We start from the raw sequence: 72,089 nt of genomic DNA on the forward strand, positions 1-72,089 counted from the left end.
CTTTAATTAATCTGTATCAATTTGGGTATTTACCGGTATGATCAACTTTAAAACACTAGGATAGGTACAGTAGTAAGGTGTGTTAATCTGTTTGCCGTAAAACAGTGTACAGTACTATACTGGTATTGTTAAAGAAGGTAACTTGGATAAAAAGCATGGAAAATTCTACCCCCAGAATTCTTCAAATCATTTAGTTTGTATGTTTTTATTACTAAGTTGTCAAATGAAGGACATGATTTTCTTAAAATTCAGTTCCCGATATCTGCATGGTTTTCTTGTTTATCCTACGAATGTTTGACACACACATGGAATGGAGTTCATGTGCTAGCCACACTTACACATAGAACGGAGTTCACGTGCTAGCCACACTTACACCTGGAATGGAGTACACGTGCTAGACACACACATGTAATGGCGTACACGAGCTATCGTGTGTGAAACAATCTTATACCTACGAAAATGACAAAAGGTACTCCTTTAAACATATACAATTAAATTCAATGTGATATCACAAATTTTGTCATATGAGGAATAACTGATCTCATCACGAGCACATATTACGAGATGTGTATACAGGTAATGATTACTATTATGAATGACAGCATTAAACGATAAAATTTCATGATATGATATAACGAAATAAGGCTAATATTTTTGTAAAGGTCTGTAATGTCCGCAAAACCTTGAGCTTGCTGATAAGAAACAACCAATGAAATTCATACTGCCAATCCCGGCCCCTTGGAGAAAAAATGCATCTGGAATTCTCTCAGGTGTGTCATATGTAGTGTATTCGCGTGTGTATATAAACAGCCTATGGCGTAATCAAGGCTAGATCCATAAGGAACTTCAAAATATACAGGTAAGAGTTAACAGTCAGTATTTAAGTAATCTGTTTAATGTTTATACGTTAAATGTTTCTACATTTGCAGAAACAACTCTTGATTATGACAACTGATTGAATTAATATCGCAAAATGTATGAATTTAATCATTTTATTTATTACAAAATTGTGTCATTCGAATTTCCTGTGTCAATCTAACAATATTTCAATTATTCATATAAATCAACAATAATGGTCAGTAGTTCATACGTTCATATTTCGTCAGACACGTCCTACTCTTTGAAACAACTCACTCTACTACTGTATCACGAGACACGTCCTATTCCTTTGTAACAACTCACTCTACTACTGTATCGCCAGACACGTCCTTCTCCTTTGTAACAACTCACTCAACTTCTGTATCATGAGACACGCCCTATTCCTTTGTAACAACTCACTCAACTTCTGTATCATGAGACACGTCCTACTCCTTTGTAATGACCCGCTCTACTTCTGTATCGCCAGACACGTCCTGTTCCTTTGTAACAACTCACTCTACTTCTGTATCGTCAGACACGTCCTATTCCTTTGTAACAACTCACTCTAGTTCTGTATCACGAGACATGTCCTATTCCTTTGTAATGACCCACTCTACTTCTGTATCGTCAGGCGCGTCCTTCTCCTTTGTAACATCACACTCTACTTCTGTATCGTCAGACACGTCCTATTCCTTTGTAACAACTCACTCTACTTCTGTATCACGAGACACGTCCTATTCCTTTGTAACAACTCACTCTAGTTCTGTATCATCAGACACGTCCTATTCCTTTTTAACGTCACACTCTACTTCTGTATCGTCAGACACGTCCTTCTCCTTTGTAACATCACACTCTACTTCTGTATCATGAGACACGTCCTATTCCTTTGTAACAACTCACTCTACTTCTGTATCGCCAGACACGTCCTTCTCCTTTGTAACAACACACTACTTCTGTATCATCAGACACGTCCTTCTCCTTTGTAACAACACACTACTTCTGTATCATCAGACACGTCCTTCTCCTTTGTAACAACTCACTCTACTTCTGTATCATCAGACACGTCCTTCTCCTTTGTAACAACACACTCTACTTCTGTATCATCAGACACGTCCTTCTCCTTTGTAACAACACACTCTACTACTGTATCACGAGACACGTCCTATTCCTTTGTAACAACTCACTCTACTACTGTATCGCCAGACACGTCCTTCTCCTTTGTAACAACTCACTCTAGTTCTGTATCACGAGACACGTCCTATTCCTTTGTAACAACTCACTCTACTACTGTATCGCCAGACACGTCCTTCTCCTTTGTAACAACACACTCTACTACTGTATCATGAGACACGTCCTATTCCTTTGTAACAACTCACTCTACTACTGTATCGCCAGACACGTCCTATTCCTTTGTAACAACTCACTCTACTACTGTATCGCCAGACACGTCCTTCTCCTTTGTAACAACTCACTCTACTTCTGTATCATCAGACACGTCCTATTCCTTTGTAACAACTCACTCTACTACTGTATCGCCAGACACGTCCTTCTCCTTTGTAACAACTCACTCTACTTCTGTATCATCAGACACATCCTTCTCCTTTGTAACAACTCACTCTACTTCTGTATCATCAGACACGTCCTATTCCTTTGTAACAACTCACTCTACTACTGTATCGCCAGACACGTCCTTCTCCTTTGTAACAACTCACTCTACTTCTGTATCATCAGACACATCCTTCTCCTTTGTAACAACTCACTCTACTTCTGTATCATCAGACACGTCCTTCTCCTTTGTAACAACTCACTCTACTTCTGTATCACGAGACACATCCTATTCCTATGTAAAAAGAGTCACTGTACTTTTGTATCAGGTGATATATTCTGCTCCTTTGTAATGAAATACACTTGTCCTGTACCATAGCGTCGCAGGAAAGACATTCCGCCCAGAGAGGTGTCGTCTAAAGGACGACACTTTTGAAAAACTTATGAATATTAAGTGCAATACTGAAATAAATACTTAACCTGCTTCCTTAGTCATGTTATATTAGTGAACAGTTTGATTTTGTTGTTGTGATGAACTTAACTTTCCCTATCAGAATATGTACATCATTAATGTGTATGACCAGAAAAATGCAGCATGTATATGTAATATATATCTAAAACTTAAATTTGAAATTTCAGTTTAAGTAAACAGTTATTCCACAAATTCTGCTTTGTTTCTTAGATTTCCATTTCGCTTTTAACCTATCATAAAATTTCAGTGAAATGAAGTAATCAGAAGTAATCAAAAGTAATCATGATTACATACTAAAAGTAATTGTAATTTAATCATTACATTTGAAAAATATGAGTAATTTAATTGTAATTGTAATCATAAATATTGAAAGTAATTGTAATGTAATCAATTACTTTACAATGTAATTGACCACATGTCTGACCATAAGACACTGCCTGTTCCTTTCTAACAGGATAGTAGCACTTTTTATATCGTGACACAAATCCTATTCCACAGAACACTCTAATCCTTTGCAATATGACGCTTTGCTCCTGTAACACGAGACAAATCACACCTTTGTAATAAAATTATACTTTTCTATTGTGAGACACGTCCTACTCATTTGTAATTAGACAAATTCTATTGTTGTGGGTTTCTTTTTGTGATGTGAGATGCATCTTACTCTTTTGGAATAAGACATACACTACTTTCGAAACAGGAGACACATTTTAATCCTTCTTTAAAAAGGATTCATTCTACTATCGTACCACCGACACGTCCTCCTGATTCTACATCTTTATCGCACGCAGACTTTTGTAATAGTGCTCATTTACCTGAGTCAGGAGACACATCCGACTCTTTGTAATAGGACAAATCCAACTTCTGAATCATAAGACACATCCTAGACATTTGTAATAAGATACATTACTCGTGTGTATTCAGACAAATCCTTTATAATAGGCCTCATTCTACTCCTGAGTCAGAAGACACATCCTACTCCTTTGTAACAAGAGAATTTCGACCTCTGTATGAGACACTTCCCATACCTTTCTAATAAAACACCCAACTCCTGTTTTTCGTCATGATTAGACACCCGCGACTCCTCTAACATGAGACACCTCATACTCTTTTGTATTAGACTTATTGTATCGCTGTTTCATGAGACACATCCCTTTGCGTTTTTACATTGGCACGCGATTTATTTAAACTTTAGATACTGTTCTGGTTGTAGACAAACTTTTGAATATGTTGGGAATATGCCTGCAAGCAGTTCTTGTGTTCATGATAATGCGTGATGGAAAATGCGACTGTAATCGTGATGACGATGAGTGCGAGTTCACGTTCATCGTTGAAAATCATCTCACGATGATGGACGATAAAATTTTGCTCTACCCTAGACACGGTCAACTTTATCACTATGATGTCCATGATCCGACTCCACGTGACGTCATTCCAAAGGACAATATCATAACCGGGGACGGCTACTTTGAACCTCGCATAGTAACAGTTGTGAACAACAGTCTTCCAGGTCCACCGTTAATTGTTTACGAGGGTCAGTTGATCACCGTCCATGTACACAACAAACTGGCCAGTGACGCCGTGACCATTCATTGGCACGGTCTGCCACAACACGATACGCCTTGGATGGACGGAGTGGCTTTTATAACGCAATGCCCAGTACTGCCGGGCCAACAATTTACGTACCGGTTCAGGGCCACTCCGGCGGGAACATACTGGTATCATTCTCATATTGGAGCACAAAGATCAATGGGGCTCAATGGAGCTCTGGTGATAAGGGAGAAGATTCCCCTAGAAACTGACGAACACATTCTCACAATACAAGACTGGAACCATGACATCGATTCTGACATGGTATATATGAAAATGTACTACGGAAATTATGAAAATGGAACCAAGGTTCCCAATACAAAGTCGTTAGAGGGTGCTTCCTTCAGTATGTTTCACATACATTCAGGGTTAATCAACGGCAGAGGGCGTTACTATGACGATCTTACGGGCAACCACAACGGCGCGCCTCTTTCTAGTTTTAATGTTACGTACGGGGCAATGTATCGTTTCCGAATGATAGCTACAGGCGCTTTGTATCCATGGCGGGTTTCCATTGACAACCACATGTTAATTGTCATCGCTTCGGATGGAATGGACATTGAGCCAGTGACAGTCCAGTCCATCATCATCAATCCTGGTGAAAGATATGATTTCCTATTAAGCGCATACCAGAGTCCGTCAAACTACTGGATCCGGGCGAAGACACTGGAGCTCAATTTGAACCATACTGCAGAGGCCATATTACACTACGTGGGAGCAATGAACGAAGAACCAACATCCTTCCCTCATAGTTGCACTCGGACCACTAAATGTGTAACATTGAACTGTCCATTTACAGAGTTTCCAACCTGGTATAATTCAACGTGTATCAATGTCGATAAACTTCGTCGGAAACAAAACATGACGCCAACAACTAGTGTGAATGCCATCACACCAGCAGAATCAGCTAGTGACACATTTCTCAATTTCGCTTTTCCTGGAACTTCCTTTACCCCAGCTTCTGTCAATGGCAGAAAGTTTAAAGTACCTCAAGTATCTGGTTTAACTCAGATGAGTGAAGTAGATGACGAACATCGATGTAATGACAAAGATTGTGGTGATGATAAAATATGCTACTGTTTTAACACATTGAATCTAGATTACAATAAAACATATAATCTTATCTTCCTCAATATGGGATTAGGGCGGGGCTGGGCTCATCCTATACATATGCATGGTCACTCATTTGAAATCCTCAAGATGGGATTCGGTGTTTATGATACTGATGGCCAGATTGTGTCTGACAATCCAGATATTAACTGTCGTGGAAATGGTACCTTTAGTTTCTGCAACAACGCAACCTGGTCTAACGCCTCCTGGTATGGTAACAATGTCCCCGGATTAAACCTAATCAATCCTCCTCGGAAAGACACTGTGATAGTGCCATCTGGCGGGTATGTAGTCGTGCAAATCAGGTCCGATAACCCAGGTCTGTGGTTCTTGCATTGCCACATTGAGCTGCATAGCATGGACGGGATGGCCTTGGCGATCAACGAATCATTGGCTCATGTCCCACTGCCACCGAAAGGCTTCCCAGAATGCCGAGACTTCCGGTACGATCAGCGCTCTTATTCGGGTCATAAACACAAGCGTTCTGCAGATGTTCACATCATTTCAGAGACACAATATGACGGGAGCAATACCGGAGCATTTGGTAAGTTCTGATAATCTGTAATATCCAAGTCATGAAAGACACGAGTGAAAAAAAATCATATTTCCAAAAGTTTTCCTTTTTCTGATATGAAAACATACAAGCACCAAGACGTCACACGTATTTTGCAAACTTGTGATGACGCCATCAGCATGTTGAAAACGTATTTGTATCTCCCTTGGTGTTCTTCTCGTTACAGTTGTGATGACGTCAGACCAGTTTTGGACAGTACTGGCCTTGTTGATCGTGGTTATCAGCTTGCTTCTAACCGTCATCGTGTGGTTAGGCATTTACAGGAGGAATGTAACCCACCAGGCCAAACCATGACGAACGGTTTTCTTCTTAAAAACTTTATCTAATAAAAAAACCTGCGGCCTCAAACAAGTATCAATATGGAACAGTTCTATTAAATTCTTTGGACAATTCTTCGTAGCTGCCATCAACAACGAGAAAAGTATAGTCTCATTTACGTGTTTATGATACCCCACACCCATCACAATCAGCAGCGCTCCATAGGGCAAACAAGTCGGTCGATAGAATGGCCGACCGAGTGGTCCCACAGTACCTCATGACAGAATACCTCTGTAATTACATAGTTTATGTAAAACAGTAAACATACGATCAATGTTCCCAGATAGAACAACAATTTCACCTTATTTTTCATTTCCTGAAATATGTTGCACAAAAGATGATATGACGGAATAATTTATGTGTTTGTTATATCTTTAAAAACAGTCACAATCACATGTTTATTATTGAAGCGATCTTAGTGAATGAAACGAAGGGAAGTAACTCTTACAAATCAGAATGTCTTTAACAGAGGTCATAGGTCGTTTACGTATGTAGACGATAGAGATATTTCTGTCATAAACTAAATTCCGGCATTGTTTTTCCGTAGTCTAAATTGTCAATCAAATGATTTACATTTTCTATAATAAATACTGTTATTACTTCCAAACTTGCACGTCTTTCAGTTTTAACAATAAAAGTAAAACTCAATTGTGTCGATTACATAGGATAAGTCGAATGTTTTGTTCGGTTCCGATTTTTGTCTCATCTCTATCTTAATAGATTAAACATAGATGATTCAAACATTGTTGAGTCGAATACTGCGTTTGAGTCAAATATATTTTGTGATCCATCCCTTCTTTTCTTTCGGTGTCAAACATTCAGGCGTCACTTTGCGCAGGTAAAATTTTCCTGGCTTCTGTTCGAATCAGTGGGTCTGATAGGTCAGCCGTATCTGTGTTACTGAGCCCTATTGTTGTTTTCGATCGAATATGAATCCCTGCGTTTACAAAGATGAAAGTTTGAATTTAAACAAAATTATGCAACCAAACTTTTAAAAAAATACACTATAGTAGTAATAGTAAATTTTCTGTGTTTTGTTAAATATTTATGTTCATGGCTACTGATCTTAAATTCATTTACTGGATATACCTGTACATATCGAAAATGCCAGTTCCGTTTATCTTATTTCATGGTTACGCTCTTACCGTGCTGTATGTGTAAAGTTATGCTTCAGTGACTTTACCACGGCTTCACCTTTTCGTAACCCACCTAAGTGCTATCGATGTTATATCTATGTAGGATATTAATGAGTACGTAATTTATTGAATTTTATTTTAAAATATTGTTGGCGGGACTTGTTTCTTTTCAGGATATAAATGTGAGTACAATATCTGTATTACTTTAGGTATCGATTTCACTAAGTTCTGTGTACGAGAATGGATGTGTATCCACACATGTGCTGCAATTCAATGACGAATGTTTCATATTACATTTTTTGTTTCATATTCGTACTGTTTATCTAAATAAAATATATCGCTAGTGTATAAAATAACAATATGTATATATTTATGCATTACTTATTCATTAATGTGACGCCATGCTATGAAACAATTATCCGGTAAACAAAACAGCTTCAATCTTCGATGTACAAAGTATCGTATAGAAACACGACTTAGTCGAGCCATCGGATAAGTCGAATACTTAATTTGGTCCCGCCGACTTCGACTTATCCGTGTTTTCCTGTAAATTTTCAGATTAAATTATAAACTGGAGCAGGAGATTCCCAAAAACATTTATGTTGGTATGATTAAAATCGCCTATCTTTATCTATTGGATACTCTCAGCGAAATGTCTTTATTCACTTTAAATGTTAAAACTGGGATTGTGATAGCTCATAGTCGGTAGAACACTATTTTTATCGAACATCAGATGAAGACTCATGAATGTGCTTTTACAATACATAGTTTGGACTGTTTTTATTTCCCTAGAAAATGAGAAAATTACCATTTTGTTGTGTCGATGGGGAGACACTTTACCCAAATTTTGCTAAATAGCATGCGACGGGCCTCCCGTAAGTTCTTCAATTACTTGGAAACTCCGGCTCAACATAACAGAAGTTGTTGACAGGGCCATAAGCTCAACAAACAAACACTATCTGTTAACTCACAGTTGGAGTAAGTTTTGAATTATCATTAACGTAGATGTAAATGAATCGCTGATGACAGTCACGCGAAAACACATATAACAAATAGACAGACTTAAACAAAACATTTATGGGATCCAGCACGATAAGGACTATATATATATATTAAATTGCGTACAAAAATGCATCTACATACAAATATACAGAATAGTTGCCATGGGAACATGAAGAAGACATCATTTAAAACCACAGAAAAATACACAGAAAAATACAATCCCCTGATCAAACTCATTAAAATATACAATCGTTTCCAATTACTCTTCTATAACACAAACACGTTCGGTCAAGCATACAAACGGGAAAATTTTCTTTTACAAGTACCACTAGTTCTATTGGTCGTTACCATAACTACAGGCAGAGTTGTCTCCCCCGTCTTGCATTTCATTATAACAACTTTAGGGGAAGTAACTTGACTTGCATACAAAATATTACATTTGTTACAAAAATAAGAAATCTTAAAAGTAAATTCACTAATCATCATTTAAGAAATATTAACTACTGTCTTAATATCGAAAATAGATAAAATGAAGTACTATATTTTTTTCTGAATGAAATCCACGATGATTCATCTTCGTGCATTAACGAGTCAAACCAACAACTTGTACAATGATGCATACAGACAAAACAAAAAAATAAACAGAAAAAACACCACTGTCAAAATCTCACTTACTCAATCTCTCATACAAAGTTTTCTACTGCAGTGCACAAGTAAAACCATATTCTACGTAATTATCAATGTCAATTTTTTCTCTGCAGCATACACATTGGTGTGACGATAAAAATACATCTGTATAAGTACTTAATTATTATAAAGGTAATTGTGTTGTCTTTACAAGAAATCAAATTTCGTTGAATTCAATTGCAACAGAAGAAAAACAATTGCAAATGTTTCTTAATGATACTTTCTAAATCACACGTATAAACAGCTATTATTAGTCAAATGATTACAAAATGATATTCAGTAGTCATTTATATTCAGGGAGTGATGACAGCAATTTTATATGATATAGTACTTACTGAGATGTGCTATTCACTGAGATTGTTAAGCTTGAATTACTACACCAGATAAATATATTAGTTTGTCAATATATGAGTATTTAAAACTTACTTAGGACACACATTTTCTAAGTTGATGTTAAGTTTTGTTAATATTCCACATCCGATATCTATATTTCTGCATAAAATTAGACAAACAGAATACCTATCATAATTTAAACCTAAGCTTCAGTTGTCGCCACGTCACATCCTCCGTCACCACCTGAACTAACGTCTGTACAAGTCGTTTCTATAGTAGCTGGTGCATAATCTACTTCCGCTGGAGGCGTAGAGTATTCTTCCGGCACATTCGACTCGCATGGTTCTGCTTTTTCTGGATCACAACTAGTTTCGTCCTTTGCGCATGCGTTCTCCGTTGCATCGTCACATGCTTCCTTCTCTTCTGCTTCCTTCTGAGTTTTAATGAGCGGAACGTCTTCTTCTTGTTTAACTTTAGTCGAAGTTTCGTTTGTTACCGTATACCTTTCACTTGGAGCTTCCTCTGACTTTGCTTCGGCGTTTCTACTGTTCCTAAAGTTCATTCTGGCCTTGAACCCGGCAAGTGTTGGTCCTTTGTTTGTGAGAAAAAGAAAACAAATCGGTTATGTTCTGGTAAACCTTTAATTGGAAAACGTTAAAAAATTTGTTATGTGAAAATGTAAAACTGATGATATAAAATTGATAATTGGCAGTCTAATAAAGAAAAAAAGTTAGTGTTCCGAGTTCAAAAGTGTAGACGAACAATTAACTTACTTTTGCTGATTTTGGCGGAGGGATAATCGTACCGCTTGCCTCTGTTGGAGCTATTCTGGTAGTAACACCACGTGAGCAAGAGGACCAATAGAAAGATAGAACACAGACAAACACCAGTGACAATTCCCTTCACCATGCTGTTATATGTCTCTTCGCTGTGCTTTCTTCGTGTTTCTGTGGGAGTAAAAATATTGTTGAAGAATATGATAAGCAAGTTAACTCAAATACAAACCCTTAACACTATATTGTTTGAAAAGAGATATATAAAACACAGTTATTTTTATCGTGTTACATACATATCGATTTAGATTCAATGTAATAAATTGTCCCGTGACGTAATTATTACGCATGCGTCTTACCTGCATCCATTTCTTCCCGTTTCCGTTTAGCTTCCACTGTCGTGAGACATTTAGGAGATACTACGAAACTGATGTTCAGCTTGGCATGAGGGTACTGAAGGTCCCGGATCAACTCAACTCTCAACGTGCTGGTATCAAAACACATCTCATCTGGCAGGCGTTCAAAACATGTCATCTCCTGAAGGGCATAACGGTTAATATTTAAACAACAGACATTTATAAATTCGAGGACTTATCTTCTTAAAAAATCTTCATTGACAGAATTGAATTGATAATTCATTCTCGTCACTGTTGTTCAAATTGTCGTTACGTACCTTTGGTGGTGCTTCCGTCGTGACGAACTTGATCCCATTTAAGGTCAGTCTTGCGTGACAATCGCTGATCGATCTCTCTTCGACCCTAACACATACTTCCGGGCACGTGTACATGTCGTCCGTCATTGCATGGAATAGGAACCCACAATACCCGGATGTCTCATCGTTTCTTATGACCTTGACGGATGCATTGTTGTCAAGGTGATATGTCCTTCCACATGAAGCGGTGTCCTGAAAGTCCGCTAAGGAAACAAAAATGAACATTTGAAGAAAACAATACATATTCCTGACGTTTCGGTTACACAAAAGCGTAAGACCGGAAAACGCAACAACTGTTGCCATTTTCGTAATTTTTGCTGTAAATCCATCAGGTAGACACAGTAAAACACAGGAAGTTAAGGACCTTCAATGGTAATTATCACTATCTCTGGTAAAAAACGGGAAGTAAAGGACCTTCATTGGTAATTATCACTATCTCTGGTAAAACATGGGAAGTTAAGGACCTTCATTGGTAAGTATCACTATCTGTTGTAAAATATAGGAAGTTAAGGATCTTCATCAGTAATTATCATTATCTCTGGTAAAACAGATAAATATAAGGACCTTCATCAGTTATTATCACTGTCCCTGGTAAATCACAGGAAATATCATAACGTTCCCTAGTCTATTTAATCGTTCTGACACGCTAAACGTTTCCAAATGTACATGCAGAACCAACGCATTAATGCTTCACAGACATTTCACATACTGTAGAATGATGATAATATTCCCTTGTGTGAATACGATTAAATATTCTCTCGAGAACTGTTAGTGTGGAAAGAATGAAAGTATTTACGTCACATCAATTGGTGTTTTACCTCTGTGGCGCCAGCTGTGAACATGTGAGGGCGATATAACACAGGATAAAATTAGTCTACAGATTTCAGCAATCAATAACTGTCAGTACCTGGAGCTTCAAAGTGTGTAGCAATTATTGAAGTAGTATTTGGCTGTCTATATCTTTAGAATATTGGAAAGAAACCATTGAAGAATAACATATCTAATACCCAAATAAGATTTTCAAATTCGCTAAAACTGCAGGCTTCATTTTATCTATAATAACAGTTTATTCTATTTTCATGTTCGTAGATTAGAAAGTAAATGCCTGCGGTGGAATTCAAACTACCTGACTATAAGATATGAAATATCGATCCTTTATATTACATACATATAATGTTCCGATCACGGATGATTTCGATCGATCTGAAAAATTCGCACGTATGTTGACAAGAGGCCCAATGGGCCTTCGCCGCTCACCTGGTATTCCATTTTGATAAAAAAATACAACTATCAACATTCATCACAAATACATAAATACGTGCTTCATTCAAAGAGGGCACATACAATCAATTGTAACCAATTTCTTCAGCAAACTTAAGCTTCTAACACTCGGCTCTTAAACGTCACAGTTATGACCTGGATTAGAGGTAAATGTTATTTTCCTCTCCAAACTGTCGACCTTTGACATTTGACCTTTTCAACAGAGATCGCGCTTCTCAGACTTTTGGTTTACCCAGAAGTTTTTTTTCAGGTTTTGACAAAGTTGACTCCTGTGAGCGTGACTATATTTCAAGGTTATTTCTTTTTTGTTTTTGTTTCGCAACCTTTGTCGGGCTTCATCCCAAAGACCAACTTGCCAAATATGCTTCCACGCCTTTTGGCTATTCAGAAGAAATGTTTAATGGTTTTGACAAACTTGACCCCTGTGACCTTGCATATGGTTCAAGTTAATTTCTTTTCGCAAACTTTGTGGACGTTTTCCTATCAGTCCATCAATCAAACATCATATCTCTAGGACTTTTGTTAACCAGACAGATTCGTCTAAAGGTTTTAACAAATTGATCCCCAGTGACCTTGAATAAGAGTCAAGGACATTTCTTTTCTCAAACTTTTGTCTTATCCAAGGAACCTGTCAGCCAAATTTCATTACTATTGGACACCTTCTTACTGAGAAAAACTCGCTCAAACGAAAAAGTTGACGCCGAACAACGGACATCAGGCCCTTAGAACCAGATGAGCTAAAAATAAGTGTGTAGGGATCAATTCTAATTTCATCTGCAGACGACAACGACGACAATGACGATTATGATGACGATGGTGATGATGACTATCTCGGGGAACTGACCAGAGGTAAATGTTTGTAGTTTTTTTTTCTTAACAAAACTTACCAACTTCTTGCTCGCCATGTCCACAGCCGAGAATAATAAGGACCAGCAAGCAACTTTCTCTCGTCAACATGATCAGATTTTTTTTTCAAACTATCTTGCTTCTCTGAAAACAAAAGAAAATCGGCAAATGAAGCAAATACTGACTCCGATATATTTGAACTATGCGGTTCAATAAAGTGGGAGGCTCGGCAATTGTTGAAATGTCGTGATCTTGTTGGTTACATTTAGCTAGATTTGGGTAACTGTTGTATCATGTCCCCAAGGCTGTTCATGAACGCTTATGTTTCAAACGGTCGGTCAAAGCTGGTCAGACAATTCAGCCAATACCTAGGGGAGCTAGTTTCCCCAACAAACATAGCTTCGCCCGACAAAGCAATGCATAAAATTGCTCTAAAGATCTTATCATCGCCGACTGCAGATAATTGTATACATTGGCAGACTACAAACCAAACATCTGACGGGCTCTTCAATCAATAAACACTCCCTCCTCTACACACATACCCAAACACTCCCTCAACGAAATATCAGAAAAATATCCCCGATGATCTAAATATCCAACTATTTTCTTGTTTCATCATGACGGAGCCTCGTTTTGATCATGATAAAATAACAGAACCTCGTTTTGATAATGATAAAATAATAGTACACAAGTCAATTCCATGAAAACACACTATAGAAGTATTTATGTTTTTATTTGTATACCAGTTTCTATACTTATCCTTACCATATACCAAAATAAGTCCTTTTTTAAAATAAATTTACATTATTTATCATGGATTGTCTAATTTTACATTTCAGGACAATCAGGCTAATGAGTCAGGGGATCTTTCATCACACTTTCTTCGTTTTCTGAGCATAGGTTATCTAGATGTCTTAATTTCTGACCACCCGTTGCCATTTGAACGTAACTGCACGTGTTCTGTGACCAAATCCTGTCCATCGTAAATCTAACTTATAATTCTGCACGGTCCTAAGAAACATCACCATGGTGACCGTCTCCCAAGAGCAGACGGATCTAACACGTCTGAAGGTCGTGGTACTAGGATTTATCATATCCATAGCCTTAATGTACACAAACTGACACAATTTCCGATAACTACCAATAAGCTTATTTGTATGTGTTATTCCAATATATCATTGTGATACCGACCACGGACAGAAATATTTCGGCTGGTTACTTAAAATGTATATATACATATATCTCCAATTGTACAGGCCCACATTCTCTAAACGTTCTATAAAAGGTCAATTTTGTCTCGATAGTTTATTTGTAATATTATGATTTATTCTTCAAAAACAAAACTTCATATTGCGGTGCCATGCTCATATGCAACATATGTAAATTCAAGGTAAATGACCAATTAAAGAGAATTCCTTAATGCTAAAGTTGACCTTAATCTCGAACAGACCTAACAGAGTAGGTGAGAGAGACATCAGTGAATTATTAGATGTTTCAGATGTGCTAAACATATGCTAGACAACAGACATTTACATCCTCGTGTCGATATGCTTTCTCTCCCGGACGTTGTAATTTCTTATGCAGCTGAAATAATGATCAATTTCCCTAGATATCAAACGAACATCATCGTCTACAAGTCGTTTCCCCAATTAGCCTTTATTTTACTCTTTGTGATAAATAGTGATATGTTTTCAGTGTCAGACTGATTTGGTTTCGGTCAGGTAATTAATGAACACTCTAAATTAAGTAAATACCCTATCTTAAAAGGCAATGTCCCTTTACTTTTTTGTTTTACCAAGTTGAATTTTTGACCTTCAATTTTGCTTCTCTAAAGACAATTTACATACAGTTAGTTTCCGTAATTTCAAATATTTGGCAAATAAAGCGTTGCCAAAAGTGATAAATAACAAACATTTCACTTATAACGATTAACTGTAAACATCATTAAGTTCGCTAATACTGGTATACAAGAGGTTTAAAACAAAGTACAAAAGGACAAGACGAAGTCCTTTACGTTCTCAGGCAAATCACCCTTATTAAACCTTACAATTTCCAATTTTCAAAAATAACGCATCAGTTCAGAAGAAGTAGTTTTAAATGAAAAGCAGACATATTGTGGATAGAAAAGAATGTCATGTCCGCTTTTTAATTAAATCCGATCTAAAGAGCAACATATATTCGGCCCTAAAATCTTTATGCTAATTCATTAACATTTTTATTGTGAAATATTGGGTCTCTATAGGAGCTCTGCAGTCAATCCCAGAATGCTGTGTTGACTTATCACTGTATTACAGAAATGATACATGTGTTGATTTTACGGATAAGCCTGTAGGATGAATGGTCCTGTTATATTCTGCCCAACCATTCGTATACAATGATGAATTATTGAAAATCGATATAAATCCAATAAGCCAGTTATATACGGTGAATTAAGTCGCTATATCTATGGAAATGTATTGCAATCCCTAATGGTTTTCCTAGAAAAAGAATTACACGTAATTATGTCTCGTGTGTTCCCGTCTCTTCCTATCATCGGGATATAACGAATAGGTAGAGAAAAACTAAGTTCCCGAACGAGCTAAACGGAAAACAGTTCAATATGGTACAATTAATTAACAAAGTCCAACTATAATCAACGGTAAACTGGGTGGAATTCAGAATCTGAAATGTGTGTTGGTATAGTTATAAATATGCCATTATTTTTAATGATTGCTTACGTACATTGAAAAATTAAGCTCAATGTGGAATTAAATGCAAAACTTAGACAACAACTTATAAACAAAGTCCAATTGACTGTTAATAATATGTTAAAATCTCAATTGAAAACACGTACCAAATATGCTCTTGCTTATAGTTAACCACTTAACAAGTATTGGTGTGACGATAGAATTTGTAATTAGGAGTTCAACACAAATGTAGAAACAGTCGCCAGAAAAGTAATGACTATATGTGATTTCAACCAAAGTTGTGATCATATTATATACTGTGAATCGTCAGTCGCTATTGTCATTCTGTAATAAACGATGTAAGTATGATCATGATACAAAATACATATAAATGTTTATGTAGTTAATGTTGAAGTGAATGCAGCGTCATTCGCTGTTAAAAATAACAAAACGAAACGGACGGACAAACACGGACGATGGTCAGTTATCAAAATGTATAACATACTAGAACAGCAGTCAGCTATGAGATACATGTGGACTCTAAATACATGTAGCAAAGTGTTGGCACGTGTAATTCAGATAAAATACGTATGAGTCATGAAGAAATTTATTAATTTGTTCCACATATTCACTGGACAACACAACAGTGTCACCATCTTACACGTGTCCCCCCCCCCCTCCGACCCATCAATCATTGTTTCGTGTTTACGTAGTCTATGTTTTGCTATGGTCAGTGGTCACCAACATTGCCAGAGGCCGATTACAAGTGGACAATAAATGACTAGTCCGTTGTGTTACTACAGGTGTAAATAAATATTTGGAATTCCACATCAGGCCACAAAACGAAAACCGACACCAAATATCCGGTCGTACTTAATCAGTGATAATCATCCCTTTTAGCACGGGTCTAATCACGACATAATCATAATACATATGTAATCGGCACACAGTCGGGAGTCCGAAGTCCGAGGCCACCTGGCTATGATAGTACGATTTCACAGTATTGTGATTAGGCAGTGTAGAATCATTGGAATGTTAAGTAAACTTCTCTAAATAAATGTACATAGAAGTTTTTTTAAATGTACTACAAGCGATGTTACATAAGTATCACCGTATACTGTAAATTGCGAAAATTTAGTGACCTTTTATTTTCGTAGTTTTGCCAGTGGCATAATTCCGTGAAGCAAAGCCTAAGATATATTAAACATCAAAATATTAAACACTTATAACTAAGCTTCTTGAAAATATAAAATGTTTGAAACGAAAAGAGTTGACAGGCACATCTCGTCTAAATTTGTGAAGAAAAAATCCCTACACGCGCCTAAAAATAGTGAAAATCCCTGTTGGAGGCTTTGTAATGGAAACTTGGTCACAATTTGTGTACATGTCTGTGTAATTATAGAACAGTATACATTGTACAGTGGTGCGCACTTTAATCACACAGCAGAAGTACCACACGGCACACAGCATTAATCATACAATATACATTTAGAGCAACACGACTGCTATATACAATTTAATACTTTTTAAATATTACAAACAGTATATCAAACAATTTACTAAACAGATCAGATGGAAGCATGTGTGTATATTTTTTTGTGTAGTGTTATATTCACCTCAATCTTCATAGCATATGTAACAAGAAACAACGCCCCTTCTCGTTCAAACTTTTAACTTGAGCAAGAGGCAGTTTTCTGAAACAGACTTTAGTCGTTATGTTCCAGCCACAGCAGCTTTTTGTGTGAGCGAATTTAATCCTCGTAAATCAATTGATCTCTCATATCACGCGATTACATGGCTATCTAAAATTAAATATTCATCACTGTAAACATGCCCAGAGCAGGAAAACAATTGTTTTCGATGTACACCGATACGATTTAGTAATGTTGACAAGCAGAAGAATGACCCTTAACATTTCAATCTCGGCGGTGCTATTTTTGGAAAGACGAATACTGAAATATCCAAAGCTAACACTCATTTCAAACCAACCTTAAAAATACGATAACTTACGATTATATTGACGATCGCCTCTGTTACTACTAATTGAAATTAAATTATAAGTCATGTATAAAATTTCAATTACGACCACGTGCCTGCTTCTATATGAATAAGTGACCATTTTTAATCAATATTCGTTTAGCCTGAAATCCCCAGTTAACGATAAATATATCAACTAATTTATGCAATGATGACTAAACAATAATGATTGATTTTACATATTGTCAATACTCCCCCTTTCACATGCTTTCTCATCGTCGTTAACCGGCGTTGTTTGCCAGGCTATACTTGACCATTTACAAAAGAAATGGACATCGAATACTTGAAAAATGGCGTCTTCTTTTGTTACTCTACACTTTTAGCAAATATAACAATTGACACAGAATATACATACCTCTATCTTGACCTTGCAGCGTCCCTAACTCGGACCTTGTAAATGGAATCTATACACACATGCGCTAATGGAATATGCGACCTATTTACTTCACGCATCTAGCATCTTTGTCGATTCAGCCTACGTCACCAAAGCACTGCTTACACTACATTTCTACAGGGTATTCTCTGAGGGGGTAGCAAGGGGAAATTCGTAATATAAACTGCCGAACCAATCATCTTGTTTCAAAAGCTCGTATGAAATTGTTACTCCATCTCAAAATTTTAACATGAAAGTTTTATTACAAATAATTCACGATATGATATATATTTGCTTTTGCTCACAGTAACAACACTTGTCCCCTTCGAAGGCCTCTTTTAAAGCTGCGTATGGTGTCCGTTCAATGGGTTTAAAGAAGGGATTCGCTGGCCCCTTGTTAGTCAACAGATGTTGACACGGATCAACGAGCCCCTACTGAGGTGTCAGTGGGAACGCTAATGGGATTTTTCGTTGTTTGGCCTACAGCTTTATCAGTAATCGTTTGCTTTCGCGTAATTAAAGTCTGGAGAGGGCATATTACGTCTTTCAAGCTCAAATGTCAACGCGAGTTTCCATTCATTATTATTTTTACCGTTTTAAAATTATTGGTTTTTAGACAACACCGTCAACGATAAAGGATGTTATGGAATTGAAAAGAAAGACGCTGACGAGCCGGTGAATATTTACTGCACGCTGTAAGGAGAGATTACATATTCCTACATTGTGTTGGTAAGCAGGAAGCGTGTTTGTAAGCAAGAAGCGTGTTTGTAAGCGATGACGCTAAAAAAAAAAAAAAAAAATACATACCTTAATTTTCGTTCTATCTCTTCGCTTTACTACAGAAGTGTATTCCGGCCACGTTGTGTTTTATTTTAACTCGAAATTTCGACACTCCGCAATTTTGAGATATTAACCCCAAATTTCGAGATAGCAACGTGAAATTTTGAAATAGTAACTAGAAATTTCGAGTTAGTAATCCGAAATTTCGAGATGTTATTACTTACTCAAAATTTCTGATTACTGACTCAAAATTTCGAGTTGTTATCTCGAAATTTCGAGATAAAATAAAACACAACGTGGCCAGAATACGCTTCCGTACTTTACCAATATATTACGTTAAAGTACATTTTACACCTGTAACCAGAAAACAAAACAGACTATAAACAAAGTAGAAGATCTCTTCATGCTAAGTTTTCAGCCTTTTACTGGGATTCCAAAGGAACACTTGATATTGTACGAATTTGTCAGGAAATAATTTCAATGTTTACTGTTGTTGAATTGTGTTCAGTAAAATATGAGATTTATTTTTATAACCGAAAGTATGGATTGCAACAGAATCAGAATTGACAATTGATTGGGTATGACAAAATTACACGGATGGTGATGATAATGGCGAGTGTCACAAATTAATTCACCGAAAGTAAAATAGCTACAAAAATTTGAGTGACAGATGTAAGTTTTGCGATTATCATCAATGGAGTCCTGTCATACGTATACCCACCAGGTGTACTGATCATGTGATGCAATTAGATTTTATGATACGCTTGATATGATAAAGGAATCTAGATTTTTAATCATAATTGTTATGCGATATTTTGAAGCTTAGCAATAGCTGAAACAAAATATAAAGGATATCAAGAAGAGCTACACAAGTAAATGACATATAAAACAACGAAAAATATCTCTTTAAATGGTCAGATATCACGTAGACCGTCGGTGTTAAACATGACTATACCTTAAAATTCAATCGAATTCAAAATAATTCAAATTTGCCCACATCTAAACCGTTTATATAATTATAAATCTTCGTTTTGAAAAAGAAGCCCGCATGTCGGTACTATGGTAACAAGTTCTAGATTCACGACTGCACCTTCACTTTCTCCCACTGAATCGGCATGTATTAGAAGACAAAATGGCGGGGACTTTCAACCTGGAAGCATAATAATTCCCATTTCCCTTTTGTGAATTTCCCATTGATGAATAGCTACATCATGCATCATGATCTTCCAGTGCCTATTCCCATAATCGCAGTCGATAACTGACAGATAACTCACAACACATGGTTTCGAGAGATGCAGATTGATGAAGATCATGTGGAAGTTTAACGGACGTCATAATAATCTAATCATTCTAATTTTTTTGTTTAGTTGAACGTTTTCTGTTTGTTAGTTGCTTTCACGGTGGTTTCTTTGTTGTTTACCATGTTCTCGTGTTGGAACTTTGCATTACTTTCTTAGATTGACCAATATTTCTATTGAGGGTACCGTCGACGAAGCAGAAATCGCTTATTATTCCGGAACACATGGTCTTATTCTCCTTGTATTCTTTATTTTTCGATGTTTCGCCCTGTACTCAATGGATTTGAGTTTGAATTCAGATTCTGTTGACATGTTGGCATTTTCTTTGCGGTACGTATGTTATAATCCTCTTGTTTTGTTATTTAGATCACTGTAACATAAAGAAGGAATGCCACTGTTCATCAAGCGTACCGTAGTTACCGACTCTCATTGTGTTCATACCAACCTAAACGCAATCTCTTTCTTACTGTTTTATTGATGTTGATATAAAGTCTTACTGGAGACGAACACACATGATTTGTGATCGCGGAGGCATGGCTTTGTAAAGGACCATACATTCACGAACTTTGCTTTAATTAGCATCCTTCCGTCTTTTCGCCCCGTAAAGGCGAAAATTAAGTTATGACAATTCTAATTTTTGTGCGGACGAAAAAACGAAAGGACGATAATTAAGGTTAATTCTCGGTTATATTTTTTTGGAGAGAAACGACGAAAGAAGGAAATGTTGGAGCGTAAACTGATTTTCCGGTCTAGAAATATCCCACGTGTCTCTGTATACACTACCATGTATAGAATGTCAGACTTCCCTCTCAGTCTAGAAATATCCCACGTGTCTCTGTATACAATACGATGTACAGAATGTCAAACTATCTTCATAGTATAGAAATACCCAACGTGTCTCCGTATACACTACAATGTACAGAATGTCAGATTTCCCTTTCAGTCCAGAAATATCCCACATGTCTCTGTATACACTACAGTGTACAGAATGTCAGACTCATCGTCTCAGTCTAAAAATGTCCCACGTGTCCCTACACACACTACATCATCCTTTCTACATCACTCTCTGACTCATATCGGGCAATCTCGGCAGTTTACGGGAACGTCCGGCTGTAGTGTATATATGGCAGGAAATTGGAAAGCCATGTATGCCCGACTCCCCCAACAGACTAGCGTCTCCACAGACAATTTGCCCCCCCCCCCCCTCCCTTTCGATTATTTCTCCTGTCTGTTCGGAGAACTTAAGACACATACATGACATCGTGTTTCGGCGGTTTTCGACGTTGTCCGAGTTTTTTTCTTGATAATTGATCCTCGTCTTAATCTTTTGATAGCATTTCTGTGTTCGAACTGTTTCGATTTTGTTCAACATAAAATAAGCATTAAAGTACCTGGATCGCTGGGTAACTTTGTTTCACCAACACTGACCAATCGATAACAAATCTTTTTGTTACAAAATTTCGAAAGACGCGTCGATCACAATCAGACATAATGCAAACTGATCTCTTTGTTAGTTTTATTATATGATCAACACGACATGTTCGTTAAGGATTCCACAAAAAAGAATTGGCGTCTATCGAGACAATGTAATGCTATGTCGGAAAACATACAAATGAACCTTCTTTATATCAGACAATACACCAAAATGGTCGAAATAATATAAACAGTAAACCATCCGTGAAAAAATCGTTTCTCGGAATATCGTTCTACAACCACGAAAGTAGTCCTATCACCAATACTTACATTCTCCAATAAACAAAATTCCACAAACGAAAAGAATCGATGGTCAGGCTTTCTCGGTGCGCGCCGCTCGCGTGTCGGACAAAGCCGCTCTTCATTGATTACAGGACAGCTGCGTGGTGCGCTTACATAGCCAGTGTATGATGTGTGGGGTTTTCCTCTGTAACAAATGTCTCTAGTCTGTAGTAAGTAGGGATTGTTATTACAATGTGTATTTGGCAGGGCATGGGTTGATATTCGCTCTGCCTTTCTGTATGAAAGCGTGGTGTTTGTTACAGCTGTAGGCGAGTCAGTACGGTACTACATGTGTCCGATACACATTTGTTTATAAAGGAATTCTTTCGACTTGTAGCGAAAAAGCTATAGCTGATTTCATATTTCTATGGAGATGAAATAATCACCGGTAGACACCGGTCTCCAACGGCCCGAAGATAACGCCACATATTACAATAAATAATGAAATGATTTTGAGAAAGAATATAAAGGGAAATATTGGATAAATGAATTAGCTTTTCATCAAACGGTAATTGTTAGTACTGAGAAACACAAATTGTACATAGCAGAGGAGTGTTTATAATAATTGTTACACCAGACAGTATCGCAGGGGATCGATATTGACACTATCTTTCTGATGGAAACTTGAATACCTGAAACGAGATTATCATATAAACACATTAACTCTAATCCGGTGTCCTGTTTCTGGCTTCATATTTCTCGTTAACTCAAATCAAGACAGAAAATAGGGTAAAATGTAATACCAAGGCAATAGTTTTTACGAAATGCATTAGTTTAATTAGTTTCGAAGAGTATTCGGTAAACAAAACAACACGGTTGTTTTAGAAATGTCTTTAATGTCAAAAAGTTTAAGCAAGAAGAAAAGGAAATGTTTAAATGTATTTCAACTAAAACCAACAGGCTTTCTGACAATATTTCATGTACAACACACACCTTAGATTCAATCATAATGAAATCGACTTTTAATGGAAATGGTACTACTGTATATTCATATAATCTTAATGGAAACTTTTCAGGCAATAAGATAATTAGTTACATAAATACTTAAAATCACTTGTTTACATACGGAATTAGATGTTTATATCTTTATCTAAATCCGTGGTTTACATCTGTAGTGTGCAAAAACATTATTGTCAGTCTATTTGTCTTTGTTATCATCAAACTACTGAAGATGCTCTCATTGGCCGACTCGACTTTGATTACAACCTCATAATGATATTAATACTGTGACATCATAATTTTGTTAAAGCTGGTACGACTATGTGTATTGAAAAGGTTTAGTAATGAGCGAATAAACTGTATTAAATGGAATTGAGTGTATTTTTATAGTTTTCTGTCAAGTTCTTGTGATTCAAGAGGTTAAAATTTGGTTAAAAACTTTGCACTACAAATTGACGGACCAGACGCCAAATTTGGAAAAAATGATCTTTGAAACACGTATCCGATAAATGGTGCATTTTTAACAATATCCCTTTTTAATTATAAGCACTTTGATTTATTAAAGCAAATAATTAGACTATGTCAACGATGTCATATTTAATATTGACTGTCCTAGTGATATGTACCCGGTTAGCCGAGAACAAACTCCTTTTAACGATAAGTGCGTAGAAGAATCCAAGTATCTTCAAGTGTGACAAAAGTGAAACGTGAATTACCAAAGTAACATTGACAGTTCGTAATCGTCACACATCACTGGGGATATATTTATAGCATCGTTATTTTGAGAGATATTATGCGGATCTCTACAAGTAAAAGTTTATGTACAAGTATGGAAGATACATATTATATGTTTTTCATTTCTAAAATTCAACAAATACGTTTTAACATCAGCTTTAATTAGGAAATGAGTTAATATATCTAATCTATATTACAAAAGGCAAATCCATAAAAGATCGGTTTGTAGTTCCGGAATTGATTATATCTCAGTTTTGTCTTTCATATCCAAGGAATATTAACAAATCACAGAAGGAGCGAAATACAACAGATAAAAAAATATCGTCATAGTAACCAATCACCGTCAGCCAATGAATGCCGTCCTTATTTGAAGTTACACAACGATAAAACAGTCTTCACGTGCGAATTCCCGTTTGAAACAAACAAATCTACGTCTCCATAATATGTACAGTGAAATGATATGGTGTGGAAGAAGGTATGTCACAAATATTCTTGCATAAAAAAAAATAATAATATAATTTTGTATACCGAAGGAGTTACGGATGTCGACGAATCAATTTTATTGGTTTCTTTATTCTCTAGTAAGCTCGTGCATGGAAAACATGAGAAATGCCAAAGGGTTATTTGTATATTTTCAACATACTCTTTATCATTATCTTGTCTATGCAATAATAACATTGCATATGAAAAAAATTGCTGGTAACATTCTTTACATATGAATATGAAATATTATTCCATTTACATATGCATATATAATTACAGGTATATTGTGACACATTACCTGCACCATAACATGACGTCATTGAAATATACATTATATAATCTGGCAAGTTTGAAGTTAATGATAAAACATCAAAAAGGTGTGTATGTATATTGGACAAAAAAAACCACAACAACAAAAGTAAAATAAAAAATCAACTTCAATTCCTTACTGCAAATAAGAAAAGAAACAATTATGCAAAATTTCTACGTATTCCTGCCGTATATGTACATTTCTGCATGTTATAGCCATCTAATCACGTGACTTATATATAGATGGTGAAATGAACGTAATAAACTTACACAATGTAGAAAATATCAGTTGCGATACAGTCATAAGACTTGTTCCATTACTTTTCTAATGATTATTTTTCCGCCTGATTTTTCCCGTTAGATAAAGTATTCAGTGAAAATTAATTATCGATTTATTAAATGCACATTTGTACTGAAATTTGATTAAAAGTTCTGCGTACGATCAATGAAAGAATCACAGAATGTACTGCTAAGTAATTTATCTCCCTTTGTTACATAGAATATCGGTGTCTTGGCTTTTAGCATTGAATAACGCCTCCGATGAATCAACATCATTGTTGTTTTTTATGAGTTGTAGGGAGAGCTTCCACATCACAATCTGGATCGAATTGTTACACTTAAGTTTATACAAATATCAAAAACACAATGTAAATGGAAGGTCCGTAAACGGATATTAAAAAACTGGGTGCAAAAATACAAACTATTTACATAATACCATTGCATAAACAGTTCATCACAGACATACACTCATTCAAGTTTTGACATTTGTACGATACTTTTGTATACCATATGTGATTAAGAAATGAAAAAATGACACCTTAACCTTCAGTTTAGATTGGTGTCGGTCGATATCAACGACGTGCCGTTCGTAGTATTTGTTTTTATAAAACCACTGTTCTATCTATCCTTCCTTAACAATATTGCAAGACAACCCAACATAAAAAACCTTAATCCTACCGTTAATATAGAGGCCTTAAATAGATTTATTTACGTGTTTAGAAATACGTTGTAACCATAGTTACTAAGCTAAGTCGTAAATGTGTTGTAGTATATCATTAGGTTTATAACTCCGGGACAGACATCTATCAGGTTAAATAGATTTGGACGATGGGAATGAGAACGAAACTCTTAGTTATACGATAAGTATTTTAATCTGAATGAAATGTCAAATTATATTTTTTTTCTATCGTTTGTTTGAGCGCTGATTCTTCCGTGCATAGAATGAAAATATTTGATAGCCTCCCTTTATCCGCAGGGTTTCTGATTTAAGCAGAGTTATCTTTCTTGGGTTTATATCGCCTGTCCAATTCAGGTAGGCACACCAAGCAGTAAAAACAAGAATGATTAAAATGATAATTTGTAAAATTCCCATTAAATTTTTTTGTTACAATTTGACATTTTTTTCTGTATGAAAGATATCTGGCTCGATGGCTTCCTTACTATTTATAAACTTGAGCAAAATCTCTCATCATTTTACTCCGTAAATCGTAAAAGGGATATTCCGCCCAAGTCGCAAAATTTTTAATTGTTCTGTACCTTTTGAGAACTCATTCTAATGATTCATTTCTCCTCTGGTCAGTTTGGACAGGCGAAATACGTGGATATTCCAGCTAAGCCTTCTAACTTTAATGCGTCAGGAAATCCGGAACTAAAAGGTCACTAGATCACAGATTTTTTGCAGAGTATTGGGGTAGATACACAGGTGTGCATACTATTCACTTAAATTTCTGCTTGGGTTTTTAGCTAGATCTATAAAGAATTTCGCAAAATAAACATTATATGTTTGTATAAATGGTAAATTGAAGTGTACGATTTCTATAAGAACATAAGTAGATGATTTGGTACAGTTTTCTTCAAAAGCATCCCATGAAATCCGAACTTATGCAGAATATCCCTTTAAATCGATACATCAAACATTTTTGTATGATGTGTCCAGCCTTATGAACTGGATTATAGAATGGACCCGAACGTTTTATTTAACATATTTCCACACCAGGAAGTGATTTATGGGATGTCGGCACACAGTGGTTTCGTTTCCGATTCCACCGGAAGTGTGGACGTGGAATCGGTTACTTCGGTTCCATTTGGTACAAGCATCATTTCCGGTGGCGTCAGTTCGGTTCGTGGCTCCGACATTCTACGGGCAGCTTCGTAGCTAGCGGAAATTCCCGAACGGTGTGACATGATAGATGGCTGTCGGGACGGTGGTCTGGAATTTCGTTTGGATGGTTTCCGTTTCCTTTTTCCCACCTTAAAGGTCTCTCGGATACCAGTGAAAGCGTTTACTGGAAAAATGAAAAAAAAAAAGACATTTTATTGCAGCAGCGTACAGAAATAAACCAGTTTTCTAAACATGGAAATATACCCATGGACATGGTAAACAGCGTTCATTTGACTTGAAGTGATATTCTGATAGGGTACGCTGGGCCGTGCATGCGGCTTCATATTCCTGAATACTGACTATCGCTTTTTTTCTTTAGAATTTAGATATATATTTGTGGTATGCGATAGTCATTGAGCATAGCAGCATTGCAGAGTTTAGATTGGAGTTAAACAATGTCTCCACAGAACTAACAACCAGGTACGGGTCATAGTTACTTAAATGAAATTGCTAAACACGTGATATAAACATGTTATTGTATTTTGTACACAATGCTCCCGATTTCCGAGAATGATTAACGGCGAAACTTTGGAGATGTTCTAAAAATGTGAAAGATGATATTGCCACCATACACTGCATGAGTTCAGGAAGTCATTAATTTGTCAATCCAATTACTTGTCGGTTTACATTATCAAGAAAAAAAATTTTGTCGGTTCAGGTTGTCATTAATAACTTTTTTTGTGTGACTAGGTCAAACATGCAACCAGTCGTGGCATAACTAGCTTTTGAATTTATGGTTGAAGCGGTCATGAACTGCTTGTGTCATTGAACCGCAACAAACAATGCAAGGGAAATACTATGAAACCGACAGTAAAGCTTCATGCATGAAGACACGTGCAAATGACGAGACTTATTTTACGTTGACGAAGAACGGTTGATTCCATTAAATATCAATATTAAACACATTTTGTCATTCGATAAAAAATGTTAAACAATCAAGAAGCTGATCAAATGACAGGTATCTTGTCGTTAACACATGTTATACACATAATGATAATGATTATAATAATAATAATGATAATAATATTAATATTCGTAGAAGTAAAAAAAAAAAAATGATGATGATGATGATGATGATGATGATGATGATGATGATGATGATGATGATGATGATGATTATGATGATGATGTTGATGATGATGATTATGATGATGATGTTGATGATGATTATGATGATGATGATGATGATGATGATGATGATGATGATGATGATGATGATGATGATGACGACGACGACGACGACGACGACGATGATGATGATGATGATGATGATGATGATGATACTAATAACATTATTAATAAGAACGATAATAATGATAATAATGATAGAATTATCTGAGCATGCAACACACACGGAAATCCAATGTAAAAACCACTAGAACTATATGTACTTACGGTATGGATTCAACTTATTTAGGTACGGAGAAAATTTATACAGACTTTGCCATGCTATTTAACTATGCTATCTTGTCACTAATGTTTGATAAATAAAATACCAATGCATATCTAATTACATGCATGCTAATCCCTTTATAAAAATATAGTTACACTTACAGCATTTAAAAGACGAATATGCCTTACGGCGTCTCCCTCACAAAAGAGTTCTAATATTTTTCCTTAGACGGAGTTGTGGCACTGATACAGACGACGTTAAATGACACGTACAAATGTGTGACGTCTAAGACAAGTAATTGTAAGTTACTGGCAGAATATATTTATGTCATTTTGATGCTTATCGTTCCACCTCACGTAACACGAAACGTTCTTAAGAGAAAACATTTTCATGGCGTCAAATAATTCAAGGGTCTCGTCTGAACTACCGGTAGTGACAAGTAGGATAATCTCCCTTTATATAACAACCTTTAAACTTCGTGAAAGTTATTGTTTTTACAGTGAATCCCAATTATCATGTATAGGATATTATGATATTCCGCTTATTGTGACATTTTAAACGTAAACCGAATATTTTCTACACGGATTCAGTTGTTAAACTGACTTGCGGTCAAGAACAAATTCCTATGATTTAACCAATCCTGTTTAAGGAGTTGTGTTTCTTAGGTAATTCTTGTAGACTCTAGGAGAAATGGATTGTAACTTTCCATCAACGTTATGTATTTCATGTCAAATGAAAACATTTTCACACATTAAGAACGCAATTCTAACTTTAAATTTCAATCAACAAGAACACGTTGGGAATACAAGGATCACTCAGGCGCAGAATTGTTACCTGATTTTGTTCAGACATACAGGAACTAGTAGAAACCTCCCGACTCTAGTAAGTAATAATTAACATCACCGCACGTGATACATGTGTAACATCAAAACAAGAAATGACGATATAAAGTTATCATGCATTTTCTACTTCATTTACAATAGACATGTTTGTGTTAGGAGTATATCATTATAGAATTATATACAATGTATTAATTTCAACGAAAACACCTGAATCAGTTTTATATTTGACATAGTTAAGCATTGATAATAAGAATGTCAATCCACACAAATTAAAAATCACTGTATACATTACGAAATATACAATCTGACATCGATACAATCTGGAATGAATATTAGAACCCCCCTTCCCCCCACCCCCACCAAAACAAAAAATGTATGAAAAAACGTAGGAAAAAATGTCCATACCTCTTTTGTTATTTTGGGGTTTTTGTACACATATTATAATCATGATATTTAGATGAGAAACGATCGGGGCATTCATCGATTTCTTTTGTGATTCAGATCTTTAGACATTTTAAATATTTTCCAGAATCAAGATTGTTAAAAAAATCAAAACGAAGAACAACATATGTTAAAAATACCCAAATTAAACATAAATATATCGGCCCGAAACCCATGTCATCGCTTACCTTTGACCTTGACGGTATTGTCGTCTAGAGGGTTCTGGTTGGGTTTGGATTTGTAGTAAAAGAACATGACACAGAGTACGACAAGGAAGATGAGTGCAAGGCAGCAGCCGACAACTATTCCCTCCACCTTAGCCCTGTACCGCTTTGTCTCGTTAGAGGTAATCCAGTCCTTAGCTGTCGAGGGAATGTGACAATGATCAAGAATAGATGATGGATAATTGACCCTACAAAAATGTATACGATCGGTTCAGAATCGCCGCAGTAAGCGTCACTCCAGTTTAAAAGATATATTTAACTGATTGTGTTACAGGCTAGACAAATATTGACGTAAAATACTTCAGCAACATTTTTCGTCGACCTTGTATATTTGATGTTGTTTTTTCTGATCAGTCAGTGAAGTATCGGCAATACTTATCTACATGAAATCTAAAACCAAAGACGGATGAATTGTTAGATAGCATGTCAGTCTGTCGTCCGCCCGATACACAATCAAAAGCGCCGATGATTATATTTGAGAGTAACATAGAGCTAGAAAATATCCTATTTTTTTTTATTGATCAAGCAAAGAAATATCAATAAGATTCTTGACATTGGTCCTGAAGACACATTGTCAGTGTCAGCAAAAGCTAAGAAACTGGAGACAGCTTTGTACGAGATGGAGTATAAGGTACATTTGTAGTTGAATTGCCATTAACATCTGGACATTAGTGACAGGGCACATAAAATACAAGCTTTAAGGCAATGATATTTACGCAAAGATTTCAAATGTTTCATTTCTGCATATAGATTATTTTTTCTCGCTGATAATTTTCATCTGAGTCGGCTGTATTCTTGTTCTGGATGTCCTGCTTTTCCAAAATATGTTTTTGCATCCCCCTCCCCCCTAACACCTTTTCATTATCCTGGACCTGCCGCTAGTTACGCCCTTTGTATTAGTGGGAACACCCATTATTTTTACTATCGACACCACAGGTCGCACAGGTACATACAGAAAATGTCTTTGATCTCAGTACACTCTGGCTTCACGTCGGCCTCAAACTTGTAAATCTGGTCGGCGGGCTTCGTGGCGACGCTTCTCGTATGTTCCAAGACAGCGACCTTCATCGACGTGGTGGTCATGCACCATTTCTTTCCCGGAAAGTCCTGACATCCGTAAATCTGAAATATGGACAGACGGACGTACAATTTGCATATTGGGTGGTTTTAGTAAGAGGTTTTCGAGTGCTTGGGTTTTATTGATTTAACGAATAAATTTATGGGAAATCATAATAATTATTTATTTTGTTTGTTTGCACTTTGACGGAGGAATGATGACTTTTTCTTGTTTGTTTACCTTTTAACATGAGCATTAGACTTAAATCAGTTCAAAATTGGCTTGTTCTACAGATAGGATATGTTATGAAATGATATCACACACAGAAATTGCAATATGGGTCTTGATTTTGTTTCCGTTTGATATGTAAGTTATGAAATAAAAAAATGCTCACTAAAATAAAGGACCCATAAACCTGCTTCATAAATCACATATCAAATGGTAAACCTGACAGTATAGTGCTGGATGTCATCGTGAAAGGCCATAAATGTGCCATCATTTTCGTACAGAATCAAGCTGTCATATACACAATGTTGATAATGTCGCTACAATCAATATAGCAAAGCAGGACACCAAAGAAATGTTTTACAACTTATAGGTCAGGTCAATGGAATTGTCTCCTCGGAGTCTACAAATACTTGGTACGGTGCGCCATTGACATTTCAATATCCATAACTAATTCAACCCATATGCATTTTGTACATTGTGTATAATAACATAAATATTTATGGAAAGAATCTGGATGGTAGCCAATTTTGATCATCTGATTAGTATATATGCTGAAAAATTAAATTGATTATATATATACAACGTGTAGTATATATACCAACGTAGATTCTACTTCCCTAAAGGTTAAATCAGCTAATGGCATGCTCATGATATTTCTTCGTACCAACATGTCTTGGTCCTTTATGATTCCACTTCAGGTTTAAACCTTTGCGTGTCTCATGCATTTAAACATTTAAACTATGTTAATAATTTTGATTTAATTTTGCTTAAACTTTCCCAAGCTAGTGATGTTTTTGACTTGTAAGAGAACAATCATCTAGAAGTACGTCAAAAAATCCAGCGATGACGTCACTTGACTAACCTTCGCATTATTTTTGTTCTCCAGAGAAAATACGACGATGGTAAGGTCAATATGCTTTTCGCATGAATCACTTTTAGGTGTGAAGCACAGACGGTTGCAATGGTTCTTGGCGTCTGAGAGTGTTCGGTACGTGACGTCACAGTAACCGTGGGAAACACGTTCGGTGGCTATAACTTTGGACGAGTTGTCTTTGGAAAGGCTGATGACCCCGTTACATACATCCTGCCCTCCGGAATTCGGCACAGCATCCAAGTTCACTATATTTTAAACATAAGGATACAACTTTACTTACAATGTTTACTTACAATCAGTCACAAGGGAAATAATGCTACAAACACAATTAAGCCCTAGAAAATACGCAGATGTAAACGGTTGATATTGTATGTATACATTGCATATACTTTGAATAAGTTACAGCAGCTTAGAATTATTGGGAAAGTGTTTAAGATCTAATCACAACAAGAAATAAACACATGTCAACAGAACAGCATTGATTCGATGAACAAAAGAGATTTACAAGGAAAATTATGAAAATATTACAAGGAGAATAAGACCTTAAGTTGGTCAATCAAAGCAATTAATGTCACGTTCCCAAATGAGAACAAGGTAACAACAACGTAACCTCCAGAGAAACTAACGAAAATCAAACATATCATTACCTCCGAAGGTTATTTTTTTACAGCACACCACTGTTTTAACATCAGATGCGTCTTTGTATCTACATGTATGCCGTTTTTTTTGTTCTATATTAATTCAAAGCAATTTTTTTTTCTACAGGAAGGTGAAGGCAGCAATGTATGACATATTTGAAAATTTCTCGGCTGTGATTAAATTATAAAGATTAATTATTTTTACTATAAATCCATAACATAAAGAACGGATTGGTCAGAATGCACTTCATTTTATGTTTTAGTCGTTTAATAACAAGGTAAAAATATATACATGTAATATTTTTCGGTGGTAATGCAGTCATTTTTGTCATAATTTCGCGCTTCCAAATTCTAAATAAATATTTTTTAAGAAAGAATGTTTTTAGATAATTTTCTTATGGATATTTTCTTATAGAAACAATCTTAAAACCTAGATACAATCCAGCATGTATGGAATGGAATACACATGCAATAAAGTCTGTGTCTGTTAAGTAGATTCATTTGTAGTATTAAACGACAACAATAACAGAAAATATTCACATCAGTCACCGCGGCCCACTAGAACAAACCCACAAAACATGGACACATATCAGTCACCAAGGCCCACTAGAACAAACCCACAAAACACGGACACATATCAGTCACCAAGGCCCACTAGAACAAACCCACAAAACACGGACACATATCAGTCACCGCGGCCCACTAGAACAAACCCACAAAACACGGACACATATCAGTCACCAAGGCCCACTAGAACAAACCCACAAAACACGGACACATATCAGTCACCAAGGCCCACTAGGACAAACCCACAAAACACGGACACATATCAGTCACCAAGGCCCACTAGAACAAACCCACAAAACACGGACACATATCAGTCACCAAGGCCCACTAGAACAAACCCACAAAACACAGACACATATCAGTCACCAAGGCCCACTAGAACAAACCCACAAAACACAGACACATATCAGTCACCAAGGCCCACTAGAACAAACCCACAAAACACAGACACATATCAGTCACCAAGGCCCACTAGAACAAACCCACAAAACACAGACACATATCAGTCACCAAGGCCCACTAGAACAAACCCACAAAACACGGACACATATCAGTCACCAAGGCCCACTAGAACAAACCCACAAAACACGGACACATATCAGTCACCAAGGCCCACTAGAACAAACCCACAAAACACGGACACATATCAGTCACCAAGGCCCACTAGAACAAACCCACAAAACACGGACACATATCAGTCACCAAGGCCCACTAGAACAAACCCACAAAACACGGACACATATCAGTCACCAAGGCCCACTAGAACAAACCCACAAAACACGGACACATATCAGTCACCAAGGCCCACTAGAACAAACCCACAAAACACGGACACATATCAGTCACCAAGGCCCACTAGAACAAACCCACAAAACACGGACACATATCAGTCACCAAGGCCCACTAGAACAAACCCACAAAACACGGACACATATCAGTCACCAAGGCCCACTAGAACAAACCCACAAAACACGGACACATATCAGTCACCAAGGCCCACTAGAACAAACCCACAAAACACGGACACATATCAGTCACCAAGGCCCACTAGAACAAACCCACAAAACACGGACACATATCAGTCACCAAGGCCCACTAGAACAAACCCACAAAACACGGACACATATCAGTCACCAAGGCCCACTAGAACAAACCCACAAAACACGGACACATATCAGTCACCAAGGCCCACTAGAACAAACCCACAAAACACGGACACATATCAGTCACCAAGGCCCACTAGAACAAACCCACAAAACACGGACACATATCAGTCACCAAGGCCCACTAGAACAAACCCACAAAACACGGACACATATCAGTCACCAAGGCCCACTAGAACAAACCCACAAAACACGGACACATATCAGTCACCAAGGCCCACTAGAACAAACCCACAAAACACGGACACATATCAGTCACCAAGGCCCACTACGGACACATATCAGTCACCAAGGCCCACTAGAACAAACCCACAAAACACGGACACATATCAGTCACCAAGGCCCACTAGAACAAACCCACAAAACACGGACACATATCAGTCACCAAGGCCCACTAGAACAAACCCACAAAACACGGACACATATCAGTCACCAAGGCCCACTAGAACAAACCCACAAAACACGGACACATATCAGTCACCAAGGCCCACTAGAACAAACCCACAAAACACGGACACATATCAGTCACCAAGGCCCACTAGAACAAACCCACAAAACACGGACACATCAGTCACCAAGGCCCACTAGAACAAACCCACAAAACACGGACACATATCAGTCACCAAGGCCCACTAGAACAAACCCACAAAACACGGACACATACACAGAACAAACCCACAAAACACGGACACATATCAGTCACCAAGGCCCACTAGAACAAACCCACAAAACACGGACACATATCAGTCACCAAGGCCCACTAGAACAAACCCACAAAACACGGACACATATCAAGTCACCATATCAGTCACCAAGGCCCACTAGAACAAACCCACAAAACACGGACACATATCAGTCACCAAGGCCCACTAGAACAAACCCACAAAACACGGACACATATCAGTCACCAAGGCCCACTAGAACAAACCCACAAAACACGGACACATATCAGTCACCAAGGCCCACTAGAACAAACCCACAAAACACGGACACATATCAGTCACCAAGGCCCACTAGAACAAACCCACAAAACACGGACACATATCAGTCACCAAGGCCCACTAGAACAAACCCACAAAACACGGACACATATCAGTCACCAAGGCCCACTAGAACAAACCCACAAAACACGGACACATATCAGTCACCAAGGCCCACTAGAACAAACCCACAAAACACGGACACATATCAATCACCAAGGCCCACTAGAACAAACCCACAAAACACGGACACATATCAGTCACCAAGGCCCACTAGAACAAACCCACAAAACACGGACACATATCAGTCACCAAGGCCCACTAGAACAAACCCACAAAACACGGACACATATCAGTCACCAAGGCCCACTAGAACAAACCCACAAAACACGGACACATATCACAGGCCCAACCTAGGAACAAACCCACAAAACACGGACACATATCAGTCACCAAGGCCCACTAGAACAAACCCACAAAACACGGACACATATCAGTCACCAAGGCCCACTAGAACAAACCCACAAAACACGGACACATATCAGTCACCAAGGCCCACTAGAACAAACCCACAAAACACGGACACATATCAGTCACCAAGGCCCAATAGAACAAACCCACAAAACACGGACACATATCAGTCACCAAGGCCCACTAGAACAAACCCACAAAACACGGACACATATCAATCACCTAGGCCCACTAGAACAAACCCACAAAACACGGACACATATCAGTCACCAAGGCCCACTAGAACAAACCCACAAAACACGGACACATATCAGTCACCAAGGCCCACTAGAACAAACCCACAAAACACGGACACATATCAGTCACCAAGGCCCACTAGAACAAACCCACAAAACACGGACACATATCAGTCACCAAGGCCCACTAGAACAAACCCACAAAACACGGACACATATCAGTCACCAAGGCCCACTAGAACAAACCCACAAAACACGGACACATATCAATCACCAAGGCCCACTCATCAGTCACCAAGGCCCACTAGAACAAACCCACAAAACACGGACACATATCAGTCACCAAGGCCCACTAGAACAAACCCACAAAACACGGACACATATCAGTCACCAAGGCCCACTAGAACAAACCCACAAAACACGGACACATATCAGTCACCAAGGCCCACTAGGACAAACCCACAAAACACGGACACATATCAGTCACCAAGGCCCACTAGGACAAACCCACAAAACACGGACACATATCAGTCACCAAGGCCCACTAGGACAAACCCACAAAACACGGACACATATCAGTCACCAAGGCCCACTAGAACAAACCCACATAACACAGACACATATCAGTCACCAAGGCCCACTAGCACAAACCCGTAAAACACCAAGACCAACAAGAATACTCTCGTAAAACATAGACCCATAGCTACCACTCCTCCAGAAAGAATAGAAAAACAATCAGCCATCATTTAGAACAGTGACACTTGGAACAGATGCCTCTAACGATCGTACAAACAACCAACAGCTCGAGTATACTCCCAAAATAAGGACTCGAACAACTTACGAACAACTCAACACAGACAGCCCTGAGAATACTCTCGACATAAGGACCAATAAAGAACAACGTCATTCAGACAGCCTCTAACAGACATGTAATTGACAAACCAACTCATTTTTTTGCACTGTTACTACTGATGAAAGGCTCTGGGAAACAGAAATGAAATCTATATATGCGTAAGCTGATTTGAAATTTACCCGATTGATTAACTCTTGATACTGTAAAATGTCGAAAGGTTAAATGACGTGGCTATTGCACCTAAGGCATTATAGTCATATACATGCACAAAACCCTCCACACGTGAATCAATATGGTAATGTCTTTTAAGTCGGAAGTAACCATCGATCTATATACAGTTTGTCAAATATTGTATTAGAGCTCCTTTCCAAACAACGGAGATGCCACTGTTTGCTTTATCCCGTAATTGTTCTAGATAGTTTATCAAATAGGTTTTACGAGCATTTAGAGGCTTTATTAATCGAGGAATAAACAAACCATACCAAAGTTTTGATATCACGCCCTACTTTACTGGTTTGTTATATGGTTTGTCAATCATCGATTTGATAATATTTAATGGTATTTACGTACAATCCATTGGAATTAATTGGTTTCTATTATATAACGATGCCTGCACAGCTTTGTGCGTTCAGATTTCATTATTTGGATTTGATGGCTTGTATTTTTTATGGGGTCAAAAGGTCCGTCTTCAGCTAGGGTCATATGAGACTGGATGTCAAGAGGGACACCAAAAGACAGGGTCACATGAGGACAGATGTCGAGAGGGACACCGAAGCTAGGGTCACGTGAGGTCGAATGTCGAGAGGGACACCAACAGCCAGGATCATAAGAGGGCTGATGTCGGGAGAGACACCAACAGCCAGGGTCATACGAAGATGGATATCGAAAGGAATTCAAATAGCCTGGGGCATATGACAAATGAGGGCGGATGTCAAGAGGGACACTAACAGCCAGGATCATAAGAGGGCGAATGTCGAGAGGGACACTAACAGCAGGGTCATATGAGGACAGATGTCGAGAGGTACTCCAATAGCCAGGATCATATGAGGAGAGATGTCGAAAGGGTCCAGGGTCATATGACAAATGAGGGCGATATCGAGAGGGAGAGGGGCACCAACAGCGAGGATCATATGAGGAGAGATGTCGACAGAGACAACCAACAACTAGGGTAATATGAGGAAGGATGTCGAAAGGAAGAGGGAAACCAACAGCCAGTGTCATATAAGGGCGAATGTCGAGAGGGACACCAGAAGCCAGGATCATATGAGGAGAGATGTCGACAGGGACAACCAACAACCAGTGTCATATGAGGGCAGCTGTCGACAAGAGTGGAAAATAAAGTATAGGGAGAAGAAACTAGGCGGAAGAGAGACAAAAAAGATCAATATCTCAGCTAAATACATGTAGGTCAACTTATTGTCAAAGACGAGACGGCGGAGAGTTACACTAACCCTCAAAGGAAATAATTGTGATAATTTTCTATTTCAAAAGGACCCCAATCGATATGTATAATTTGAACTGTGCTAATATTCGAATGAAAAAAAAATAATGGAATTTAGGTTACGGCAACCTCGGAGACTAAAATTCAACAAGTAGCATCTACCAAAATCCTATTCTAAATTTATGTTGAGCAATAATATGAGTCTTAAGCACAATTGATTGATTGTATATACACATTTTGGACACTTTATGACCATAACCTTGAGGATGTGACTTTGACACTTCGTTGGATCACAAGAACAATAATGCATTAAATGATCGACATTTATTTAGTAGATTTAGAACTATGACCTTTGAGCATGGCATTATGGACGAAGGGACGGCCTGACGGACAATTCAAAACCATTATGCACTAGCATTAACACGGACGTGTAAAATGTGATTGCTTAATGGCTCGTCTGCAGTGCTTCGATAATGAGTCAACTGCAGTGCGTAAATAGCGAAGCACTTAGTGTTTCATCGGCAACACGGAAGTCATGACTACGGGATGTCTTTGCAACTACATTTCATTTGAACAAAGTTTTTGCCAAAGCACAATGCCATTTGTTTCATTGCGCTATGCTTCTACAATCGGTAGTGGTGCTGTGTGTTTGAAATTATCCACCAAACCGTGCCTCCGTTATTTATAGTGAGTACTTTGGCATTCAGACAAGCTACTACAGGGACTAATGCCTCTAAACTATAGAGACTGTTACAAATATACATTCCACAGAAGCCCAGAGTCAAATCGATAGCAATGGGAATCGGGGAATAGTAATAATTGTACATGTATACACATCCGACCATGCATAAGTGTAGCATTCATTGGCGTGTGTGTGTACAACAAACACAAGACTACATACAAAAGTACAATTCGACACAAGTGACGATCCATAGTGTTTACTGAATGTGTCCAGGCGCCGAAACATTCCCATATGGTCTAGAGTAAAAGCAAACTTCATCTGCCAGGTCAATAATACAGATCTGCTTTTTATGTGATTGCTGTCATCCCAGCAAGTCTACTGTAAGTCAAGGTCTACTATCAACAGGAATGGATCGATATCACAAGAACACCTATAACATCCTATGACTCATCTGACCATCAGACATCAAGCAAAATTTGATTTGAAGAGAATGGCATCCATTGTTTTATCTTTCTGAAGAAGAAAGAATTTTCCAAGTTTTAAGGTTAAGTTTTTAAAGTGTAAGATAGTCGGATGGCTCATTGTTACACACGCTTTTCACCTACATGTTCGGAGTCCGACTCCTAGAATGTACGTGAAAAGTTGTGGGGCCACCTACCCAACTAAAACCATGTGATTTTCTCTCCGGTTTACTTATACAGGGATATTCCTCGCGTCCTTCCATCCGGACCAACACGAGTAATTAGTATAATTAAGAATAACTTCACTGTTTTTAAATAAAGTTTTAAGTGCCATTGTAGTTTAAAATGACAGAAAATAATCTTTTCTATCACATCTGTTGTGCATCATATATAATTCCTTGTTGTACTGATATTTGCGTTTTACTTTTTTTAACGCTGGTTTCGTATTCTAAGGATTTTAACTGAAACCACATTAGTTGGTGAATTATAACAGCTTGCTCTTATTGAGTGTGAGAACACGGGAGATGAAATTAAGTTATAGAAACATGCTCAAAGCACATTTCCAAATAAAATTCATAAATACTTTTTTATTTGAATTCCATTTGTTCAAATGATTAAAGCATTGAATTGATTTTCTACTCATCTTTATCACTTGTTATATTAATGACTTTATCTGGTAGCAACTACGTGTTGATGAGACAGTTTTTCCTCAGAAACAAATTTGAAGCAAATTCAAGAACGACTATTTTTTAGCATATGGGATGTTTGAATACAAAAATGTGATCCGGTAATCGTACTGAGAAGGATTATATACATATTCCTCTAGATAAGGACTTGGTAACTGGTTTAGACAACGCATGAATGCTTGTAATACTCCCGAAGTAGACATACAATTGATTTGGAGATTGTTACTCGTCATACACTTGAATTCTTCAGATCCCATCAGAAGTACCATGCATTATTCATGTTCTGTTTACCTGTGCATTAGCCAAATTCTCTGGTTCTCGTTGAACCTGACTTGGATTTGGCCACAATATATGCCGAAGGCCCCAGCGGAATGAAGCCAATTTCTCACAAGGAAATATTGGCATTTCTCTTTCCATATAAATGCCGACTACCGTTTCAGCAGTTTCCGCTTATATCAATTACATTTTCTCAATAACTGCTTTTGGAATCTGTGATAATCTCCGGATCATAAAAAAGTTTTAGTTTTTAGATATCGTTAACCAAAATGCTCAAAGGCCTTTTTTGAAAATGAATAATTATGCTCTGTCCTTACAACATAAGTATAGCGATTGGTTATATAGACGTGATAAGAAAATCCTTAAACTTTTAATGAGAATATTCCATATCGGCTGCCTGGTATTAATTTACTTATATCATTAATCATTGGTACGTAAATATAAACACAATAATTACAGTAATTTTGCTCTATTGTAAGATACATTCATACCTGTATTATTTTTGTGTACTTGTTTTCTGACGCAAAGTCACCGCAGTTTATTTCAGTTAATTTGTGTACAAGATATAAAGAAAAACTGTAAATACTTAACTTGAAAACATAGTCTTACGGTCGTCATGATGATGTTATCAAGAAATATCCTATTTCTTTGTGCGATGTTGGACGTGCTCATTACTGTTTAGTTCTTGATTGTTTACCTTGTTCTTATTTGTTAACGGCACTCTACTGTCTTGGATTGACCATGATGGATGTCTCCGATAAAGCAGAAGATGCTTACTCTTATGGGCCGCCTGGTCTTGTTCTTCCTTTGCCTTTTCAGAAGTCTCCTTGTAAATATGTCTTTTCTTCATATTTTGCCCTTGTTACAACGACTTTGTGTTTGAGTTAAGAGTCTGTTAACATGTAGTCGTTATTTTCATCTTTGATTTTGTATTATATCGTCAAATGTGATACATCTACTTACCTGTAATGGCTGAGGAAAGCGCCACATGTAGCACCAGTAAACAAACACATCCTAATTGAGACATGATGGACTTTGGTCAAAGCAACCTGGAAATAAAACATATATATTAATGGCATCTTTTAGATATCAAAAGAGAATCAAATTGGTTAACATTAACTTTTCACTGGAAAACCTCCCCCCTCCCTTCCTCTCATCTTCTCTCACATGTTTTAATTTTTTAACTTAAATCTTTCGTCTCCTATATGTTCATCTATATTGTCATTTTCCTGTAAAGCGTTACATCCGTCGTTAGAATCACAGACTTTGTAGTAGCAATAAAACCATGAAACGGTAAATATTTACAACGGAATGGAAATTGTAAAATGTCGTCCGCAAATATTTTTTTTATATTTGACATTAAAGGATTGTCATCTACAATGCTACACTATCAAAACATGGGTTGTAGTCACTGTGTACATTTCCATGAAGAAAATTATACACTTGGGAACAATCTATCAAAAGCAACCACTATTATTGACGGGAAAAAACGGTTTATAGATATCTTGTTTATACACTGAATTTAGCGGTCTTCGCTATTAAGTGTAGTTTTATTGGTACGTGACTTGAATTGATACATTTAACAATAAATACGGATAACGAGTATCAGAAAATAATAGCCTTAGATCGCTCGTCCCATAACGGCCGCAATTGACAATCATATTTCAGAAAACCAATTTCGTAGAAAGCTTCTCTAGTTATTACATCTGTACGCGAAAGGTCCTCGAAACGTAATCGGCTCAAATTATCATCTGTTTGGCCAAACATGATGTTCTATAAACATTTATGTTATCCTAACTGAATACTGCCAATACGATGTTTCGAGGGCAAATTATTTCTGGTCTGGCTTGATCACACGAATGTTGAAGTTTACGCCTTCTGTTCAACACAAAAGAGGGATATGGGAAATAACTGTGGACAGAATATGGGGAAGATTGTACAAAAGACACATAAGTGAATCATTCGATACAAATAAAGATTTGAATTAATCTGCATCATACAGCTGTTTCGTCCTTCTAGGACTCGTCAGCGATGATAAGATCTTAATTACATATTGAAACTAAGGAGGTGACTGAGGAAAAATCCAAAGTGATCGAAAGGAATGTGAAAATCTAGAAAGAGAGGTGCACTAGCCCAAAATTCAGTAAATTTTGGAATTTTCATCTTAATAAAGTGAAACCAAAACAATAGGAAATACATCCCTACGCAATAACCCTCTCTAATACCTAATAATTGCAGGTATGTTCTGTACAAGAGATAGTATATGCATTTACAGTATACCTAGTTATTTTCACCCTTTTGCATTATACACGAATTCGCCTCACGTTCATTTCGCCCTTGGGACGATGTAAAAAGGTTTGATAAGTTTTGACAAATTTTCGCCATTCCTGTTCTTGGACGAAAATAAGTAAAATGCTCCCGAAGTTTGGATTCTTTCCTGTGCTGTGTAAGTATAATTTCTATCATATTATTACTATATTGTTACTTAAACAGACTTTTATCGCTTTTTCTCTAGAAATGATTTATTTTGAAAATCATAGGTTTGAGTTCAAAATAACACATTTGTTTGACGTACAGTAATGTACTATAAATATCCACCAATCATTAACTTTCGTGCTATGGAGCAATTCGATAAATACAACAAAACGGTATTGGACATTGAGGGCGTCTGAAAGTGTTGAATACTATCTGTTTTAATGCAAAAGTAAGGTCTAGAATTCAATGATGCAGCAAAGGAATATCATTATGGGGTGTTTTTCAGACAGTAGTGGCAGTGTCAAAATCAATTAGCAACGCTAATTAATGCTATTTTCAAAGAAAATACCTTTTATGGAGTCATTGAATTGTTAGAACATTGTCCATCATTTTAAGTACTCTTTACTCCTGACTAAATGGTTCTTATTATAGGCAATCAACTGCTAGGTCTTGAGCATTGTTCTTATTTTTGTATAGATAATGTTAGTCTAATGATATATCTGTCGTTGGAATTAGATTAGAATTCGAAGTTTAGTTTGCTAACTCGACCTTTACCATTGGTAACGGAAGTTGACAAATTTGGCATTTGATTCGTGAAGCCCTCATCATAATATCCAGTTGGAATGTCAAAGCTAAGCGTGATACACGACAATCATAATATAAAATGATAGGAAATCTGTCGCCTCTTAGGAACAGAATCAATACAAACCAAGAACTACCGAGATTTGAAATGTTTATACGGGGGCCTGCATTGAACTCCAGATGAAACTTGATTTCAGTGGAGATTTATTGGAAGCAGCCAGACAAATTGGTCTGCTAAGAAACATTTTCTCTTATTTCTGTAAAGGAACTTGCATGGAATGAGTCAAGAAGTAAATTCTTAGTTAACAATAACAGAATAATAATGTTATCGTGTTCAGATGTCGGTTGCATTGGACGTAGGCTCGTCCATCAAGGAGACGGGTTGTCAAGCTTTAAAAATAAATGAATAATAAAAAAAACTCAAACAAAAGCAAAAACAAAAACAAAGGAACAAACAAATGAAGACAGAACAAGATACGTGAACAGCAGTACTGTGAAAAAATGGCCTGATAGCGACAACCTGGAATCTACATGACCTTTACAAATGAAAGAGACAATAACTCACTTTTGTCTGTAAGCTGCTGGTAGATAATGCTAACAAACATATACGTTTTTATGAAATAGATAATTGTTAAAATAATCGGATACAATAGTTATTGATTAAGTTTAACGAGGAAAAACAGACAAGGACAGAATATCCGACTAGTATACACAATCGTGAAATTGACATAACTACCCAGCCGGAAAAGGCACACAGTAAGTTAGACAGTGATATTCACTATTGTATAGATAAACACAAAAACTTATCGACGTCGTGTCAAAGTTGTAGCCAGTTGTCATGTTTAATAAATAAGAGAATATACGATTATTGTGTCTGCTCAATGGCAGGGAGCATAGCCCGATATCTCTATTGATAAAAGAGCATTACGGCTACATTTGTGTAATACTTCGGATATACAAGCATTCCCGATCGGAAAACGGAAGAAAAATCAGCATTATAGGGTATTTTGACACGAAATGTTATTACATGGTAATAGCGTAGCAACCCTTCACGAGTAACAAATTATAACGAAGATTTACAAGGACAATCAACAGATCACAGAGCGTGTAACTGCACCACTACATTAAAGCTAATTAGAGATATGAACGTATCGTCCTAAGGTCCGATCTCAGGATTGGTCTATGGTTAGGTATATGTAACATTTGACAAGGAAGCATCGATAATACTCAACAGTATGTCCATGTTAACGAAATTTCTTCTGAGCTTCATAAACAATCCATTTAAGATAATTAAGTGAATCATGTTGTGTTTTACGTCACTCGTCAACTCGATATAAATCGTCCTAATTGATGGTGCAAAGCAAAGTTAAGCGTGTTCTTTGATCGCACGTATGGTGTTAATTCTCGTTTTTAGAACGTGGCATATATTAGATTGACCTATATTTACAATGGTGTCTACGACGAAGCAGAAGACGCTTTCCCTCTTTAACACATGGTCTCTTCTTCCATCTACTTTTCCAGTAGCTTTCGTTTTGATACTTCATTTCTTTGCAATTTGCAATTAAGAGTTGTGTAATTGTTCACGTGTTTTGCCTTCGCCTGCTCCTTGCTTTGATATATATGTATATATATATAATTCAACTTCCTCATTACAACGGGGTTTCCCCAGATTTTAATATGTATACGCTATTCTTAGCAGAATGTAATAACACCTACGTTTCCACACGTAGATGTCGACACTTGTTACGTAAAACTGAACAGTTTTCATTTGTTCAAACAAAAGGGAAAGACAAAATTGATTAATAAATAAGAAGCTCGACACCTCACTCAATTCTGTCAAACAGTTACAAACAAGAACGTGTTTGTTTTGGTTTCTAATATATTTTGTGAGGGAACTCAATAATGGACACTTGTCAATACACACGCTATTTAAGACTAGAATTGAGTACAGTCGCATCCTTTTACGTGTATTTTGTGTACCAATCCGGCTTCTCACTGTTTTAGTTTACTTCAACGTCGCCACAACCGGAATCGATATCTCTCACAATCAGGTCCCCGCATAGAAAATGTCGGGACCGGATATAGTAATCAGTCTGCTTACGGACATCTGTATTTCTGTCTACCTTTTTATCTGGTATCAGGTGCACTGAGAACAGCTCTGCATTCATCACGTCTTTATTGTAAAGACCTATACACTAGCTTGGCACGTGGTAACTGTCGATACAGATAATATCCATCAAGTAAAGGGTTCTCGTGTGAACTTGGGCAATGTGAATTTGAAGACACCTATGGAGTCCGGCGGAGACTATGCTAGACAATGGACAAAATCATAGCATACGAAGAATTCTCTATAACAGCGAGATGAGTCTGTTAAGTCCAGAGCTCTCAAAAATCTTAAAATCCGACATGAAACGCAAACAGACATAGGTTTATCTTTACCGTGATGTTCAATGAACAACATACTAGTTTTTGTTTGGAATCAATATTATAGTTTCCGGAAAAAAAGGATTTGAAATGCAGGATAAATGTAATCAAAGAGGCCCTATATTTTCCATTATTTTCCAAACATAAAATACTATTAACGGTACTGCTAGTGTGATAAATTTCGTTTAAAGACTACCGGTTAAGGATCAGAAAGGCAAGAATATCCATAAAAAGTCAAGCAATCATAGCTCGAATCTTTGGTTGCTTAGTTACGGTATTATGAGAACTTCTAGCTACCACACGACGTACAAAAATGTAACCTTTAGATAAAGAATACAGGATAAAGTATAACACAGAAATTCCCCAAGTAGAACGGTCAATCGTGAATTTTTAGCTTTAAACAGCTTTGCTAAAATTGCTTCTTCTATCAAAACTCCAGTTGGTAGAGTATCTGGCTTTCAATCTTGAATGAAGATCCGAGTTATATATCAGGAAGCCGATATAACATTTGATGCTTGCTGTCATGGTTTTGTCCACGGGCAAGACACTAATTGCTCTAGATAGCCTGCGCTGGTCCTCCCGTATACTGTTCAGTGAGGTAACCACGCACTACCACCTTGCTTCAACTAGCCCAGCAAATCAAACGAAAGGGATAATATGGTGGAGATACCTACATTTCCGTACGTAAAATGTTTTCTGTACAAATATTTAGCTATTACTTACTGTGGAACACCATTAAACTGTTATTTGTGTTTGAGCACGAGGTCATTCAAACATATTTTATTGACAATACATTAAATGGATTGTACTCGATACAGCTCAATAATATTTCGAACTTCCATAGAATTAATCTGTGACATGATCAGACTGAGAAATATCGGACGATTAGCTTATCGTGAGGGGTCTTCCTTTTATGACATTCGGGCGTTTCTGGTTTGTTCAGAAATAGAATTTCTTTTTTTTTCACAAATATTATTGACCGGAGTTTGTGAAAATCATAAAAAAAACTATTCTACGTATTTTTTCTTCATATATTGAACAGTTTAAAATTAAAAAGAATCAAAATTATTCTTTATCAAATGCAAACTAGAATAATTATATCTTGATCCTGCTGTTAGCGTGCAACGGCGAGCACAAATAACGTTAAGCCATTGGCACAACCTCATTGTTTTACATAATGGAAGTTTGTGCATTTTAAAAAAGACGCACTTCACATGCAAGCAATTCACTCTGTTACAGAGAGTTACATAACCATTTCGATGTAACAAGTCATGTGCCATAGTGTGTGGAAAATATCGATCGTAATTCAAATGCCGCATTTCATTCAATTTAAGTTCGCGTATAAATGGCCCACTCTTGAAATTTGCATGAGAATTGCTTTCACATAGTAGGCTGTTTGATACAAACCAATTTACGCGTAAGTGTACTTAATAGTATTGGCCGCGTCTAGATTACTTGTATAAGGTATGAAAACGTTACTTAATTCGTTTAATTTTGATGGGTTAAGTTTTTTTCATTTTCAAGGATATAAGATAGGGAAAAATAACATATTGAATATATAATCAATTTAAGAAAATTGTAGACCATTTTCTATAAAAATGTGTTGGTAAAATAGTCATAATAAGAAAATAAGTCTTAATTTTTAGATGTTGACTTGGGTTTTTCTAAAGTTTTATTTTATTTTAAAATTTCTTTTGAATCATCTCCGTTTTGACAATATATTATGTTATGTATCACCATTGGGAGGTATGTTTCCTGGGGTGTCGAGGTATATGAGTATTAAATCTCATAATTATGGAAATTTTCTAACGTTAAGGATTGATTAGAAAGTGTTAATTTCGGTACAGCTTATTAAATAATCTCCCGATATCATTTCAGAACAAAGATGGAAACATCTTACTTAATGCCGCGGAAATGCAATTTGAGAATAATTCAATACTATTTCCGAACGGCATATCTAAAAACTGTGACGTGACCATAGTTATGAGAGATACTGAAATCGACAACAGATCCCGTGAAATGAAGTAGATTGACACTAGCGAAAATAGGCTGTCGCTGCCATGAGGGAAATCAGATACCGTGTTACTTTCAGTCAAGGATAATGTCAAAAGCCATAAAAATGAAATGTCAAGGTCTCGAGAGGTCTGTATTCACGAAGGACAAGCGTGGTTATTTGTATAGCTGAATCACTTCATTGAATCTTGTCAAACTCAGATAAAAGCGTGCTGCTATCTAAAAAGTATCAATATACAGCCATATTTTTACAATGTACTATACATGTAATTAAAAGTCGCAATATCTAAATATATTGCTGTTGATTAAGGGATTGTACAAAAGACACAAATGAAGGGCAATTTCATTATAAATTCAGAATACAGCAAAATGATACATCAAACTGCTCATACATTTCCACTGAACGTGAACTCAATATATATACCATGATAATCAGAGGTCATTTTTCAATCAAAATTTCCAGTTGGCGTAGGAATATATCATGAGCCATCCTACAAGTTTTGATTACCTCCCCTTTCTCGAAGACCTAATAGTATTCTCTGTCAGTTTTAATGTTTTACAACTTCTCCTTCCATTCGGAAAGTGCAAAGGAGAAAATGAGTAAACATCTTGTACATCTATCCACCATGTTGTTTCTTTCAAATGTATTCTCCTTTTATCTATTGTGTAAAACTGGTCGTGTTTACTCAAAATTAATTCCCTTTTATGAATTTGCTTGTGTTTGAGATAAAAGTTACACACAAATTAAAAAAAAGGTTGATGTACATGCATGTTTCGGCAAGTTTTGTGGTAAACTTTCAAAATTGCAAAATTAAGACACATAATCTTGACAATAAAACGCTCTTGAAAAGTGAGTTCCAAAAATGAAGTATGCAAATCAAGATTTTCTTGACATCACTGAGGAAGTAACGAATGATAAATTAGGAATCCTTAAATGTTTGGTTGTACGTTTTTGGTTTATCAACATACAGTAGTTCCACACTACGAACCTCTGAAACGCAAGCGGGATGGACGTTTGTTCGCATATGTCCCATTTGTAATTTGTTTCTTTTGTAATCCGTGTTATTTTCATATTCATTTCATATATATATATATATATATGAATGTAGATCTTTACAGTGGATCAAAATAGATAGTTTACAGTCACATATCTACAACACATTCCAAATGTAAATATCACTAGTGAAACGCATCAAGCTGTCGCGTCATTTTAATATGTATTTACATTCATTGTAAGTATCCACCTGACATTCACGTGCCATCATAAAACTTGTCACATATGGTCTATTTACCGGGTTTTTGAACTTCATGCATATCCGGATAGGATAAATGCCGTTTTCTAACAGAAATTCTTTAATACGAAACGAGAATAATGGTTTCTGTTTTTCTGTTTACAATGTAATCTTCTACACACTAAAACTAATCACATTACGACATCCTTACTACAAGTAAATGAGCTTTAGAAACGGCTAAATGTAATTCATGCCATGACTTTGTGAGGTTACTAATGAGAATGCTACATCGCCTACATGCCTTGTTTATGTAGACAATTTGGTTTGTGATATGTAAAGTACATTCGCCAAGAATTCTCACCAACATGTAATTCTGTTAACATCCTGGGTACTCATTCGCGATTATATACATAATTTACAGGAAGCAATTCAGATCATTCACCAGTTCAACATCTTGACTTCATCTCTCCGAATTATTGTTATTATATCAATTGTACAGGGAGTTGTTAATATAATTACGACCCGCTCTCGTCGTTGATGTTGTATTATTGATTCACATCTGGGAGAAGGGGGTGAGTTATCTCCCTTACTGATATTTGTCCTACGTCGTTAAGCAGAGAGCGATGCTTTATATACTCTGTACATATTTCTGATCCTTACAATCTGATGGTATCAGAAATTAAACATTACGAATAAAGCCTTGCTTAAGTAACTTTTGAAGCGCATGCGTAGAACATTTGACAAATTATGGTTGGTACTCTTCATCGTGCTGTACTCGCTTTACCCGGAAATCAAATCAGCGCAATTTCCGTACAATCCTCTCATAAGAATTATTTGATGTAGAAATAATTTCCTGACTAGAACCCCGACTGATCAGAAAACAATGTTGTTCTGAAGAGGTAACCAGGAATCACGGTCATATACATGGGTGCAATTCGTATTTTATAAAAGAAAATTGCATGCTGTTGATTAAAAAATCATAACTTATTGAATGTTATTAGCAGAATAATATAGTTATATATGGATTGTGTTGTTGTGTTACATAAGTAGTTATATTTAGTTTATCAATACAAGACCAGTTGATTTTAGAGTGTGACCTACACAGACAAAAGTTTTAAGACTCCGTTTGATTGTACTCGAATCGGTTTCTCAGTGCTTTCTACTTCTAATACAGAATAATTACTGAAAACATTGCTATCAGGTGATCATAGGTTATATAAATGATTAAACGTTTGACGATAAAATTGTATTTGATAAACAAAAAAAAATGTGTTTTTCTTGTGTTGATCGACATTCCCAGGACAATCAGTTGATGTCTTGATATCAAAAGTTGTACTCAAACAAACACTCAAACACACTCCTGGTTAGATCTAAGTGAAAACGTTACCTTGTGTTAACAAAAGTTATATCTACTATTCCTCCCGATTCTGACCCGATTATCCGGATATTGAAGTGAAGGGAGAATATCTTCAATAATATTTATAAATTGGACAAATTAATGCTAATTACAAACTATCATCACAGAAGTGTGAGACAGGATTCCTTTTGGTGTTCTGATTCAGCAAACAAACACTTTCCTTTTATTCTGTTTCTTGTGTTTTAGTTTTCCTTTTAATTTCTTTTTTTTTCGTAAAATAATGGTTTTCAGAATGATTACAGAATATCCAAACCAAAGTTGGCCGAAGATAAAACATTTACGAAGGACTGACAGACTACCAATTCTACTATTTCGTTGGAGAACACAGTTTCCTCGCAGTAAAAGACATCATCATACAAGGAAGTAAACCACGTGACAATGCGACATTCTCCTTTAGGATCCTGACTCCGGGACTACCTATTCTTAATAATACCTCGTTGGAACGGTCTCCTGAAATTCATATGATATTTTTCTAAAGAAAATATATGGGCGTTCCCTACTTCCTTTTATGGGTATATAGAAGATATTATTAGGTTTATACTAAAATTTTGTTACTATACTTTGAAATCTAATGAGGAGCCGATCTGTCCTGAAGAAGAGCTATATGGTGATGTCATCCACACTTACCAAGGGCATGCATCCTGTTTCTATATTCTTACCTTAACGATGCCGATCCGGTTGAATAAACTGAATCGTCAAAAAGGATATATCGGAAGAACTCTCTCGAACATAGACAGATCTTGGCAAAGATAATCCAACCGAGAGAAGAATTTGCACTACACTACAGATGACACTGGGTAACACTAATCCATGGATATCTGTAGGAGCTACACACTTCTCGCTGTCCATATATCCGAACAAAGATCTGGACTCCTTAACTTTCCCTCTGTATGGATTAAATCGGGAACAACACGTTTCCCGGAGTACTTTTACTAAAAGACGGATCGTTCTTGCTGCAATGCTGACTTTTACATACACGTATACACCTGGAATTCGTTACTCACTCCGAACACAGAGCTGGAAAACGAGATCAATACTGGGGAAAGTCCCCCGAGACACTAGCACATTTTAAAGCCGGGAAAACAAGTCCGACTGGAACGGAGAGCGACTCCGCATCTTACCACATATTACAGTTACATATACCAGTTTACTTTGACAATAATGGTAATTGGATTATTTACACGTTGGTTATTGATTAGTTAGGTAAATAGGTTAGAGTATGAAGTATTGGCTTATAGAGATTAATCTTGTCTATTGTATACACCTTATCAATAATACAAAGTTTTGTCCCTCGTCTCTATTCATAACCGACTCAAAAAACCATATGTAACCTTATTATCGATTACATTTGCCTGCACAATTCTGTTTTGAGTTAATTGTTAATGAAACTGTCATAATTGGGTTTATGATGTTTTAATAGCGGAGATATTATTCTAGGGCGTGATACCAGCAGCCAGAATAAAATATATTTTTATTGATATATATCATTATGAATAAATCTTAAATTTCACATTCTTCACGAAAAGAAATCACAATGTGTAACCACCGTGGTGTAACTTTACATTTTTAAAAGGATTGTAGTTATTGTGCAATAAAATGATTATAAAATACATAAATAAATAAATAAATAAATAAATAAATAAAACTTCGATAATCTGGATACTCCATCATCTAAGTAAAACATATCACTGCCCACCTCTCGGGTATCGAACTGACCAACAGGTGTTTCCTCATTATTAGTGACCACAGTCTTTGGTAATTATGTAACTATTCCGTCTGCAGCACTGACCGTTAACAACACCTGTCTAACTAAAACTCATTAACAAATTGAGACGATCAATATTACATCGCCATTGAATAACACGTGAGGTAACAAACAAAGAAAACAACAGATAAATAAAAACTCTTTACATGTTTTCATTGATGTGGATACCACTTGTCGCAATCTCCTGTATTCTCCCAGGTATATACTACCACAAGGAATGCTTGTTTTGATATCAAGTATAGATTTTGATGGAACTGAATATGTCAGCGGTCTTAACATAAGATTCACGAACTTCTCTGTCCTCAACCCTGTCGTCTGTGTCGTGAACTATCATGACCTCTGAACCGGTCACAAATTGCATTCACTTCTCTAAATGACCTCTGAACCTTACATTTATGTGGGTTTCTGGCTGCCAGTATATCGGTTTCTTAAAATATTTGTTGTCAAGTTTAGAGCAAGGGAGCGACAAGTTATTTCAAATCATCACCACCTACTGCCATTGTCGAGTTTTGTTCGTACCTCTGAACCGGACCTTCGAGTTTTGTACAATCTTCCTAACGCTGTGTAATTTGCTGACCTCTGAACCTGCCTGTTATTTGTCTATTACGTTGTCTGTCCTTTAAATTTGTCACCACCAGTGTTATGGTATGAATGATAGGACGTTTTTGATTTGTCTTAAAGAACACCAGTAACTGTACCTTCCAAGTAGTTCAGGGACGCCAAGTACCGATTGTTGCACTGTACGTGTTGTCCCGATCGATACCAACTCGGCTCTTGTAAATTACAGGAATCTCTTTATCTCAAACCCTCTCCTATCAATATTATCTCATGCAATTTTAATTCGACGTCTGTACTTCAACAGTGACGCATGCTCAACAAGTAACCAATGCAAAAACACACAGGCTTGGAAGACAGAGTTACGAAGTACTGTTTACACACACACCCTCAAACACACACACAACCACACACACCACCACCCTCACACACACACACACAATCACACACACCACCACCCTCACACACACACACTCCCAGACACCACCACACCAACACACACCCACACAACACACATACACCACAACCCCTCACACACTCACACACCACCACCACCACCACCACCACCATAAACACTACACACCACTACCATACTCACACCCACATCCACACCCCCACATCATCACACACATCCTCACACTAACCCTCACACACCCTCATACACCACCATCCACGTCCACACACCCAAACACACCCCATCATCACCAACACCACATTATACACCCTCACAAACGATGTTACTTAAGAATAAATTGTTTTGTTTTGTGTTTATTAGAAACAAAATGTGAACACATACCATCTTATATACACTGAGAACTTCAATGAGTGATATAATTCCAATTTGTTGTCAAATTCCAGACAGTTTCATATCTAAAATCAAAGTGTCCTTTTGGTCACAATTTTGCCTTTATTTTTACCTATAACGTTAGAACCTGTCATCTCTGCTATTTAATGTGTTTTTACTTTTTGAGAACATTAGATGGCGCTACCATTAAGTAGTTATAAGGATGCGAGAATCAAATAACAATTTTACACAGAGTTAGGTCACATGATCTCTTTCCAGGATATCTGGATCCTCCACTTGACAAGGAGCTTAATTTCACATTTGTATAGTAATAAAAAGGTCGTTCTGACAATAATGGCCGCCAATGTCCTAATAAAACCGGGATTTAAATTTCTACGTCTGTTAACGTTATGGGAATACACGTATAAAAAGCATTGTTGGGTTGTCACTTGTTCCACACACAATCTCATTATCACGTTTTTAACATAGACAGTTGGCTCTTTTGATATAATAATCAGTGGAAATTTTACATCTCTTGGTCGTAATATATATTGAGGTCATGTATTTATCTTGAGTGGTTTATCAGATTAACATTTATCTGTGTCTGGAAATTTGCTGTTTTAATAAAATAAGTAAATTGATCACTGCACGAAATAAATAAATAAATCATGAAAAAAACTGCTCGAAGGATGAAAAAAGCAATTCGTTTTAAATATTTAGGAAAGTGAATAGCATCTCCAATAACAATATAGATATTACCGGTCTATATTGAACTACTACCGAAAGTCTATGTCTGCCGTACAGACAGCACTAACTATGTATATATATTAAAGATTATAACTAAGAAGCGATTAAGCTGACAATACTATAACTTACTTCTTTATTAACTTATTCCTAGCATGACCATATACTGTTAACTTATTACAAACTATTGTAAGTTGTAGAAAAAATCGATAATGCTATCTGTAACTATGACTTGGTGGATAGAACGAAACTTCTAAAATTCCGATAAAATCACGGGAAACACTAACATTCTGAAATGTTACATTTCGTTATTCTCTCTCGTGATTTGTTGAAGACTGACGTTCACTATACGAAGATATTTTATTGGTAGTTATAGGAAACAATTACTATTAAACATTGTAATTCCTTCTCTTGCTGAAACACAGTACTTGGTTATCGTCATATTGTGCCTCGAGATGATAATTTGGCCTGCTTTTTTTTTTTTAAAGTTTTCTATCCCACCTTACTTACTTGCACATGATTATAGACAGATTTGATTATAAAAAGGTAACGGTCACAGAGGTCAATTGTAACCGGTACATGTAGATACTAAAGCTTAAATTTAAATGTTACTGGTTTATTTAAAGGCAGAAAATCATTAATTGATGTTTATGATCTTCTTGCAATTCAAATCTTAATTACAAATGTTATTGCGAAGAATAGGTCAGTGCAAGTGTGCAGAGTCATTTAAGAGCAATCTAATTGTCAGTGGTGACCAGTAATCATTTAGCCAGAATATGAAGTCGCTATCACAGGGGCCGAGTCGGAGGGGGATTTTGAATTAGGATAACTTTCCAGTCGACTGTTGCAACCATCGTTAAAATCAATTTTGAGCCCAATCGGTTCTGCATAGCAGATCGAGTCAAGAACATTTGCACAGAAAAGTCACGCTTTATAGATTATGGGGAATGAAATGCGTGAATTATTCGGGGTTCGTCTGAAGAATACAGCGTAAAATGTGTATTATCTACTACATGTGTGCACAACTCATGCCTTAGTACACATCCAGGACAGGAGCTCACTTTACTAGGAATCCATATTGATTGCTATCCACTCCGTCAGGAGTTTGGCATCACGATTTCAGCATCAACAGCCCAACAATATACGCCAACCAGTGTTATAAGTTGTACAGGATTTAACGCCTCGAATACTGCAATTCGCTCAATTTTCGCGAACTAAGTTTTTGCGTATCCAACTTATTTTGTTTTATGGCAGTGAAATGAAATTCGGGGGTTTATCTTTCGTGTATGTTAAATTTCATCTTATAGAAGCAGCCTGTAGCATGAGATTGGATGAAAGCTGACCTGTTTGTGTACATTAAATTCTTACTGGTCATTTTGTTAAAAAACAATAATCGACGGGCGTTTTATTTTGAGTCTGTTAAACAAGTGTTTTTAACTCGAACGACGTTCACTTAATATAACATTGATGACCTTGACCGGAACATGCACATCTCGGTAATGCTTAATTTTTGGCGTGCAATGTCGTATATATTGGTCAGGACGCATGCTGTTCTGGTGGTAAATATATGCTGTACATATAACGACAACATTGAAAATTACAATTCCATACATGCTGGGTGGGCTTGCTTTGATTAACCAAAATCTAATATTTTCTTTCCTCCTCTCCATCCTCCATACCCATATTACGCCGTATTCCCACTGTTTTACAATCACACAACACACCATCGCAGCCTCGAAACTACAATTACACGTTCGTAGTCTGGTGATAAATATCTGAAAATTTCTTTATAATTTTTTCGGAATGAAATATTAATTATATTCTTACCTTTCTAAAGGTCGATAATGGATGGTTAACTCCGCCGAGGAGACAATGTAACAACACATTCATGTACCGTAGACGGCACGTGTTATTAATGAGTCTTACTGTGAAGCATGTGCATTAATTATACATACTGATACACGCTGTTAAGTCAGGCTAGTGGTAAGTACACATAGAGATTAGTCATTGAATCAATAAAACAGATTGGTGAATATTTTTTGTCTTTTTTCTTAAAAAGATATTCTTAAAAATTCTTACGGTGAAAATAATTTTCGAAACTTGTTGACTGTTATTAGTACAGCGTCATTTCCTTGATTTCCTTATCTTAATTTTACTGAAAATATATTTATTGCAATCGTCTTAGACAATAAGCATTGTTTCATTTAATGTAGGTTTATTGACCTTAAAAACACGACGAGTTTAATTGATAGGTGTGATCCACTAAGCTTTATAAACAGCCAGGCTACTGATCCTGTTTGGTCGCTGGTGGTACAAAACTTCCTTAAATGTACGTTTTAATTTTAAGCCCAGTTAAGTAATTTATATCTTCTGAAGGGAGACGGAGATTTTTCCAACTGTTATAAACTAAATATCAATAAATCTGTTTTATCTGCTTGGATTCCATACCTATCTATCATTATTTCAAAATCGTCACTTTTCATTTACGTCATATTATCCACGTAAACTTCAGAAACAGATTGATTTACATGTACACGTGCGTCCTTCCGACTTTTTGTCTATTTTTTTTATCTATCTAAAGTAATTAAAACAAAATAAAGTTGCTACTAAGATACCTCAGCGCAATTGACCTCAATCACTCTGATAGCATTAATAGTGGCCTCCCGCATGATGTTCAGCGAGGTAACCCCCTCAAAAAGACACTGACAGTTTATGGGGCGATTAACCATGCAGACGAACTATCAAAACACATCAATCCATTGACCCTCGTAACTTGACTTACTTTCGAGGTCACATTCGTCAAATGCGTGGAATATTTAAACTACATCAACACAATAACAGAAAAGATCGAAATCATGACATAAGCCAAAAGCAGGATGGAGTGAGAAATAAAAAAATATTTCAAGGTTACAGTCGTCAAGTATTTCCAAATCTTTAAATTATATGGTAGAGAGTCACGAGATGGGCTGTAGACAAACTTTGATATATATGTAAATGTCTTTCAAGTCGTTTAAATGAATGACTTCCACCCACGTGAGGTATCTTACATAATAGGATTCGTTGGATGAACGCCGACATATCTACATCTGTGTCCGTCCAGTTAAGTATAAACATAAACGTAATCACATTGTGATGATCCATTGTCGATAAGGGTAGTGTTAGTAGCTAAACGTTCAAGGATTTCCCAATAGTTGTCCAAACCAGTTTTGAAGGCCTTTATTATTGTGCCTGTATATATTTGCATCTAGGAGGCAAGTCTAGATTTCGATAACTTGTCTCGGCGGCATTTTTTTCAGTTACTATGAATCGTCTCTTGTTCTGGGTAATGTGTCCTTGTGAAACCATTTGTATCTCACTATCGTGTCAATTAATGATCTTGTAGACATTTATTCTACATTCTTTTAACCTTCTGAAGTTGAGTGTTGGAATATTCAACATCTCCAGACGGTTACTGTATAGTCATTTAGTAAATCTACTGGTACACGATATTTCGGTCCTCTTCACCAGTCTCGAAAAAATATGTAGCAGTGTATATGTAATACAAGATCTGAAATGTAACATAATGTTATCGATTAAACCTAAACACAACTTCTGTAATAAAACATAAGAGACTTATATAGGAACACAAATGTTCCATACAATACTATAATGATAATAGCCTCTTGAACACAGGATATAACTCTGTGGTCCTTAGCTGAACCCTCTCTATTGTTTTGTTTCCTTTTACTTTATATTAATTCAACACACCTGATGCATATTCTAGATGTAAAAGAACTAACGCCTTGGACAGTTGTTTAAATGTTATCTAAATAAACACATGACCTTCGAGTCATACTAACAAGTGTTTGCCGTGCGTATTACCTGCTGTATGTGTGATGATAAGTAGTAATATTTACTCACTTGTACTCCAATGTTTTTTTTCTTCAGATTATGTTTTTTCCAGGCTTATTTTGTCATCTTTGTCTTTCATATGATGACTTCAATCTTCTCGTGCTTTTCCTTATATGGATGACACTAAAATTAAACGATGGAATTTGAAAAGCCATGTATTGGACAATCCTGTAAATTACAAAAATTTTCTCAAAATATTTTTCTATTCTCACCAGTGTTATTACTTTATAAATATTTGAAAGTGTATAATAAGGAAAATCTTTTTTGTGAATAATCAACAAAATTGCACCAAGAACACCTACTCGCAGTATCCCCCTTTAATACGAGGCTATCCTCTGATGAATTGTCATAATGATTTAATTGGTTAATCAGTTTTCTTCCCAATTAACCATATTACCTTTTATGCCACTTATGATTCATATACTGATATTAACTGTAGATTACACACACGAGAAGGAATGTAATTCGCTCGATTCTTGGAGCTATAAATAACCCGCAGTGTCACTAAATATGTTGTTACATTTGATAAGAAGCGAGGAAATAGTTAATTCCAGAACACTTAGTAAAGAAGGGTGAATATTCATAACAAAACACATTTTATTAACATAGGCAGAGCAACACCTGGCGGTACAGAGTTAATGTAAATAGAAAGGATGAATATATATCTTGATGGAAACATTTGATATGGAAGTATCAGATAGCTGTTGAATAAAAATAAAAATGTATGGTTTGGTTTTTATATTGCTTGGTTCTAAACAAAATAAAACCAAGCCATACATATCAGTGGAATTGAAATATTTTCGTTTTCATCATGAAATGTCGATGGTGAGTTATGGAAAACCTACATATATAAGCGGCAAGGGTGGGTGCTATGAGCTTTTGTATTTTTTTTTTCTTTTTTTTTTTTTTTTTGACGCAGCGATATGTTCATGTAAGCGATTTTGTGATAGTGTGAGACCGATGAAGACTGAAGACTGAAGTGTACTGTCAAAGACACCCAGCAGGACACCACATCTAGTCACATTATATTGAAAAATAAAATGCAAACAAATGGTTATACTGCCACAACAAGACTCGTATGTATTGGCTACAATACCCAAAGCTTTCTTCAAAGAGGCGAACGCTTCACTAAATGCCAAAAGTAACGCAGTGCCAAGACTGACATTTAGGAAACTCATTTAATTAGAAGTGAGAAGATAAAATGAGCACATCCTAAATTCAGTTGCCTCTTGTAAATCATTCAATGGAGACAGTAAGTTTAATGGATTCATGCTGTAATATCAACTGAATTTATATCAATTTACAAATAAACGTATATCACATGTACATCATGTATGTCAATCAGATTAGATTTACATACTGTATACCACATGAGAACGTTAATTACTTACTGTGAACAATATTTAAATTATGGATTTATCATGTGTTAGCGGGGAAATTTTCCTCAAACTATAAACTCACAAAATGGTTAAAAGTTAATGTGATCCCTTCTGCATATTTCTAACGACGTCTGTCACATTTACATATAAGCATCGTCCAAATACTGCATGACTTGGAACCGCAATGCAAGTAAAAATAGAATTTTGTCTACTTTATAAGTGCTTCACCATAAAGGGCGACTAAACCTGGAATCTTTATTTCTTGTGATCTTTCCGTTGTCACTGACTTTGACATTTCTGTAACGGTTTGTCACGGCGACGAAGTTTATTGGTTCTATACTAAGGTCATCACATACCAAAGCCATTCAAACGGTTTCCTGTTCTCAAAGTGTGGTGCTTAGCATTGAATTGGAGAGAAATGAGCCATTCCTGTGTTAGTAGATGGGCTTTTCACAAGACATGTCCATAAGCTGGCCACATTCAGACGTTTTCCCGACCATTCTACTCAATTAACCAACTAAGAATCGTTCCTAGTATGGATGTTCCAAAAGAATATTACAGAACTACACTCATGAACTTTCCTGGTTTCTAAATCCTTTCACTTGTTGTATAATTTATGTACAACTTTAACATACGATAATAAATTTTAAACTAACACAATAGAGGAAAAGTGAAATGTTCCAAAGACTTTTAAGTGACATACTTTACAATTTCTGTCCCCCTTTGATCATCAGCACACGATATCAAATTTGCTGTCTTACTCGCCTCCGAAGCCTGTGGAGTGACACTCTAGTGGCCATATTGAAAGAAATACAAAAACTAGCTCATTCAGAGTAAATTGTATAGGTAACCCCAGACAAACAAACAAGTCTCAGGGCTGTGATCCGGTGCTCACTATGTCACTCAGGAAGCGCTACTTCGCCAACGGGGTCTTTGATCATGTATAAATATAATTGAAACTTTCATTCGTATTGAGAAAAGGATCTATCTCACTAATATAGGTCTTGAATTGAGGTTCCAAAGGGTAAACAAGTACGTTGGAAATATGCTTAAGATTATGTTATACTGAAATAGTATCTTTGAATAAGGTGGATATGGAAATCTATTAATATAAATATTGTTATGTTAACCGACCCAAAGTGAAAGCTAATATCAGCTATGATTTACGAAATATCCCCAGTTACACAAACTAAAAACAGGAAGATATGCTTTTCATATGTAACCCTGGTAAATACTAGCCGCAATATACCGCCCAGCTAGAGAGAACTTCTCTTTAGCTCGATCTGTTGAGCGTCAGACTAGTACGCCAAAGGTCCCGGGTTTGAATCCTATCAGAGGCATCGAAGAAAATAATGACCTCTGTTACATTGGCGCCCATGTAGGGACTAGGAAATGATAATTAGCGCTACTTTCACAAGAATCTCTGTAACCCCGGAAACTCGAGGACAAATTATTTCCTGGAGGGGAAGTATGTAACCCTGGCAAATACTAGCCGCAATTTACTGCTCGGCGAAGGCGAACTTTTCTTGTGCTCGATCGTTTGAGCGTCAAACTAGTACGCCAGAGATCCTGGGTTCGAATGCTAGCGGAAATAGTAAATAATGACCTCTGTTACATATATACCATGGATGAAATTAAGAATCTATTTTGTGTTCAGTTCACAAGGTATCCAGAATATTTCTCCAAAATCTATAGTGCTCTTACTAAAATCCTCTTGTCATAAACGTAAGTCTGGCGTAATGAAATGATATTGACAGATAATCACAGATGCTTGTTTTCAACCTCCTTGCCACAATATGCTTATTCATTTTTTAATTATGCCACATTGTTGCAGTTGTTATGTCACTGTTATTGGATTGAGACATATGGTGGGCGCCATCGATGCAGAAGACGCTTTCTCTTCCAGAACGCATTGTTTTATAGCCTTTGTACTTTTTTCAAAGGGGTCCTCATGTAAAATCTTCCTTTTGCCCTATCAGTCGATTTTGTATACTAATTTTGAAGAAATTTTGGTATTCAATTGTTGTATCTATTATTTAGATGTGACATGAATTCTACTTCGTTTCCAATGTACACTTGCAAATACATGTAGTTCAAACAAGATTGTCATACAAAAGTCAAATTATCCTTTCTGACAATGCAATAAAGTATATATAAAAAATGGAGTCAACAATGTTGCTGGAAGCCCGTTCAGAGCCTCAATAATTCATAAATCTTAGATTGTATAGCGTATGACGTAATGCCTGGGAGCCAGCCGGACTAAGTCTCAACACGCACCGGCTCCGGTCCGGGTATTAGTTAGAGCTCGTGGGACGCAATCTCTTTGAACGGCCAAAACGAACTAAACAAGAATATTGACGGCTATTAGCTGGTATTAGCGGCTCGGGTAACTGTACAGAGACACGAACAGAAGCTTTCAGTCTCAAAGATACAGGCCAGGAAACCCGGAATTCGCCAGCGGAACTTATGTATGGCGCACTGAAAATAATTTTATTTCTGTGTCTCGAATTGCATTTGTTTGCATAACCATGTCTGTGTTGAAGTTCATTCTTGTTGCTACTAAAGAGTACAAAAACCTTAGATGTATCCCACAAGATGGGATAATTTAATTATTTAATTCCTTAAGAATTTATTCCACAATTTACATCGATATTATTCCATTTATGTATTTACGTATTTCCCACCTATTTCGATTTGCACACTTTTTGATGTTTTTAAAGGTTTGCTATTTCTTTATTTGTTGTTTGTATTGGTTCTTGTAATCCTATTGCAAATAATTCATCATGTATTGGTGAACCATATCTTCCATTTCATTTGTAATAATTATTTAATTTCGAGAATAAATCACAATGAAAAAAAAAATTAACAATATTGAATATCAATAGACGGAAAGCATATTGAAGAGACATTTCGGTATTCTTAAACGGAATTAAGTTGCACTGTTCAAATGAAGTTATATTATTTCAGTCATGTACTATAACGCAGTGTATCTTAACTTCGAACAAAAATACAACATTATCATGTATAGATATTAAAACGTGAGTCATCAGTAGTTTTGCCAGTACTTTCGGTATGAATGAAGATCTGTGAGGATTTCATGGTCAATACTTGTATGTAATTGATTTCAATTTCCATCACTAGTCCTTTTCATCAAGATGTCTGAAATATTTTAAATAAATGAAATCTCGGAAATTCAATAACATAATTATCAGGTGACCCTGTTCCTCTGTAATCTGAGTTTAATTGATCCAAGGTGCTTCACGTAACGCCATGTATTTTTCTTCATACTCGTGTATGGATCACCTCAGCTTCTCTTTAAGTCTGCTCCATTGTGAACATTAAACACATTTAAATTTAAAAAGTAAAATTAATACTGTGGTTACAAAACCTGGAGGTACATATATTTATAACATCTATTTCAGAATCACGGGGTATACATAACATCATATTTCAAAATCACGGGGTACATATAACATCATATTTGCAAAATCACGTTTCGGTGAAAGTGAGCTGTGTTACTGAATTTTATAATTACATCCAATTTATTCAATGGAATCATTTTATGCAATCGTCTATAAGTAAATGTGATATTGCATTTTAAAAGACATTTCATGGAAATGATGTTAGTCCAAACAAAGAGATATCACGTAGACATCACATCTGGTATGATCCACATAACATAACTTCAAATACAATCTGTAGTTGTCTTCAAATAACAAATGACATTTTTGAGTTGAAAAAATGCCAAAGTCACAACAATCAACTACAGTATAGACAATTTATCTATCGTAGCATGTACTACGTATCACGATATGTACGTAAAACGTTTTAATCTTCCCGATTACTGTTGAAGTTGTTTGTTTGTTCGTCGCCCAGTAAACAACCTGGCTCATTTTGAGACAGGGGGGACTGCTTGTAGTTGCTGGTTTTTACTTCTATGATCAACATACAGAAGGCCCGTGACATTCCATCCAGAGTAATTGAGGTAAAGAGTCTTGTCCAAGGACATAATCACATCAGCACAGATCGACTTGTTTCTCAGCTTCCTTGGAAACACGAACAGCCACAGGTGCAGTAGATTGTTGAATTTTATAGGGAAACAGTAGAACAAATGTCGGTCACAAATATATTTCTGGATGACGTTGCTTTTCTGATCGGTGGACTGAAATGACCCGTAGTTCCAGTTTCAGTAAAATTATCACGTGTCTTTGATTCTGTACAAAATTTTAAGAGTACATATTCCGATTTTTGGCCCTGACGTTTGACGTTAATGGTACATTAATTAGACTATTAGAGGAAATCACTGTATTTTCTTGAGTGTTCTATCCCTTACGTTGGAGACATTGCATTAACAGGGCTATTGAGAAGCAGCCACTATTGAAGAGCAATGCCACTGATAAAAAGCTGTTACTATAAGCAGGACCAGTCCAGACTTATGATCTGATATGGCTAATGGTAAACAGTACGATCGTCCATATCTGAACTGTTGTTCATTGGGGTTTTCGAAAAGTATCGTCTATTAACAAATGCGTGTACTGGATAACAGACCTTGCTGCTGCGCAACAACATTTACTTTTATGAATAATTTATAACCGTAGCTTCTGCATGCCACGTTTAACTCGTTCGAACAGTGGTTCATGATATACACAAGGACATGGATTTTTTTCTAAAATTATCAGATATAAGAAAATTATGAAATTTATTTAGCATGTTTGTGCTTGTTGTCTTAAAATTTCAACTAAATAATGTAAAATTCTCACATCCTTCACTGATAGCTTTACATGAGCTTTATAGCTGACTAGAAGGCTGACCGATCAGAACTTTGAAGGCTTCACTTGTCAACGTGTTCAAATCCAGACACAATGCTACAGTTAATGGTATCTCTTTATTAGATCTTTAAAAAATGTATGAGGAATTTAAATTAATTTGAGTGATTTTTGTCATCATTTTTAATTTTTGATTTTTGATTTTTTTTTTTTTTCATTTCAGATTTTATTTTGCAGTAACTTCACATTGCTATCTGCTCTAGTGGTATCGCAGACAAGAAATAGTTAACTAGAGGATGGCTCATGATAATTCTTTTTACTAGAAAGAAAATTATTCAAAACAGGAAACTGATTCGTTCACGTCGCTCAGTCATGTCCAGATTTCCGAGCCCACTCTATCACCTTCATAATCCATGAATTCTTGTTCACATTGGCTTCAGTTATTTGTAAACAATTAAGAATAAGCTGGTAAGAAAATGCATCCATGAATTTTACTCGTTATTATTTCCGTTTTCTTTCGTGATAATATATATTTAAAATGTTGTAGTATCTTTTAAATTTCAACACGACAAATGATTCGATTGAAATGACAAAACTCGCTCTGTGTTTATTACACAAAGTACATTTTCTTTCGTTGCACGCTATTTTACCTTCATCGTATCATTTTGTATTCATTAATGTTTGCCTTATATCTTATCACTAAAAACACGATATTCGTGATGTCTAGTGTTATTATATTAAGGAAGTAACACTAACATGTTGATTGCCACGATAAACAGCCATATTGTCTGTCTGGTCGATCGAATTAAATTATCGATAACATAAGTTATTCCCGCTGTTGACCCAAGTTACTAAAACAACAACAGTTCGGCATTGGGGGACCGCAGAAAATACACCTCGATATCATAATCTCCCTAACACGATACGAAAGCTCTCTCCGACAATGTTAATTGAGGATACAGGTATGCTTTAGTACGACTCCAGATAAAGATAATGATATTAAATGGATTAATTTTATCCCAATTTTAACACAAATTCTGTTGTTTTTATGTTTTGGAGAGATATATCATGCTGTTTACATAAACAATAAAAGGCCGATATGTAAAGAGTCCAGCGGCGTGTTTGACTCGACAGTTAAACCTCCTCAAGTACTTACCCGGTTGGCCGGATATTTTCACCGGGGTTGGTTCTCACTTTTAATTACGTCACGAGAGAACCAATCAGGATTAACCTCTCAAGAGCTTAAGTGAGAATAACGCCCAGGAATCCAAGGTTGTGAGTCCGTTTGCATGATTTCCCCATCCGTCTTGAAGATTACGGATTTGTTTGAAGTTTCGATACATTTATCTACATTACCAGTATTTACGAAGTTTGGTTGCTGTTCGTAGAGAAATAGTCGGATCTAAAGATGGTCACGAGATAAAAGTTATCTTATTGGACGCCAGTAATTAAAGCTACACAGATCACATGTACTATTACCCACGTTTTTAAATAGCCTTTCTTATTCATTTTTTGAAAAAAATATAGTAATACCGACTTATTTAGTGACAATGGTACCACTCAATAAGACGAACACCGAAAGTGTTAAGATTCTCAAACGAAATGGCGTGACCGATTATTGGCGTGAAAGGTAGATACTTCAGCTGGTATCAACAGTCAAAGATTTATGTACTTTTAACCACGATTTTCTTATTCCTTTACATCTGGTAAAAACATTTTGGAAGATTTTCCATCGGTTATAGACTGGCGGCTCACCATTCAGTTTTGATAATATAAGTTTGCATTAAGATTCTGTTGACTTTTCAGCATTCGTAAACATTTCGTGATCAGTGAGAGGTTAAATTGAGTAAAATGTTACCAATTCCATTATTTACAGCATTAGCATCACAAACGAGCCCTAGAAGACGAAACGAAACGGCTTTTTATTTTTCAAATATTATTTTCTAATTCTGAATTTGTGTTAAAAAGTGCTATTCACTCGTGTGTCCTTTCTCCAATCTTGGACAAACCTGCTACTAATTTCTTGAACTTTTTTATATTTTCATTTATTGTGTAAAACATTTACAACGTTTATAAATAGGTCACAGTCATCTTGTTATATGACAACCTCATTTTAATTTCACCACAATTAATCACAATGACACTTTCCTAGCAGAGTAGAATGGTTCCCTATTCTTTGATAAGTCACGAATGTTCATAACCTCTTATTAGACAATCATTTAGCTGTAAGAAAACGATATAAAATCCTTACAAATGGAACAGAATTATGGCAAGGATCGCTCCTTAGCATTCCTTCATTAAAACTATTGTTGTTATTGGTCTAAATATGGATTATTATCGGTTACAACTGTTTTCTATAGCAGCAACACATCCAGACAAATTTTTTCATCAATGACCCGTAATTTTCACAACAGTATATAATATCAAAATATCAGATACTGTGTTGTAGTAAAATGTCCCAGTACTGTTCTATGTTCAAATATCCATCATGTCCCAGTACTATTCTATGTTCATTTATCTATCATGTATCAGTACTATTCTATGTTCAGTTATCCACCATGTCCCAGTACTGTTCTATGTTCAGTTATCCACCATGTCCCAGTACTGTTCTATGTTCAGTTATCTATCATGTCCCAGTACCGTTCTATGTTCAGTTATCTATCATGTCCCAGTACTTTTCTATGTTCAGTTATCCATCATGCCCCAGTACCGTTCTATGTTCAGTTATCCATCATGTCCCAGTACCGTTTTATGTTCAGTTATCTATCATGTCCCAGTACTGTTGTATGTTCAGTTATCCATCATGCCCCAGTATTGTTCTATGTTCAGTTATCCATCATGTCCCCGTACTGTTCTATGTTCAGTTATCCACCATGTATCAGTACCGTTCTATGTTAAGTTATCCACCATGTCCCAGTACTGTTCTATGTTCAGTTATCTATCATGTCCCAGTACTGTTCTATGTTCAGTTATCCATCATGTATCAGTACTATTCTATGTTCAGTTATCCACCATGTCCCAGTACTGTTCTATGTTCAGTTATCCACCATGTCCCAGTACTGTTCTATGTTCAGTTATCTATCATGTCCCAGTACTGTTCTATGTTCAGTTATCCATCATGCCCCAGTACCGTTCTATGTTCAGTTATCTATCATGTCCCAGTACTGTTCTATGTTCAGTTATCCATCATGCCCCAGTACCGTTCTATGTTAAGTTATCTATCATGTCCCAGTACTGTTCTATGTTCAGTTATCTATCATTCACCAGTACTGTTCTATGTTCAGTTATCTATCATGCACCAGTACTGTTCTATGTTCAGTTATCCATCATGCCCCAGTACCGTTCTATGTTCAGTTATCCATCATGTCCCAGTACCGTTCTATGTTCAGTTATCTATCATGTCCCAGTACTGTTGTATGTTCAGTTATCCATCATGTCCCAGTACTGTTCTATGTTCAGTTATCTATCATGCACCATGTTCAGTTATTCATGTCCCAGTACCGTTCTATGTTCAGTTATCTATCATGTCCCAGTACTGTTGTATGTTCAGTTATCCATCATGTCCCAGTACTGTTCTATGTTCAGTTATCTATCATGCACCAGTTCTGTTCTATGTTCAGTTATCCATCATGTCCCAGTATTGTTCTATGTTCCGTTATCTATCATGCACCAGTACTGTTCTATGTTCAGTTATCTATCATGCACCAGCACTGTTCTATGTTCAGTTATCCATCATGTCCCAGTACCGTTCTATGTTCAGTTATCTATCATGCCCCAGTACTGTTCTATGTTAAGTTATCTATCACGTATTAGTACTGTTCTATGTTCAGTCATCCATCATGTCCCAGTACTGTTCTATGTTCAGTTATCCATCATGTCCCAGTACCGTTTTATGTTCAGTTATCCACCATGCACCAGTACTGTTCTATATTAAGTTATCCATCATGTCCCAGTACCGTTTTATGTTCAGTTATCCATCATGTATCAGTACTGTTATGTGTTCAGTTATCCATCATGCCCCAATACTGTTCTATGTTCAGTTATCTATCATGTCCCAGTACTGTTCTATGTTCAGTTATCCATCATGTCCCAGTACTGTTCTATGTTCAGTTATCTACCATGTCCCAGTACTGTTCTATGCTCAGTTATCCATCATGTCCCAGTACTGTTCTATGTTCAGTTATCTACCATGTCCCAGTAGTGTTCTATGCTCAGTTATCTACCATGTCCCAGTACTGTTCTATGCTCAGTTATCTATCATGTATCAGTACTATTCTATGTTCAGTTATCTACCATGTCCCAGTACTGTTCTATGCTCAGTTATCTACCATGTCCCAGTACTGTTCTATGCTCAGTTATCCATCATGTCCCAGTACTGTTCTATGTTCAGTTATCTACCATGTCCCAGTACTGTTCTATGCTCAGTTATCTACCATGTCCCAGTACTGTTCTATGCTCAGTTATCTATCATGTATCAGTACTATTCTATGTTCAGTTATCTACCATGTCCCAGTACTGTTCTATGCTCAGTTATCTACCATGTCCCAGTACTGTTCTATGCTCAGTTATCTATCATGTATCAGTACTATTCTATGTTCAGTTATCTACCATGTCCCAGTACTGTTCTATGTTCAGTTATCTACCATGTCCCAGTACTGTTCTATGCTCAGTTATCTACCATGTCCCAGTACTGTTCTATGCTCAGTTATCTATCATGTATCAGTACTATTCTATGTTCAGTTATCTACCATGTCCCAGTACTGTTCTATGCTCAGTTATCTACCATGTCCCAGTACTGTTCTATGCTCAGTTATCCATCATGTCCCAGTACTGTTCTATGTTCAGTTATCTACCATGTCCCAGTACTGTTCTATGCTCAGTTATCTACCATGTCCCAGTACTGTTCTATGCTCTATCATATATCAGTACTATTCTATGTTCAGTTATCTACCATGTCCCAGTACTGTTCTATGCTCAGTTATCTACCATGTCCCAGTACTGTTCTATGCTCAGTTATCTATCATGTATCAGTACTATTCTATGTTCAGTTATCTACCATGTCCCAGTACTGTTCTATGCTCAGTTATCTATCATGAATAATTTCAAATATTTTTATGTTAATTTGTATTTGTATAAATTTTGTTTGATGTGTTTTTTACGATAGGGTATTTGTCTTTCGGAAAAGAACTTGAAAGACGAAGCTAAATGTATTTGACTTCATAATTGACATTTACAGATGTGATGAAATGTCAAATAAATCTATATATACTAGGTCTTGACATCCAATTCGTGTCTCAAAGGCAGAGGCTATTAAAACTCATGCCTTCATTTCTCTTTAAAAAACAGTAATGAAAAGTACGGACATGTTAACAGATTCCTAATTCCAACACCAATTCGATAACACTGAGGTATTATATGAACTAAAGAAATAATTATATAGCCACTCATAAAGAAAATCAATGGAACCATCAGGCATACTAACGAGCATCAAACACGTCCAGCTTTATATCTTAATATATAATAAATATGATAAATAGAATATTTCGCAACGACATCACCATGACGACCGAGAAGATATCCTCTTACGGATGCTTACCAGATCAAAAATAGCTGTAATTTTTATCGGCTATTTTTTAATGAATGGTGACTGTCTTGATGCGAAAGGACAATTATCTTTAGTTTTCATTACCCGTTCAGAAATATTTTGAAATAATTCGGCATAGTTTGTTGCTCATATTAATAATGTTCATTCAGTGTCTTAAATCATTATATATGTCTCGTTAGGTAAAGACGCGTCGCGAGGAACAATCCATTATCAAACACATATAAAAAACGATGATAGAAAATTGAATGAAATTAAAAAAAAAATAATAATAAACTTTGGAACAAACAGATCAAACAAGATAATTACTTTGTATATTATACCAAAGGAAAAGGAGTAAAAAGTACTTTTGAGTGAAAGTTTTGTGTTAGGAAACAGTACAATTCACAATCAAATAATGAATATAACTACTATATACAACTGTTCAATACTTTTAGCACTTGACACTGGTGTAAAGTGTCTGAAGTCAAAATCAAGAGGGGAATCCGGATCATTCGAATTTAACTTATAGATGGTGAGGAACTTGTAATTAAAATTTCATTCTGAAGTTTTAAGATATACGTAAATAGACGTCACAAGCCATTTATATGAAGTACCAATATGTTTATTGGTGAGTCGATCAAGGTGATATATTTTTTCTTTTCTTATTTATATTAGAACTAAAAGATCACACTCACTATAACGCTTGGAATTTCTGACGCTCCGGAAAATTTTGTTCTAGACATGAAAACATTATGTATTCAAATAAGAAAATGTTGATATCTTTTTCCCGTGGTCTTTGCCTTGGCAGTGTGAAATAAAATACATTTTTATAGTTGAGTGTATTTTTACTAGAGGAGGAAGTGTTTTTGTTAAGATCGAAAATTGATACACAACTAGCTGCTAAAGAGTTTTGTCAAAACCAAAGTTTTAAGAAAACTTTCCAGATTTTTAAAACATTTGTTATTTTATTTCAGCATTAGTGGTGCTATGTTGATGGAGTTAGTTTGAAATTTTGATTTCAAAGGTTATAAAAACCAAATATATTTTGAAAACCGGCTCCAACATTCAAATCGTATCTTTTCTAAATATCTGTGTTTCTGGAAACTGTCCCAGATGTTGTGGTTCGGTAAGAGACAAACTGCATCACAAACGTAAGCTTTATTCCCAAACCGCCAAACCATCGACTAAACAAATCTCTCACGGTGTGTTTGCTAGGTTACAAATTATAAAGAACAGCGACAACTTTGAGCGATGGATCCGTACGGTATGAGTATTCATCCCATTTACCGTCCATGTTAATTTAAGTCTGTTGATTTTTTACCTTCGTCGTATAACAAAAAACGGGTCAGTTAGTGTCGCCGCAGGGTAGCCTTGTCTATAACTAAGTAATATTATCACCAAAACTACTATTCTTATTAAAACTCTAAAGGATCATGATTATAAATTCATTTAACAAATACCTAAGTACCTTTATCATTATTAATGAATTATTTTGTTACATAAGTTCTATTCGCTAAACATATTTCAAAACCGTCAAAGTTTTCGTTCGTTATGCAATATTTAATTTTATCAAATTCATTTTTAAAACATGCTGTTAGTGCGTCTCCTGAATTAGATATCTCACATTTATTTCGAGAGACTTTGTTTTTCCTCAATTTCCTCCAAGGTTTCATGATTAAGCCCCTTATCATCGATGATACATGTTCACTTTGATATAGAATCATCATATTTATAAGAAACAGCTGTTTCTTTATCAAAAGTGTAAAAATATTCAAAACAATTTTAAGCTTTGATAAAGACAACCAAAAATATGTCTGAAAATCCTGAATCAAATTTCCCCTGTTGATAAGATACTGTACCAATAAAACAATATTTGAATAGTAAATCTTCTACTAAAACTGCCTGTTGTTGAAATGGTCATTCCAGGTTATTTCTTCTCTGCAGCAAAATCATTTAGAATTATTTCGATTAATTTACTGTCACTCAAACTCGAGATCAGAAAAATGTCTTAAAACGAATGAAAAAGTATCTAAATATCTTATGGTAATACACCAGATAATATGAATGTAATGAGTATGTGGTTAAGATAATATGAATGTAATAAGTATGTGGTTAACCATTGTAAATTAATTTCCAAATACATGTTATATTTTAGGACCACCTGGTTTTATTCTCCTTGTACTTTATTCAGG

At 36.3% G+C, this 72,089-nt stretch overlaps 3 protein-coding genes across 4 annotated transcripts; 1 reads left to right on the forward strand and 2 right to left on the reverse strand.

The window, feature by feature from the left end:
• Positions 1-4,222: 4,222 nt before the first annotated feature.
• Positions 4,223-6,443, forward strand: LOC132555065 (uncharacterized). The gene is made up of 2 exons (XM_060219405.1): positions 4,223-6,119; positions 6,316-6,443. Exons 1-2 carry the CDS (start codon positions 4,223-4,225, stop codon positions 6,441-6,443), a joined length of 2,025 nt encoding a protein of 674 aa, XP_060075388.1.
• Positions 6,444-8,665: 2,222 nt separating this feature from the next.
• Positions 8,666-22,242, reverse strand: LOC132555088 (uncharacterized). Of its 2 annotated transcripts, none has more exons than XM_060219428.1 (6): positions 22,135-22,242; positions 13,279-13,381; positions 11,072-11,313; positions 10,758-10,935; positions 10,399-10,572; positions 8,666-10,216 (listed from the first exon to the last, which is right to left on the reverse strand). In XM_060219428.1, the coding sequence occupies exons 2-6, from the start codon at positions 13,346-13,348 to the stop codon at positions 9,828-9,830; spliced, it is 1,053 nt and encodes a 350-aa protein (XP_060075411.1). In that variant the 5' UTR covers positions 13,349-13,381; positions 22,135-22,242; the 3' UTR covers positions 8,666-9,827. The 2 variants fall into 2 exon arrangements, with proteins under 2 accessions (XP_060075411.1, XP_060075410.1); XM_060219427.1 differs by lacking the exon at positions 22,135-22,242 and adding an exon at positions 18,296-18,390.
• Positions 22,243-22,962: 720 nt separating this feature from the next.
• Positions 22,963-56,193, reverse strand: LOC132555119 (uncharacterized). The gene is made up of 6 exons (XM_060219462.1): positions 56,105-56,193; positions 41,250-41,335; positions 31,821-32,077; positions 30,627-30,795; positions 29,638-29,811; positions 22,963-26,897 (listed from the first exon to the last, which is right to left on the reverse strand). Exons 2-6 carry the CDS (start codon positions 41,311-41,313, stop codon positions 26,617-26,619), a joined length of 945 nt encoding a protein of 314 aa, XP_060075445.1. The 5' UTR covers positions 41,314-41,335; positions 56,105-56,193; the 3' UTR covers positions 22,963-26,616.
• Positions 56,194-72,089: the final 15,896 nt, after the last annotated feature.

Source organism: Ylistrum balloti, unplaced genomic scaffold, assembly GCF_031769215.1.
Source record: "Ylistrum balloti isolate Yb309-2 unplaced genomic scaffold, AGI_CSIRO_Ybal_v1 Utg370452, whole genome shotgun sequence".
In the NCBI taxonomy this organism is placed as follows: domain Eukaryota; kingdom Metazoa; phylum Mollusca; class Bivalvia; order Pectinida; family Pectinidae; genus Ylistrum; species Ylistrum balloti.

What these genes read in the sequence shown, in the direction of transcription:
- LOC132555119 (XM_060219462.1), bottom strand. Translation starts at nt 41,313, where the DNA reads ATGTCTCAATTAGGATGTGTTTGTTTACTGGTGCTACATGTGGCGCTT. An exon ending in TGAGATCAAAGACATTTTCT is followed by an intron (nt 29,812 to 30,626) that starts GTATGTACCTGT and finishes TTCCCTCGACAG; the next exon opens with CTAAGGACTGGATTACCTCT. An exon ending in CAATACCGTCAAGGTCAAAG is followed by an intron (nt 26,898 to 29,637) that starts GTAAGCGATGAC and finishes TCATTTTTCCAG; the next exon opens with TAAACGCTTTCACTGGTATC.
- LOC132555065 (XM_060219405.1), top strand. Translation starts at nt 4,223, where the DNA reads ATGATGGACGATAAAATTTTGCTCTACCCTAGACACGGTCAACTTTAT. An exon ending in GAGCAATACCGGAGCATTTG is followed by an intron (nt 6,120 to 6,315) that starts GTAAGTTCTGAT and finishes TTCTCGTTACAG; the next exon opens with TTGTGATGACGTCAGACCAG.
- LOC132555088 (XM_060219428.1), bottom strand. Translation starts at nt 13,348, where the DNA reads ATGTTGACGAGAGAAAGTTGCTTGCTGGTCCTTATTATTCTCGGCTGT. An exon ending in ACATGGCGAGCAAGAAGTTG is followed by an intron (nt 11,314 to 13,278) that starts GTAAGTTTTGTT and finishes TTGTTTCCTTAG; the next exon opens with CGGACTTTCAGGACACCGCT. An exon ending in CTCCGCCAAAATCAGCAAAA is followed by an intron (nt 10,217 to 10,398) that starts GTAAGTTAATTG and finishes TCACAAACAAAG; the next exon opens with GACCAACACTTGCCGGGTTC.